Genomic DNA, 72089 nt, shown 5'->3' with positions numbered 1-72089 from the left:
TATGACTTATTTATTTATTTATTCATTTATTTATGTATGTATTTGTTTATTTAATTTATTTTACCTACCTATATACTTACTTGCTTGCTTGCTTACTTAACTTACTTATTCAGTCTGCTGGTCCATTAGTATGTGAAACTCCAAATGACTAGGTAGTAATTATAGCAGTGACACCCTGAAATCAAACTTAATAAGAGGATCTCATGCTGTTGGGAAAATCCATGTACTCCATTTCCTCCACCAAAGTTTTTCCCTTTCATGGATTTAGAGGTAAAAGTAGTGCATAGCTGACACAGAATGAGTCATCCTAAATAATCAGTTGTTGAATGCATCCTATGTTAAGACTCAAACATTTGCATATATAGTGACCACATCCAGGGGCCCATCCACTGATTCATTTTCCAAGCATCCTAATTTCCATTCTTCTCTTTTCTTTTTTGTCTTTTTCCTTCCTCTCTCCTTTCTTCCTTCCTTTTGTCCTTCCTTCCTTCTTTCCTTCTTCCCTTCCTTCCTTCCTTCCTTCCTTCCTTCCTTCCTTCCTTCCTTCCTTCCTTCCTTCCTATTTCCAGTTCTTCCCCTCTCTCTCCTTCCCCTCTCCTTTCCCCCTCAGCCTCCACCTTCTTATACTATTTTCTATAGTGGCTATAGTAATAAGAGTAATATGTGCATTGGTTGTAAAACTTCTAGGAAAGCATTATAAAAATTTCTTATTAATTTAGTAAGTGGACATGTTTGAATCAAGGTAACATGTACAAAAGTGGTTTGAAGAATCTACTTATTTGGTTATTAAAGAAATTCATTTATGCTAGGTGAAAAGAAACAACTCACATGGCACATATATTGATGGCACAAATGGAACAAATTTTATGGGGAGAAAAGGATTTTTAAAAAATATTACTTAAGAGTATAAATGAAACATGTCAAAAGACTAGAATAGAAACAATTACTATTAAGTAGCTAAACCTCTCATTAGTAGAAAAGTCTGAAGAACTATCCTCAATATTGTTATTTATGTGTTTGCTCCTGATTCTAGGACCACTGCAGACTACAATTTTGTAGATGTTCATGTATATCAGATTTTTCAAACAACCTATTACTCCCTCCTGCATACTTTAAATCATTCCTAAATTATTCATAATACTTAATAAAATGTAAATATTATGTAAATAATTGTCATACTAATTTTTTGAGGGAATAACAACAAAAATTATACATATTTAGTACAAATACAATTTTAAAGTATGTTAAATGTGAATTTATTTGAATTCATAGAAGAATACCCTGTGGATATGGAAGGCCAAACATTAGCAATAATCTCATAATCAGTCAAAGCTCCAAATAGAAGAATCAGTGATTCTAAACCATCACGTGGAAAATGTACTAATCAAGTCATGGAGAAGTAAATTTCCATTAGATTTGAATCGTTTTTTATTTTAGGAATAATGGCTTTAGCAGCTACAATTGCACATGCTAAAATGGCACTAAATCAACTTCACGGTACTACAATTTAAGTATAGAATTTTTTTTTTCACTCATGCAAGGTGCCATGGGCATACAGAAAAAAAACATTGAGAACACTGGTAAGAGAGATTGAATTGACTGGGGAATAGTGCCAAAGTCAAACCAGGCTTGTTACAAATTAGGTTCCATTTATGTCTTGATGAAGTCAAAGAATAGGGATGATTTGAAGAAAGGGACAAAAGAGTAGTATAATGTGACCTTATTAATCTAGGATGTTTGGGGTCCTAAGGCAAGTTTAGAGGTAAGAAAGGTCAGTATGACTCAGAGAATATTAAAAGTTGTTTTCTTATTTTATGTATTATTATTATTGGGAGAATATGAATTTCGTAAAAAATAGTAATGTATTTAAAAAATACTACTCTATTTTTAGTTTTTTGAGAGGTCTCCATTCTTTTTTCCATAGTGGTTGTACTAATTTAAATTCCCACCAATAGTGTATGAAGATTCCTTTTTCCCCACATCCTCACCAACATGTTATTGTTTATGGTCTTGATGGTAGCCATTTAATGGGAATGAGGTGGAATCTTAGTTTTGATTTGCATTTCCTTTATGTCCCCGGAAGTTAAGTATTTCTTTGTGTGTTTTTTGGCCATTTGGATTTCTTCCTTTGAAAAAGCTTGATTCAGTTCATTTGTCCATTTATTCATTGGGTCATTGATTTTTGGGGAGATTAGTTTTTTGAGCTTCTTGTATATTATTATTAATCCCTTGTCAGATGTACAGCTGACAAAGATTTTTCTCTGATTCTATGGTCTGCATCTTCAGTATGGTAACCATTTCTTTTGTACATTAGCTTTTTAATTTCATATAGTTCTGTTTATCAATCCTTTCTTTTAGTTGCTGAACCTTTTGAGTTCTATTTAGGAAGTCAGTACCTGTGCCTTTAATTCTAGTGTATTCTCTGCTCTTTCCTGCACCAGCTTCAGAGTTTCAGGTCTTACATTAAGGTCCTTAATCCACTTTGAGTTGATATTTGTACAAGTTGAAAGACATGGATCTAGTTTCAGTTTTTTGCATGCAGATACCCAGTTTTCCCAGCAACATTTGTTGAAAAGACTGTCTTTTCTCCATCCTATGTTTTGGGGCCTTAGTCAAAAACCAGGTAGCATAAAGGCATGGATTCATATCTGCCATATGATCTGGCAAATCTATTCCTAAGGATATGTCTGATGAAATGTAAGTTAGATCACAATAAAGGCACCTGTACACTGGTGTTTATTTCAGCGTTATTCACAATGGCTAAGCTATGGAAACAGCCAAGATGCCCTACTACTGATGAATGGATTAAGAAAATGTGGTATTTATACACAATGGAATTTTACTTAGCCATAAAGAATGAAGTTTTGTCATTTTCAGGCAAATGGATGGAACTGTAGAAAATTGTCTTAAGTGAAGTTAGCCAATTTCAAAAAGACAAAGCCCACCTGTTTTCTCTCACATGCAGAATATAAACCTAAAAAATATGGCAATATTTTGAAAACCAGGTCATGCGAAGGGGAGTTCAGTGAGAGAGGGATGGTAAAAGAAGGAAGTTAAGAACGTGAATGTGGTTGTTGTACTTCTACACAAGAATGAATATAGAATTTTTAAACCTGTTGAAATCACCATAAGACAGGGACTAAGGTAGAAAGGAGAAAAATAGGGGAGATGAACCAGTTTGGGTTTTAAGATATTTATACGTGGAAATGTCACAAATAAACATCCTGTCTAGCTATCTTAAACAAACAAAAATGACTTTTTTTTTTAGTAAATCAGAGAAAAGGAAAGCAGAATAGGTCCTTTCTAGGGGCTTGGTACCAGTGGGAGTGGGAAGGATGTGGGGATGGGGTGTAGGAAGGTGAATATGGTGGAAGTATTATGTACACATGTGTGCAAATGGAGAAGTGAGATCTGTTGAAAGTATCCCAGGAATGGAGGGAGGAGGAGATAAAGGAGAACACAGGAGGGAGTGAATTTAACAATGATTTATTGTAAGAATTTTGTAAATGCCACAATGTACCCCTAGCACAAGAATAATAATAAAAAAAACTGCCATAAAGAACAATAATATTCAGCTGAGAAAATGAGTGTATATGTATTAGTATATAGGGAAGGGGATATAATACCCCATTACTTATCATATTATGAAAAAGCTCAGCTACTTTCATACTGTTAAAATACATAGTAGTATCTATCTTATCATTACCACCTTTGCCCTTTTACTTGACAACTTACGCTTTTTCACCACAAGTATAGATGAATTTCCCAGATAACCTGAATGTTGCTTGAGCCACACACTTCAACTCCAAAACTCAGAGAGCAAGAATATATTAATTCAAACACTGTGATAACTGAAAAATTACTGTAAAATGTTTAGGATTAGAAGTTATTACTTTGGGATTTCTACTGAAGACATAAAGTCGCACTAGCGGCCAGGAAAAAGCTTTGACTTGAGACAGAGACTTTAGTTAAGAGTGTAAAATGAGTGTTTTCAACAGGTGGAGTTTTGTTGCCAGAGAAAAGTTAATGAAATTTAATCTATTTGAGGTGGAGGCTACTAGTGAATGATAGATTCCTGAAGATTCACATTTCACTAATGTATGATGATTACAAAAATTGCTGAATACAAATTCATGGGCTCTTCATATGAATGTCAATGAATGTGAATATCTGTTGATTTTGGAGTACATGTAATTATTATGGCCAACCTTTGTTCATACAACATGCAAAGCCTGTGATTATCTCTCAGCAATTTCTGAAATAATGGAAATCACTTACTCTAATAAGTGACAGATACTTCCCATTTAGAGCTTGGAAAGATTTGCTAAATATATATCAAATTGTAAACAAGAAGATTATGTAGCTACAGAAAGGATTTCAAGAAAAATTTGAAAGTGTGCTGTTTTATTGTTTTGTTGCTTACCCTAATGCCATATCAAGGAGACCTTTTCCATTTGAAATTGTGTATTTATGCTAGTTTTTTTTTTTCATTTTTCTTTTATTATTCATATGTGCATACAAGGCTTGGTTTATTTCTCCCCCCTGCCCCCACCCCCTCCCTTACCACCCACTCCACCCCCTCCCGCTCCCCCCCTCAATACCCAGCAGAAACTATTTTGCCCTTATCTCTAATTTTGTTGTAGAGAGAGTATAAGCAATAATAGGAAGGAACAAGGGGTTTTGCTGGTTGAGATAAGGATAGCTAGTTTTAAAGAGACAAACATATGTGAGCTAGAGGGAACAAATTAGAGGTGACCTTTCATTCTACTGTCATTCTAATAGTAAAAGGAGGCATATGTGTTTTTTAAGATAATGGTTCTCAACCTCAAAGATTCAGATTTGAGAACTCTGTAATGAAAATCAAGTGGAAAAAATCATAGCATTCTGAAATACTCTAGGTGTGGTGCTATAGAAGAACAGCAGATTTCTGTATTTTTCTGTCGAGAATCATAGACATAGTGAATCAGTTTTTTATGAGAATGACATTGTTCATCACAATACATTTATAGTGATGGGTATTTATGTCCATTTTAGTAGAAATATCTATCAGGTTTACTATAGATTTTCAAGGAAATATGTTTTAAAAATCATTAGAATGCTATGGGAAATTGAAAAAAAGTCTGAAATGCTAGAGATGAGAGTCTAAAGATATCTACACTACACAAATTATATATTATTTATAAAAGAATGCAAAATAGAGTAGCTATGCTCATGAAATATCTTCTGTATTTAAATCATAAAATGCAAATAAAAACACTTTAAGAACAAAGTATGATTACTAACATTTTTTAACATTTGTGATGTGCTCCGTGTAGTTTGAGTCATTGAGTGTACAACTATGAACAACTCCTACTTTCATGACATTTTTTTTTAAATTGTGCTAGGTGGGGGTACAATGCTTCTCTACTTCAAATGTGTCCTTCAAAATAAATTTTGTGGGTTGAGAAAAACTGCTCTAAGCAACCTAATAATTGGCTTAACCAAAACTCAATATCTTATGGGATAAATTAAAAACTTTGAATAGGAATCTATTGAAGACAGTTTGAATAAAGTGGAAAGATATCACAAATCCTTGGGTGATATAATATTTTAAATAGGTCTGTTCTTTGGATATTAAGGTATCAATTCCATGTACTCTTAGGAAAAATTTCTAATTGAACTCTTTAAAAGCTTTGAAAAATAAATTCTAAGATTCCTTGAATAAGAAGGGGCTCAAAATAATTAAAATAATATTTTATAATTCTTTATTAGAGTAAAAAATTATATTTTATTTATTATACAGTAACATATGGTACAGAACATTAGGGGCTAAATATTAGGATTGTGGAAAAAGATTAAAAAATAGCTCAATGGAATAGGGGGATTGAATTAGAGAAAAACATATATGAGCTCAGGGCCTTAATATTTATATATATAATATACATAAGTATATGTTATGTGTAACTACATATATTAGAAATAGAAAGAAGAGGAAAATTTTTAGTAGAAATATTTTCTAAAACTACATCATTCTGAGGGGGATATGTTCCTGCATAAAATTGAAGAGAGATAAATTCTAAATTAAAAGAAAGAACTTGAAGTTATTGAAAACAAAAGAGGACAACCATATGATAGAAGAATTGCAAAGATTTCTTTAAATAAACAAAGCAAAACAAAATCTTCAAGGCACCAGGAAACAAATGAATTTCATTTCAAGTTAAAAAATTTGCTGAATGAGCTGTATTCTTAACTAATTGTTATTATCTGATAAAATAGGGAAAGATATTAACAATGTCCACATTTGATAAGGATTTAGTGTCTGGATTTAATATTTGGAATTGACAAGCCTTAGTAAACTACTGAATATCAAAAAACAAAACAGCATTGTCTGAATAGACAAAAATTTGTGAAATATATGAGAAGGCAATTTATAGAAGAAAAAAACCTGACATTTCATAAATTGAAAAATGAGAAGTGAAATGAAAAATTTGCATCAGATGAGTACATGTAAATCAAACATTCCATTTCTCTTATTTGAATTGGTAAAAATAAGAAAGCCTGAAAATGCAAAATCTTGGTGTGGAAGGAAGAATATTTGAACATTTTGTCCTCATACTTGGGTTTTTACATTATTGCATTCTGTAGAACCCCCTGAAATTCCATCAGGCATGATTCAAATTAAGAATGTCCATTATCCAGAAATTCCAATTCTGGAAAAATAATCCCAGGAAGACATTTACACAATTCTATGTAAAAACACCTTTTCATAGTATTGTTTTAAAGAAGTTGGAGATAATATAGATTTCAATCATTTTTTAAAACACCATTTTACTAGTATATGACAGTTACATGTGTTTTTATGTGAGATTTTCCTATAGACATGTATATATACATATATTGAACCCAAGTTTGGTTCATCCCCTCCATTATTCTCCCTCTTCTTCCACTCCCCTTCTCAAAATGACTTTGATAGGTTTTAATTTCTCATATTCATACTTGTATAGATAGGATCCCAACTATGCTCCCCCCTCATTTAACCTCTTGATTTACCCTTCCCTTCCCACTATCACTTTCCCCTTAGCATGACCAGTTTTGCACTGCAATATTTACATTGTTCATTGCTCAGTGAGTTTTTGCCTTGATATTTTATCTGTAAATGTATTGTACTTGAATCACTCTAACTCAATCCATTAATCTTCCTTATCTTTAACAATTTATAAAATATACTTATTAAACCAATAAAAGAGATGCTACATTTGATCTTAGCCAAAAGATCATGAAGCAATGAGATATTCTTAAAATAACAAGAATGAATTATATAAACATATTCTTAGAGGAAAATAAGAAAGACAAAATAACACATACATAAATATATACAATATACTACCATTTACATAATTTAAAAATATGTAAAATAGTTTTTTTACAGAATAATAAAGTATTTTGCAACAGAGAATTCGAATACAAAAGTGCACATTGAAAGTATTAGCATCACATTTGGAAGAATGGAATAAAAATGAGGTATGGAAATGGAAGAATATATAGTTAATTCAAATAAAGAAAAAATAATGAGTCAAGTTAAAGGATTTGATAGCCCCCAAACAATCCCTTACTTTTATTGTCTGTATATTTCCAACAAGGGTACAAAGACAATTTATGAGGCAAAAGAGTTACTATTGAACAATGTGGCTTGGACAATAATATATCCACATGAGAAAGAACATATCTGAATTCGTATCTCATACTTCATACAAAAAATGAACTTAAAATAGATTGTAGACATAAATGTGAGAGCAAACTGGCAAATATTTTCAAAGAAACCATGGGAGTAACTCTTTGTGACCTTGGGTTAGATAATGATTTCTTATACATGACATCAAATGTATAAGCAACAACTGAAAATATGAGAATGAATTGAAGTTCATCATTGTACAAAAACGTTTGCACTTTAAAAGCATTGTCAAGAAAGTGAAAAGATCTCTCATGTAACTGCTAAGTAGTAAAAACAAGTTAAATATATATCAACTGATGGAAGGCTAAGTATATATATCTATATCTATATCTATCTGTCTATCCATCTATCTATCCATCATCTATCTATCTATCCATCTATCTATCCATCTATCCATCCATCCATCCACCCATCCATCTATCTATCATCTATCTATCTATCTATCTACCTATCTAATCTATCTTGAATATTATTCAGCCATGTGAAAGAATAAACTGCGGTTGCTACTAAAGCACTGATGTTCCTTGAAAACATGGTGCTAAGTGAAAGGAACTAACATCAAAATACCACGTATTTTATGATTTCATTTACAGTAAATGTACAGAATAGTTCAATTCATAGAGACAAAAAGAAAATTAGTGGGTGCATGGGACTGAGGAAATAGGGAGTGACTGAAGGGGGTTTTCCTTGGAGTGACTGAAATGTTGTAAAATTAGATAGTGGTAATGTCTGCACAACTCTGAATGTACTACAAACAGATGAAACATGTCCTTTATAGTGGTGAATAAAAAAGACAACAACTAGAATCCTACTACCAATGGGGATATTTCTGTCCATCTGTGCTTGAAACTATCACTATCAGGATACTTCAATTTTGTAGGAATATATTCCCATCTTGTTTAAGCCACTTTAGATAAGGCTTTTCTCACTTGCAAAGTGGTGTTCTACTACTTATGTACATTACCCATAAAGTAAATGAGTAGAGAGGTAATTCCCAAAAAGACCAGATAGGGACTAAAAATAAAGTTAACCCATGCTGCACTTTTTAATCTCAATGTCAGCTATAATTAACCTTAATAATGAGCTTTTTCTTGTATTTCTGAGAGAGGATACAACAAATTTAGGAATATGTTTTAGAGGTTGTCCATTTTCTCATTATGCATTAGCAAAAAAACATACCAAAACAAAAAAAATCAGAAGTTTCCCTAGAGTCTTACTAATAAGAAAAAAAGATACTATTTAATACACCATGTAAGGATTAATTTATTTTCATGAATGTGTTAGGTTAAAATTACATTTTATTTAATAACAGTTTTAAGTATGAGATTTAAGGCATTTAAAAGAACAGCCACTCTTAATTAGTATATTCCTTTAAATTATTTTAACTGTAAAGGTTTGAGTTAAACAGGCTCATTTAAGATATAGTATATAGTATACTACTTAGATCATTATTCAATTAGGACAATTCACCATGCTGTCATTTTTCATAATCAGTTATAATACTTGTCACACAGGTGAACCAATGTAGTGGTTGAGTTATTCCAGAGACCTCTATACTAGACAATATCTTTTATCCAGGACAGAACAATTATTTAAACGTGTTTGGTGAGTGGGAATAGGATAAATATAATATTTCCTTTTTTAGTTTTAGTGATAATATATTGGACTTAAGACATAACTTTAGATATAAAGCCATCATCTGATATATTGCTTTTATTAATAAACTGTACAACTACAACAAAATAGCTGAGGGAACTAACTTGTAAAGTAAAATGGTTCATTTAGTTCACAGTTTGGAGTTTCAAATTCAGGATGAGGTGACTCCTTTTGTTTTACCCATGATGAAGGCAGCAGAGAGCAAGCATGGGGAGTGTGTATCAGAGCAAGTACTCGCATCTTGATACAGGAAGCAGAGTGAGAGAAAAGGGGTTAGGGTCTTACCATACCCTTTGAAGACACACCCTTTGTAAGCTACCTTCCACTAGGCCTTAATGCTACCACCTGGAGACCAAGTCTTACATTTATACTCTGAGAGACACTCATACAAACCATGACACCACTTTTTTGGTATTCTTTGTATATTCTTCAGGTGGATTCTTCTAATTACTGTTACTGGAAAAGAGTATTTGCTTCAGAGAAATCTGCATTCACAGTAACAGAAACTCACATACAACAGGGACTCACAATGCTACCTTCCATAAACTGAGGTAGAAAAATTATTAACTCTCTCCATATGGCTCAAAAACCATCAAGGTCACAACTAGCTAAAAGTGAGACAATTTTTTTTTTTTCTGGTAGATTTGTCACTCTTCTCACTAAAGGTTCCATTTCTGAAGATTATGGGAGGTTGAAGTAGGATAGTAAAGAGAATATTGTAAAAGATATCACAGTCTTTGTCTTCTAAAATGTCAATCAATATTTAATATTAGCTTTTTCTGCCTATATAGGGATGCTTACTCATTTGTGTAAAATACTGTTTTCCCTATAAATTTCTACAAGCTTGGAAATCAAATACATTTTTGGCAATCAGTAACTGTATGGACAATAGGCATTTGGAAAAGCAAGCATAAGGGGAAGAATAATTATGAACTCAAATGTAAATCTAGCAGCTCACATTGCATAATGTATATAGAGATATTATTTCAGGAATTAGTAAATGTTGCACTAATATAAAATCTCAAGTGAGATATACTAATAAGAAAGAAAGGGCAAAAGGAAAGAAAATAGTAAAGTGATGTTGGAGGATGCTAGAGTGAACTGTTGAAACCATCTCCACTGAAAGACCAGGATAAGGAATAGGAGGTGGAATAAGTGACCTGAATAGAATCTGATTTTTCTGATTCTAATGTGCAGTTTTGAATTGTAACTTGATTCAATTTTCACCTTGTTTTCTCCCTCTCCTCTTCCTTCTCTTCTCCCATCTTGTCCTCCTTCCTCCTTTTTAAAATTGCATGTAATAAGTAAATGTTTGCCATAAAAAGATTTTTTCAGAGTAATGCAAAGTCCAAAATGAAGGGCTCTGTGTACTGATTCTCAGGTTCAAACTTGCCCCAGGTGCAAAAGCTGTTAGAAGTATAGTTGTCAGCTACCACGTTTAGGTATTTTTCTGTGTGAGCATAAAAATATACTTGGAAATAAATAACATCTATACAAACTGGTTTGTTTTATTGCTAATTTGTGTTTCCTTATCTCTACAGAAGATCATGTACTTCCTGTGCAAATACATACAAATCTATTTTATTATTTGTATTACCTCTATTTTATTGGTGAAGTGGAATTTTATTTTTGTCATTTGTTCCCAATTCTTGGTCATACCAATTGCTTCAAACTCTTAAAATAAACTTGGCTTATCATTTCTTTTTATGTTTATGTTTATGTGACAAGCTGGCATTGATTTGTAGCTTATTGACTCATTTGAAATAGGTATTATGTCAATAGGTGAATATACCTCAAACTAAAAATAATAAAAACTCATTAAAAGTCTGTAATCTGCCATTCAAATGGTCTAGCTATCATGCAATTTGGTAATAAAACTTTCAAAATTAAAACCATGAAAACTCATGATATACCACTACCTTTAAACCTAATTATTAGTATAAAGGAATTAATAAATATGTTTATATTCAGGGAAAACCTACTTTAAAATCTATAAACACCATGAATACTAAGAAGGAACAATTGAAAAAATGTATTCTATTCATAACATTGAAATTATGCAAATCATCCTAAGTCTTGATATAGATGAATTACTGAGAGGAGCAGAATGGAGAGAAAAATTCATGATATTGATTATTTTCGTATAAGCAAGTGATTAAATATCAGCAACTAATACAATGCCAAATTCCATTACATATTTGTGTATACACACACATGTACACATGAGCATGGGGAAACTAACAAACAGCATTTGCTAAAATGCTAATCCTGTTGACCCTGGAGAAGGCTAGTGGACAAGAGATGAAGTAAGGGAAATAAAGAGAATCCACATGCATAGCTATGTGTATTTAATAATCTACTACCTTGTGTTATGCATGTATGTATATTTATGTATATATACATACATATAAATTGATTATTCAAAGGAATGGCCTAGAAGGTTCTATGACCAAATTAAAGCAGAATGTTTGTTTTGGACAATGTTCATAAGTAACTTATTTTTGGATTTCTATTGTTTTAAAATGTGTCTGTAATAAAATACTAATATTTTTAAGAACCATAGAAAAGGATAAAAATGGTAAAATCAGAGCTACCAACACACTAGAGACATCTAGGGATTTTAAATGGAAATAGACTTCCAAAACTACCAACATAATTCAGGAAAATATTTTTATGCCGTTATGCTTTGTTTTGCTGTAAAAGGGAAACCTTCTAGAAAGAAGGTAAATGAGATCATCAAAAATCCTGGGAGGCTGGATTAGTGAAATCTGGATCAAAATGAAGCAATTGGGTTGTTGGTAGAAACAAGCTGAGCTGTTCAGATAATGGTGACTGGGCTACTGCTGAAACAGTTTGGGCACAAAACTCATCTCCAGCTATTGCCTGGTTTGAAGTGTTACCTGAATAAAATGTAGTGGGTTTTGTAAAAGGGCAATTGTGTCTTTTAGAATTGAAGAACTATGCACCAGTTCTCTGAACTAGTTCCAAAAACACAGAGATAAACAAACTAAACCTTAAGCAGACTTGTTCCCTCCCTTACTGAGTCCAGTGTGGCAGGTTATCCCAGTAGAATTCTGGCTTGGCCTGAGCCTTACTAAGCTCCAGTTTAGCAAGAACTGAAGATGCCGTGTAACACTGTGGTGATGTGAGGGCTGTGAGTGCCCCCATTAGTGTGGCTCAGAAGCTATGTGTTCCAGAGTTCGGGCTTGTACCAGCTGCTTGACCAAGCACATGGCCTCTGGTTAACTCATCCTTCAATATTATGGCACACTGAATCAGTAAAAAAGAAAGAAAGAAAGTGAGAGAGTGGAAGAGAGAGAGAGAGAGAGAGAGAGAGAGAACACAAATTTCTTCTTTTTCTCTTTGCCTGCAATGTAGTTATTTGGAAAGGTCGGTAATATATCTGACAGACTACATTTGAACTTCCTACAAGAATTTGTTAAAGGAAAGGATATAGAAATACCATTAGTCATATCAAATAACTCAATGGTATAAAAGAATTACTATAGTATTCTGAGAAATATTTTTCAGTATGTATAGGAAATCGAGGTTAAGATATCATCAATTTAGAAATATTGATGGTTTTTAATGGAAATAGTTTGTATAAAGTAGGAAATCAAAAAAGTGAAGAAAAAAAGTAGAATAACTGTCAATGAAAAAAATAGAAGAAACTTTATTCCAGATTAAAGATGATATGCATATTCAAAAAAAATGAAGCACTGATTCTATTCAAAGTGAATGCAAAAAATCTTTATTTCTGTTGTGTGTATGTGGAATTTTATATTTTCTGAGAGAGAAATACAAAATACTACCAAAGTGCTCGCCAAAATAAATGGCTTTCATTTTTATATTTGTAAAACAGTTCTAATAGACTTAGAATATGATGTCTGTTTTTCCAAATTGAAGCAATTTACTTTTAAAATTAAATCACACAAACAAATTAACAAACATAGATATTAAATGTTTCTTGAGAGGACATGGGGTTAGAGATGAGTCGAGTGAAAAACATCTACTGCATGTATGTCCTATAGAAAGCAATTCTGTAATTACGTGGTGTGACAGGACTTATCTGAGAACATTTCAGTAATAGTGATAGTCCTATCAAAGAGGCTGTGGCCAAATACTATGCTTCATTTGAAAATAGGTGATGTCTTGTGAAACATGGGTTACAGGTCAAATGCAACAACAATGCTACCTGCTACAATATGTATTTGATTTCCAAACCTGAATTCTAGCCCTTAATCAGTAGAGGACCAAAAGGATCAAAAGCCAGTTGTAGAAATACAAGAATATTTCCTACTCTATTTACAAAGTCTTTAGCTGAATGTTAGAAATTGTAACTAAGGCCACAATTCCATCTAGAAAATAGCGTAATTTTCTGAAAATAATTATACCTATTTTAACAAGGCCAGAGCGTCATAATTAAATAATATTAATGTGGATTACTGAGGAGTTCATAAATTCTTTTTTTTCAATAAGCAAGTTGATTCAATAAAACGATTCATTTTACCTGGAGGTAAAATGAATTTCATCAACATTTTCTTGTCTTCTACAAAATTATAGCTATGATAATTATAGTCATAAGATTATAATCACTAAAAACTATTTTAAAAATTATTCTTTAATGTTTAAATGAACAAGGAAAGATAAAAATTATTTTACATTAAAAGGAGATCATTTTTCCTTTATCCAATATTTTTCATTTTGACCTTTGAATTAAATGTGTTTAAGCACAATGTGATCAAATCAAAGCTTAAGGATTTTTGAAATTACATATATGTATATTTACTCTAATGAAGAGAATATAGTCAAGAAAAGCATGTCTTGTAAAATTTAAAGTATTTCTGTTGTCATAATTATGAAAATATTTATTTGAAATTGGTATGGCTCATTTATTTCAATATAAAATACTGCAATGAAATACTCTTCTGAAGGAGATAGGAATAACCAAATTTTGTGAAAAATTTCAAATGACATTAAATAAAATCTTATCTGAAGTATTGTAATATAGTGACAGAGAAAGTCACAGAGACTTGCATTTAGGAAGAAAAATGGAAAACTCTGGTAATACTTCACTCAGTTAGGAGTTCAAGAACACCAAATCCATACTCTAAAGAACACAAGCACAAAAAGAATTTTTTTAAAAACCTAGAAACCCAGCTGTGTCTACTTTCTACTGTAGTTTTCCCACAAATGCAGAGAAACATTTTAACTGCAGTATTTTTTAAACAAATAATATAAGTCTAATAAATTGTTCTAAGTGTACAGTGCCCCAAAGTTAATAAAATGGTGTTAACAGCTGAACACACACACATGTGCATGCATTTAGACAGTCCATTTGTATACACACACAAATTTGTATTCATTCTACATTTGCCAACATTAGCTACAGTTTATTTACTTAAATCTTTACCATAAACTTGGAATAAGGGGAAAATTTATTATAAGCATTTCATATAGATAAAACAGGTGTATATTTTTTCCTCAATGTTATCGAATATTTTTATAGTGACAATATGCTGTATACTGAAACGATAAACATAGTCATAAAAGAAGTTATTGTCATCTTCAAGTTTCTACAAATTCTTGTTATCTGTATTCTGTATATTTAGAAATCAGGAATCTGAAAGTCAATATGTCACACAGTGATTTTGATGGAGATAGAAAGAAAACCCCATCTGCTGCATTCCTGACCTCTTGCCCCGATTGTCATAACTTGAGCCTTATTATGGAATCAGCTGCCCTTGATCTGCACAGCCAGACCATTTTTGATTTAGTTATTTCTTGGACAAGTTCTGAGTTTTTGCCTGGGTCCTGCCTTGGACCATAATCTTCCTACCTGTACCTCTGTGTAGATGAAATTAAAGCTGAGCACCTCTATGGCCAGCTTGCTTGCTGAGATGAAGTTCCCATTGACATTTTTCCTGGGCTTCCATTGAACTGCAATGTGTGAAGAATTTTATTGAACTTTCAGGCTCTGAGTATGGACCTAAGACTGGTGTCTGAAATCTGTCAAGTGTAAACAGTGGAGCTCTGGCACCCTCTCCTGATCCTGTGGAGAGGCACGGTTTCTCCTCCTGGTGCATTTCAGCCCTTTCCCGCTAGTTTATTTCACCTTGATGTCTGTTCTTTCCTGCCTGGTCAGGTTGCCACTGGCCAAGATAGAGGCTTCCTTTGAAGCTGGGGACGTTTTGTTTTCCTCTACTTTTGTTACTGTGAACACTTAAATTTCTTAAAAGTCCTGCTCCAGAAAGATTGACTCTTTAACAGTCAGATGCCAATCAGTATGGTGTTTAGATGTCCAGGGCTATACAGCCCTGCAAATTATACCTGTCAATGTTGCCTTCCTTCACAGTGAAATTATAAAAACATAAGAAATGATTAACTTAAAACCCAAGGATTTTGAAAGGGTTATGATGAAAAATATTTATACAAAGTCATTTCATCCTTAAATAACAGTAATGGACAATTTCTCCTTACTTATAGTAAAGTTGAGACTAGAAATGCATTAACTCATTAGTGTCTTCTATCACTATAGACACTTCAGGGCATTTTCTTTGAATTTTTCTGTGTGAAAGGAAGCCAGTTATATATAATTTTTTTTCGATACTACATAAGCATGATTTATTGGGGGTGTGGCTGGGGTTTGAACTCAGGGCTTTGTGCTTGTTTATCAGTCACACTTGATATGCACACCCAGACCATTTTTACTTCAGTTAGTTTTGGATAAGTTCCTGTGTTTTTGCTGGGGCATACCTTGGACCATAATCTTCCTACTTGTACCACTTGTGAAGCTAAGATTAAAGCTGTGCACCACTATGACCAGCTTGTTCACTGAGATGAAGCTCTCAATAACATTTCCCCAGGCTTCCACTGAACTGCAATCCTCCTAACCTTCACCTCCTGAGTAGCTAGAATTATAGACAGATAATTCATGGAGTTAGAACATTGGAAATGCAATGTCAGTGTACTTCATACCATAGCAGGACTGAGGCAAATTCTAAATTCTGCCATAAAACATGTCCTTTACTTTATTCTCATCATTAAAATAGGTTGAGCTCTTCCCCCCAGGATGGGAAACAAACTATAACTTAGTTAATTCCCAATGTTATCATGACAAGATTTGAAATCCTAATGTAACTTGACAAAAGAATGTGGAGTCAGAGAAAGGCTCGTTCATTGTTGATAAGAAAGTAAAATGATAGAGGCACTTTGGAAGATAGTTGGCAGTTTTTAAAAAAAATAAAAACTAAACTAAATGTAGTCCTGTGATAAGATCAATCAATCATGCTCCTTGGTTTTCATATGAATGAATTGGTATTTACTCAAAATGTAGTTTCTCACAAAAACGTGCATATGAATGTTTATAGATTTATTCTTAATTGCCACAACTTGTAAGCAACTAAGTAGTCAACTAATACATTGAACAGACTGTGGCAATCCTGCAGTGGAAAGTTATGGATGACAGAAAGAAATTTCCTATCAAATCTCAAGAAAACGGGAGGACACTTACATAGATATTGCTAAATGAAAGCAGTTAATTTTATTAAATAGCCTCATTCTTATTCTACAGCATTCTGGAAAAGGCAATGGAGACACACAAAAAATTGGTGTTTGCCAAGAGTTTCCTGTGAGGGTGGGAGACATGAGTAGTTGGATGTGATACTGTAATGGCTGCAACATCCATTATAGATTGTCAAAATCCATGGAATGTACCAAAGAGAGTGCCCTGATGTAAACTGTGGAATTTAGATAACAGGGGAATAGTTGCTTATCACCTTTAACAAAAGTGCTGCTTTATGATGTGACTTGTAGGGGAACTGTGTATGGGGTGTTGGACAAGATGAGTATCTCAGAGCTCACTGTTGTTTTCCTTTTTTTTCTGTAAACCTAAAACTGCTCTAAACAACTAAGTCCATTAACTTTTTCAAGTATTTTATGCTCAAAACTAGATCTTCATATATAAAGTGGGTAAAGGTTGACCCTTTTATGAAGTAATACTGTATGAATTGGAAGTCTATAAGATACATTCCTCTGAGTGCTAATTGTTATCATAAACATAATTAATCAATATGAACATAGATCTAAATGTAAAAAACTTACCAATAATGGTTTTACAACATATAGGAAGATGTTTTTATGTCTTTAGAAAAAAAATAAAAATATTTGGAGAGGACACTGAGAACAGTAAGTTAAAAAACGCTACCAGGTAAATTGAATGTCATTACATTTGTGAAATCCATGCTGAAAATATGAGAAAACATATTCATAATAAAGGTATTCAACAATATATTATTAACAGTCTATTATAACAGTAAATAAATGAAGATTTACTATAAATTGATTTTTAAATGATCATTATCCAGTAAAAGCAGACAAAAGAATGGACATTTCACAGGTGATGATAATTTATTGTTTACTCTTATTATTATGAAAATGAAAGTATAAAATACTGGCCAAAACATTTAATAAACAGAATGGCCACATAGTGTTGGTTGGTGGAAAGAAAAACTGAAAATGTCTTTGTCAATATCTGTTAAAAATGAACATGTGAACATCCTATGATACAAAAGTTCCATTCCACTTAGGAATAAATACCCAGCATAACTGTGCTCACTGACTGACCTTTACTGAGCTGCTGTTAGCATCTCTATTCTTCATAGCACAAAACTGGAAATGACACCATTTAGCAGCAGAATGGATATACAATTTTTAGTACATTTATAGAAATGAATACTATAGAACATTCATTGTTAGCAAGGTTGTATTACTCCTATTTCTAGAAGAGCAAAAAAATTTTACTCTTTTCTATATAAAAAGTATATATTTATGTGTGCATAATAAAGAATAAGCTTTTGTGTAAATAAGGCATAATTTTGATAATTGACTATGTTTTATCCTAAAATAATGTATAAAAATGAAAAATATAAATATTTCTGAATAATATTTCTAAAATTTAATTGTAAGTTAAACACTACTAAAATACTATAACTTCCCTTCCATAGGACAAACAGAAAACATACTATTGCATTACTTTTCAGTCAAAAGAAAAGACATAGAATTTCAGAACACATTAAAAAATAGTAATAAGTATATCCAACATTATAATCTGTGTAATTCATTTAAAAAAATCCACAGAGGAAAATTTACAGAATTTATTACTCAAATAAAGGAAAGAAAATAAGCAAAATTTCAATTAAAAATGTAGAAAAGGAAAGCATAGTTTATTGAAATATATCTGAGAGAATTAAAAAATACAAAATCCCCAAAAGTGACAGTAATAATGTAAAACTGACATATTTTAAAAATCAATACACATTTCTGCAGTCTCAAATAAATATGGAAAGAGGCTGAGATTTTGGAAAGGCAGTACATTGTGCTATTCTTTTAGAATTCTTCCCCACCTGTTTCTTAATCCCTGTCAACTGCTAATTGGTTTTGCATTTCTGTATAATTTTATTATTTTAAGAATACTACTTAAATGAAACCATATAATTTTTTCAGATGAACTTTTTGTTCACTCAGTATAAAACTCGAGGTTAATTCAAGTTGTTTCATGCATCAACCATGTTTTATTTTATGTTGCTGGGCATCACTCATTTGAATGAGCATTGAATGGATATATTGAAGTTTGTTTAACAATTTATCCATCAAAATACATGTATGTTTATAAGGACAGAAAGTAATAGCTTTTTGTAATCCATCTTAAGGTTCATGGTCAACACTTCATAACAAAGGTTAGTAAAAGAAAATCTTACAAATTTATTTAATACAAATTTTTTTCAACCTGGGAGATTCAGAAATAAAGAAGTAAAGCAACAAGAAAAGCTGTGCACATTTTTGTGCCAAATTTGATGAAGCATAGTGAATTTTGCAGAAGTATAGTGGGGCAAAGGAGGTATAACATAGTGATTATGAAGGAAGAACTTGTCAAGACCTGCATGTTCATTCTTCCGCGTCTGTATCTTCAAGAATAAGGATGTTCCTTCTACCAAGACACAGAAAAGGTACTTCTGGAATGGAGGTTTATAGCATGCCTCAAGAGAGAAGGGCAAGGCAAAGGGCAGAGTCACCTTCTTGCTTCCGCTGTTTTCTTAAATGCCAAGGTGCCATTTTTAGGGGAGTATATCCTGAATCTCATTACATTGTTTTTAGTTTGATGATATTGCAAAGTTTGTTTTGAACATTTGCTTACAGATATTTATGCTTAAATAAGTTTTCATTTATTTCAAATCAGTTATAAATTTGTTCTGTTTCTTTTTCTAATTATATTTTTCTTTGTATTTCAATTGGAATAAATTGTATATACCTATCTGTAAGTCCAAAGATATTTTTCATATTGATAATCCATTGAAGATATTCATATGTATATATACGTGTGTGTCTTTTTCCATTTCCATTAATATCATTTTTATATTTTTCATCTCTGTTCTAACATTGATACCTTTTCCAGTGGATGCTTTATAATATTAAAGTTATTCAAAAGTTTCTTTTTGACTAATTCCACATATGGACCCTTATGTATCTTGTTCTGTTAATGACCTTATCTACTGAATATGGTTGGTTTTTCTTGGCGTTTGTGTGTGCAGGTGTATTGTGTGAATTTTTGGGGCTCCACCAATATTATGTGTATGCACAGAACTTGAAGCAAATAATCTTTGTGCCTAATAGTTGCTATGTTGATTTCCATTTAGTTTGTTATAAGTCATGTTTACAAGACTCGGTGCAATGTTGAAGAGGCTGCACTGGCCAAAGATGATACAATTTGAGTTTGAATAGGACAACATGTAGTACTGCTTTAAATTGAACATGTTTAAAATTATCTTTTCATAATAATAATAATAACTGGTCAATTTCAATGATGAAAGGAAAAAAATTATCTTTAACATGGCTTATAAAGATACCGGATAAAATATTTATCCTGACCATCCTGACCTCTTAAATGACCTGTGTTATTACAGCTCCATATAGTCAATTGCTATGACTGTTTATATTCCTCTCAAATTTATATTTTGAAATACTTATCCTAAAGTTGATGGTAATACAATGTGAGGCCTTTGGGAGAAGGGCCCTCATCACGGAACTGAGTCCCTTATAAAAGGTCTGAAAGCTACCTCTTAGCCTTTCAATCATGGTAGGACACTGCGAGAAAGTGATGTCCATAAACAAGAAAATAGACCTTCATTATCCTAATTTTGGTACCCATCAGGCAACAATTGTTTCACACATTGAAGATAAACCACTGACAATACCATAAAGAAATAAAAATTATATACTTACTGATTAAAAAGCTACACCCATAATCATGAAGAATAATTTGGATATGAATTTGAGGAAAAACTGACAATTTGCAAAAAAATGTGGTGGCAGGAGGCTATACTGAAATGAGCCATTGGTATCTAATCAGCAAAATCCAGAAAACTCACCAGAGAATAAGTTATAAAGAAATGAAAAGGATTGAAAGAAATATGTTCATTATAAAAATTAAAAATGAGTAGGACCAAACTGTTTATTACCAAGTACATTTTAATGATAAATGTAGCAGGATATGAATGGAAGTAGTTATTACGAGTCACAATCTTCAAGGGAAGAATGGTTTGGGGATTGAATCTGAGCCCATGAGGGATTTTTCTGGTTCCTGATTTACATTTCTTGAATTTTGTCCTATTTGCCTATTAAAACTTATAATAATACTTCCTAATCTATACATTTACTATTTGTAGTTTTCTGCATCTGTGTTCTATTTTACATTTTAAAAGCTTTTTTTTTAAAGCTAGGCAGAGTGGTGCACATGCCTGTAATCCCAACTTCTCAGGAAGCAGATTTGGAGGCTCTAGAGTCAAGGTCAGCCTGAAAAAAAAAAAACAATCTAAAATCAAAAGGACTAAGTGTGTGCCTCAGGTGGTGTGCTTGCCTAGTAAGTGTAAGGCCCTGAATGCAATCCTCAGTAGCACATAAACACACACACACACACACACACACACACACACACACACACACACCTTTTTAAAAAGAAGGAATGGGTTCTCCATGTGGTAAGAATCACAGAATATTAATATACTCCTTATAGCTGGTAGTTTCCAAGCAGTCATTTAAATGAAGACTGGGTACATTTCACTGTCTGATTACCTTGTATAATAAGACTTTCTTTTGTTTATGGATGGTTGTCATTTTAAATGTTTCGATTTCTCTTGAATTGAGTTTGGTTTACATTACCAGTCAATAAAATATTAGATCAATTTAATAAACAATATATATGTTTTACACACTTACTTTGAAAAATTAGTTGCCCCTCAAGTGATTAGCTGCTATTCATCAGGTAACCAATATAAAAATGCCAATTTGCATTTAAACCTATTAAAATACAACAGGAGTGCAGTGCAAGACACTGAGTGTTTTCTTAATCTCAGACAAAAAATTTCTCAAAAATAATGGTGAGTATTTTAATGCACCTTCTTTAATTTTGTTGCCTGCAATCAGATTTCAGAATATGCTAAATTGAACACAGAGAGGCAATAATAATGGAATCTTTAGTGATACAATCAAAGTCCATATTATAGTTATATATTAAATATATGTATACTTTTATTAAATAAGCAGCATATTGCTATTTGTACACTGTCCTAGAAAAATGAGTCCCCAAGAGGTGAAAGCAATACCCCTTTCACTTCTGTTAAGAGAAACAATAATTAGAAATATTAAACGAATCAAGCTTTTATGAAAGTGGCCTGATTATACGCAGTGCTCTTTGTTCTTGGTATACAGGCAAGAAGGTATTCAGAGTGCAATCAGGTCCTAATATCTTCATGACTCTGAACAGAAAGATCAGTCACTTGGAAAGAAAACACCATCAACAATTAGACACTGTATCTCAACATCTAGACTTGCAGCCAAATAATTTTATAAAGAAGAGACAGAAAAAGTAAATAGTTTTCAGGTATAATTTATTTGAAGATTCATTATTGCCTCTACAACAAAAGAAGCAAAGATCAATATATACACATTTTATCTCTTTGCTCCTTGGTATTTGTGCCTGTATCCATTCATTTTTGTAAGTGTTGTCTTTTTTTGTAAGTGCTTCTACTATCTACACTGATAAGCTTAGTGGGGTAGCTCACTGTGATGCGCTTATACCATTTATTTACTATAGTTTTGCATTTTAAGCACAAAGAATTCATTCTAGTTTAACTTTTCCCCTAATTGGGTGTCAGATTCTCAGGTTTCCTGTAGATGGCAGAGTAGTATTCTAAATATAAAAAATTTTCTTTGTGACAAACAGTTTAAATATTTATGCTGTATTGCCAGATTAGTTGAATGCATTTTCTTCTTCCTTCAGTTAAAATAAAATAGAACATACTCGGATATTTTCAATGCTATGAAGTGACTAAATATTATATTTAAAAAAAAACTTAATAAAAGTATTTCATCCCTGACAGTACATGTAGTAATGTATCTGACACATTTTCAGCCATTGAAGACCTAGAAACAATCCAAGAGCCTTTAATATGGTGTTATCTTACCTTCTCAGTTATGTTGCGTGGCATTCTGTTTGCAGCCTTTTACTTGCAAGAGTCAGAATGAAAGGAGCCTAAAAAACACCTGGAAGTAGTTTAGTGCAGCCTTCTGAAGGGAGGATTTCCCTTCATGATTTCAGGATAAATGGTGGGAAGAGCACTTCTCAGGGAGGCAGATGGAGTTTTCTGGATGTTCCCCCACCCCAAAACAAAGCAGCTTGCTACCTCTATTCCCTCTTCAGAATATGATTTTGGATCAAATGACTTTGAAACTAGGAGAGCCTTTCACTCTTTCTCCATTTCTTGTCTGACAGTCCTAAGGATATTATTATGGCATCTATAGCTTCCAAACAGCAGAGGTTTTTTGTTGTTTATTTTGTGGGCTGTATCATAAGTGAATATTATTTTATCTGGTACATTAATACTTCCTCTCTTTTCCTATGGAGAGCTAAATATAGATGCAGAAAGTGTGATACATAAAAAAATAAAAAATTTAGAAATAAGGTAGCAATATTAAACTTAATAACAAGAAATAATGGCAGAGCCTCCCAGCAGGATAAATGTTTAAGGCCCATAAAGAATAAGAAAAACAATAAAACCTTTTAACGAGAGAGCTATTTTTCCTTTCCTCTTCCTGAGTCAAAAATATCATTTCAGTTGTACAGCACCTGAGAAATGTAAATAATCAAGGAAAATGACTTTGATTGGGTGGGGATCTGCACGAATTTCTCTTAGCACCAGACTCGAGTTTAACAGGTCACAAGCAGGCATTGTGGAGACTGTTGCCCCAAATAAAATATTTTTTTCACCAGGAAAGTTGTACTCCTCCATATCTTCATACAGAAGGAAGAAATTCTCCAACTCTTCCCAATGAAATTCAATGAAAATACAATTATATATGAATTCTAATTGCTCTTCCTCTCACATAGATTACTTTATTCTGGTCTTCATTCCCATGTTCTTATTGCTTATAGAAGACAAAATCAGTTTTATTGGATGCAAAATGAAGACATATTTTGGAAAAAATACAACACAATGTTGTATTCACTTACCTAGTCAAATTATGAAAATAAAACATTACATTGACTATGTCATTTCAACCAATAAGTTGAGGACAAGTATTTAAAATATTCAGATATTTAAGATTTAGTTTTTGATTCTGCTTATATAAAGAAAAATTATTCTCATTTTCAATGTTACCTGTAGGCATGAGATTATTATATTTACTTTGCTTCCATTATTCATTTTGTTTCTAACTATTCATACAAATCATAAAAATAATGCACAACCATATTTGGGTTATACTTTTTAAAGGTTATAAACATGTAGTAACTATGTACCAATTATTTTCACATGTTCTCATTTCAGTGCCTTGTTATGACATGAATGTCTAATTAGTTTATGGAATATGAAAACTTCAACTCAGAGGAATTAAGTAACCTGTTTTTCAGACAATAAGTAAATACAATGACTGAAATTTTCCTCCTATACTTCAGCCTGGCTTTCATTTGCTTTCTATTACTCATTATGACCATTTAATCTAATGCTCCAGCATTCAATATGTCTGCTTCAGGCTTGTGTCTTTTTATTCAGGTTATAGCCTCCAGTCTACCTAGATCTTCCAAATTAAGCAGTGTCAAGTAATTTTATTGTGTTTGCTCTGCTTCTTAGGATTGATTCTTCTCAAATCACTTGTCTTATTAGTTGGTCATAGACTGTGAAAAAAGAATGTATTCTAGTTCTTTGTGGTAGAACTTAAATGTTCTTTTGGAGATTGTGAACTTCATGTGTCTATAGGAAATGTCAGGAAAATTGAAAGCTTCATTGTTAATAAGTAGTATGACCTTTCGATTAGCTTTTCTAACTGGTTAAATTGTTCCTAATCTGAATTCTAACTGTACTTAGGATGACATTTTTGGCTGCCCTCTGAAATGCTCACATTTCACTTAGCTTTTTATATTAGGAATGCAGGTAAGCTCTTGTCTAGCATATTTTTAGTTGCTAGACATGTTCTTCACATACACTTAAAAGAAGAGCAGGATTCCTGCTGACTTGTGACTTCAGTAAAGTATACATTACCAGTGATAATCATTAAGCTCTCAATCACCAAATTCTCCCAAAAGTTATTTAATTTTAGTTCATTTAATCAGCGGAAGTTTTATTCTCTATTTCTTTTACTGTTTTTACATCATTAATACTTCAGATAAACTGGCACTCATTTTTAAGCCTCAGGTTCTAAATGAAGGAAATAAAAGAGCAAAATTATTTTGCTTATAAGAATTCTTCTACTAGATAAGATACAACTAGGTTACAAAGTAAAAATATAAGATCCGCTGATAATTTTTTTCATAATATGATTATGTAGATCAGTTTATGGTCTTCCTCAAATTTATTAAAATTTTGCAAGAGAATCATTAGCAATTTATATTTAGTGAAAACATCATTTTTTCAGTGAAATGTGAATATATGTTTTGGGAAAATTCTACTTCTGAATTCCTCTCTGTTTTAGATAATAGACTGTACCTTTTTGACTCAGTAATTAAGAAAAAATATTTTGCAAAAACTATTTATACAAGAAACATCATATACCTCATGGATAAATTCTTTATGTAAGAATTATTCTTTGACTTTCTTAAAGATAAATGAAGACATTCAAACTTACAGCTCAGGTCAAAAAAATAATTCTTTGAGTTTAAAAATTCTATGCACTTCATGATTAGGTATTTTTAATTACTTCATAATTAAGCTACACAACTATAGAGTAATATTCCTTTAGAGAATCTATCTACATACCAAATTTCACTGGAAATTTAAAATGCTGTATAAGTCACACATATGTACTGATATTTGCAATTACATCTAATTATATTACTTTCTGAGTACAGCAGAATGCTTTCAATATTCTTATTGTACTTTTCAAGCACTATCTATGTTTAGAGATGATATAATTATTCCTACAGTTTAACTAACTGATTTTAGAGATTCAAAATAAACTATAGCCTTATTCACATTATGGAAAAAAATTTTTTACCTTAACACTTATAAGTAGATAATTTTTTTGATTTATTATTGTTGTACTGGGAGGAATATGTACATTTACAAAAGTTTTTACAATATATCAATAGTTAAATTCACCCCCTCCGTCATTCTCCTTTATCCCTCCTCCCCATTCTTGGAATAGTTTTGACAGGTCTCATTTTTCCATTTTACATAAATGTTTACATAGTATTTCCACAACATTCATCTTTCTATACCCTTTCATTGCATTTTCCCTTCTCCACTGGTACCAACCACTTAGAGAGGACCTGCTTCTTCCCTTCCTGTTCTCTATATTTGCAAAAAAAAAAAAAATTTTTTTTTGTTTAAGATAGTTCTATAGGGTATTTCATTGTAACATTTCTATGTATATAGGTATTATAGCTTGAATTGGTTCATTCTCTCTATTTTTCTCCTTTCTACCTTAGTTCCCTTCTTATGGTGATTTCAGTAGCTCTAAAAATTCTATATTCATTCTTATATAGGAAGTACATCAATCATATTCATCTTCTTAATTTCCTCCTTTTACCTTCCCTCTCTCTTAAATACCTCCCATTAGGGTGAACTGTTTTTCACAATATTGTTTGTCTTTTTATTAGGTCTATATTCCACATAGGAGAGAAAATATGGGGCCTTTGATCTTCTGAATCTGGCTAACTTCATTTAAGATGATGTTCTCCAGTTCCATTCATTTACTTGCAAAAGACAAAATTTCATGCTTCTTTATGGCTGAATAAAATTTCATTGTAAATAAATACCACATTTCTTAATCCATTCATCAATAGTGGGACATCTTGGCTGTTTCTATAGCTTAGCTATTGTGAATTTCAATGCTGTAATTAACATGTGTGTGCAGGTGCCTTTATTGTAACCTGACTTAGATTTCGGTGGGTGTAACTGTGGGACCGGTATTGCTGGATCATATGGTAATTATATTTTTAATTTTTTGAAGAGCTTCCATACTATTTTCTACAATGGTTGTGCTAATTTATATTCCCACCAATAGTATATGAGGGTTCCTTTTCCCCCACATTCTCACCAATATTTGTTGTTGTTTGTGTTCTTAATGGTAGCCATTCTAATAGGAGTGAGGTGGAATCTTAACATGGTTTTGATTTGCATTTCCTTTATGACCAGGGGTGTTGAGCATTTCTTCATGTGCTTTTTGGCCATTGGGATTTCTTCCTTTGAAAAACCCTGTTCAGTTGATTTGCCCATTTATTCATTGGATCATTGGTTTTGGGGGAGTTTAGTTTTTTAGTTCCCTGTATATTCTGTTTATTGTTCTCTTTTCAGATGTATAACTGGAAAAGATTTTCTCTCATTCTGTGTACTGCCTCTTCAGTCTGGTGCCCCATTTTTTTTGTGGTGCAGAAGCTTTTTAATTTCATGTAGTCTCACTTATTAATCATTTCTCTTAGTTGCTGAGCCATTTGAGTTCTAGTTAGGAAGTCATTGCCTATGCATATTCATTCCAGTGTATTCCCTGATCTTTTCTGCACTAGCTTCAATTTTCACATTTTAAAGTTCTTAATCCCCTTTCAATTGATACTTGTAGATGGTGAAACACATGGATCTAGTTTCACTTTTCTGCATGCATGTATACCGTTTGCCCAGCAACATTTGTTGAAGAGGCTCTCTTTTCTTCTTCATATGTTTTTGGCACCTTTGTCAAAAGTCAGGTGGGCATAAATGCATGGATTCATATCTGGTCTTCCATTATGTTCCACTGGTCTTCATGTCTGTTTTCATGCCAGTAGCATGCTGGTTTTGTTTTGCTGTGGATCTGTAGTATAGGTTGAAGTTGGGTATTGTTATACCTTCAGCGTTGCTCTTTTTTGCTTAATATTTAGACAAAACTTTCAAACATAGGTATGGATATTATTTTGTTATCCTTTCTTATAGAAATTGGTACTGGTTTTAATTTTCTATCTTAATTGCAAAGCAACAATTGGAATTGTCTGTATTTACCTTGAGAATTTTATATCTTTTTCAAACCCCTACAGAGGGTTTGGGTGGTATTTCTCCAAATGAATTATTATATTGTCAGAAAACTTCCTAATCCTTGGTTGACATACACCTACATGCCACAGTCTCTTCCAGTATACACAGTGAGGCTCAGAAGTGATGCATGGCTGTGGTTAGGGACTGAATGCAAGAGCAAAGAACACTATGGTTTTTTTGTCCTATGCAAAGAACATGAAAACTTCTAAACTATGGAATTAGGGCTTTAAATTTTACCCCAATAGCTGCCTATTACATAAAAAGAAAGAAAAGAGAAAGAAATGCAATGGAAGAGAAACAAACAAAAATGAGAAGCAATTAGTCATTATCTAGGTGGTTTTACATATCATTTTTATGTTGATAGCAAAATTATTCATTTAAAATTTTAAAACTTTGGGTTTGGTTAAATGGTGAATTTATATGTTGAAATACTATACAGTCATTTAGATCATGTTTATTAATGCTAAATGCTTATGAAAAATAAAACAAAATATTTATGTACAAATACTAATGTTTGCATATAATATGTACCAATTCTCTCCTTTTTTTCTCCCTCTCTCCATCTCTCCTCTAACACCTCCCCCTCAATCTGACATACACACACACTGAAAAACAAAGAGAAGCAGAAAGACTGAAATTCAGAGACAAACAAATACATGACAATCTTAATGGGGTTTTTAGCTGGCAAAATGAATTATGGGTGATTTTGATTTTGATTCCTATTATTTATGGGTATGTATATTTTAGGCAATGAAACTAAGATTTTTTTATCTAAAAGTACATTTTTATTTTAAAATGTACAGTGAAATTTAATTTTGAAATTTAATTTTAAATAAATTTAATGTCACTTAATTTTCTGAAAGTATACTTTAGGGAAAAATATTTTTAATAAAATAAAAATTGATATGTTATTCTCTTAAGATTTTCATTTTAATTCATAAGCTGGCTATATATATATATATATATATATATATATAACTTGCTATTTATACACACACACTCACACACACATACATATGTGTACACATTGCATTGACTATAAGTAGATTTTTAAACTTGGATAATGTGAAAATGGCTTATTAACATCTATGACAAAACTAAGGTACGTTTTTCAAAAAAGAAAAATCAAATATTGCTGGAGTCATTTGAGCTCAATGCAAAACAAGAGGGCAGAGCAGAAAGAATGCATACCTTTCTCTGAATAAATCTGCAGAAAACTGTAGTCAAATCCTGAAATTTTCTAGGATATATTTAAGAGGAATACATGCTATTTTTCTGATTTTGTGATTCTGAGTAATAAGTACAGAACACACTACATACAGGATATTGCTGCTGAGTTTTTAATTGTCTGAGCTGAAAATATACAACTTTGTCTTTTCTGTCAGTAGCATGGTTGTTTCCAGGAGAAAATAGGAGATGCTGCTCTTTCCTGGAAGTTTTTCATTGAAAATGTACCTCTGTGTAATTCAATCCCAATATTTGGTTTTTATTGAGTATAGTCCCTGTTTAGTATTGTGATAAAGCATAAAGATATGTGACGAAGCACCCTAAAATACATGCTTAGGTGCTAAAATAAATAATGCAGAGATTTATTTCTATAGGAATCAGAGGCCAGAATTACTGTGACCTGAAATGGTTAGGGAAGAGTGTTGTGGCCAGGTCAAGTGTTTGTCATATTTACAGTTATGTATCCAAAGCTTAGGAAAATGCAAAGAATCTAATACTGCTACATCACTGCACATATTCTTAAAACTAGCACATTAATTTCTTGAAACAATAAAGTTAACAAAATATAGCAAGTATAATAAGTAATACAAAACATTAATTTCTAAGGACTTCTCATTATTAAAAAGTCCTAGCTCTTTGGCTAATCAAAATCTCTGATGAAATATTCAATCATCCGAAGTACTTCAGAATCAGAAACATATTTAACTCTTGGGAAAAATGAGACCGATTTTCAATATGATTCCCTCACATAGCACGGACTACATTCAATGGCACTTAAGAAATACTTCTTTTTTCTTTTAAATAAATTCTTACTCTACTACTTTCTAAACACTCCAGTCTTGAGGTTGTCATTGGACCCCTGGATGAAAACTAAAATTCTTGTGCTTGACACTGATAAAGTAAAAGAAATTATACTTAGAAATATAGTCTCAAGTATTTCTTACATTGAGACAATTTCCTAAATGATCATGAAGATTCTCTAGCTCCTCTCTGAAATGCAAATTTCATGCCATTGCTTTGAAGTACTCACGGTCTAGTATAGATCCCAGAACTCTAAACTATGAAAAAACCCAAGATCTTCTAAAGCACTATATCAAGTAACTATAAGGGAAAAAATTAATTAATTCAATAAAATACAAGTTAAAAAGAGTAAAAGTCAAGCAGAAGGCAGAATATAAAACCAGTTCAATGATCAAAAGCCAAAATTGAGATTTATAAATTTTGATAAGTAAAAATTCTAATTTGGTATAATTATATCCTATATTTAAGTCAGAGGAAAACAGTATAGAGCCCACCATCTACAAAATAAATAGAATTGAATAGCTACATATCTTGATCAACAACGTTGAATTTTCTTCCTAAATATGACTTGAGAAACTGTGCAATTAAAATTCAAAAATTTTATTTATAAGGTTATTAGTTTGGGCCTGCAGTTTCTCCCCTAATGTGCTGGTAATCTTCAACAACTATTCTCTCAAGCTTATTTGAAGTTATTTGATACTTTTGTGATATAAATATTTGAACTATGGCCTATTTCAAGCAAAAAACTGACATTGCAGAGTGAGTATTAATGCATAAAATTGTATGAATTGTCTCCAAGTTACCAACTCTCTTCTCCTCTATCTAGAGGATATCCTAAATACATGAAGAAATGAACGTACACAGATTTATATTGACACAAACCAAATTTGCTAGCCAGCATTATGTTAGTAAATTCTCAAACTTTTATATTCCACACATAAAGTTACTTTTTGTGTGTTGCAAACTATAGTTGTCAACTCAAGTAATAGAATCAGATATAATATTAATCTCCTTGGTAAAAGACATACTGAAAAGTAGAACATGAAAATATATCTGGACCTGAGTATCTTTGGAAAAAAATCTCTAAATTCTGTCATTTTCCTTAATGTTTTAATATAAAACCCCATTGTGAATAAAAGCATAAATACATACTTCCAAGTCAGCAAATTTTCCTAAGAGGCTATCATCAATCACATGTGCTCTTTTCAAGCAGTAATTACATGATCTTATGTAAAGTGAGTAGGAAAGCCACACTTCTTTTTTGTTTGTTTGTTTATTTATTCACATGTGCATACATTGTTTAGGTCATTTCTCCACCCTGCCCCCCTCCCCCATCCTTCTCTCCCTCCTGTCCTCAGTTTCAGGCAGGTCCAGTTCTGCCCTTATCACTGATTTTGTTGAAGAAAGGACATATGCATAATGACAAAGACAAAGCGTTTTTGCTAGTTGAGTTAAGGATAGCTATACAGAAAAATGGAAAGCCACACTTCTGTTTGCTGGCAACATTTGCCAATTTTCATATATTTTACATGATTATATTGGATTCAGATTTTAGGACAGTACAGAATACAATTATGAGTTTGCAAACAGTGAAGGAAAAAAAACCACTAATCTATCAGTTTTATTGAAAATTCAATTTATAATTCCAAGTTTATTTAATGATAAGAATCCTTGTGCCCTTGAATTGAATTTAGAGGAAGGAAAGCCAGCAATCTCTGTAGAAGAATCTCTTTGGATATAATCCCAGGAGATACACTATACTCTAATTGTCTCTTTCCTGTTGAAAATTTCTTTTTGCTGTACTAAGATGACAGTTACAAATAAAAGGACAATTAAAAATCTTCAAAGGAGGAGGTACAGAGGCTGGCATTTGATTTAGAACCACTGAGAATTTAGAAAACTCACTTGGTGATAATATATATTTCCCTTTGAAAACTATTAAATTGATCCTTAATGAATTCTTAGCATAATTTTGTTATTAAATTTTATTGACACTCCATGGGAAATAATTATAAGCCATTCTTAGAATTGTTAACTCACCATAATTTATAACTACAATTTTAGTAGAAATAATATAAAGATGATATTGCTTACCAAAACCCTATTACCCATTCTATTCCCATGTCATAGAATGTCTTGGAATTTGATATGTAAAAAGAATGGAACTAAGATTATACTATTACTAAAAATCAATTTAAGGTCATGTTTTGAGGTTTCCAAAGATGTTCTACAAATGGATGGTAGAAGATTTTGGTGTCTGAAGTATACATAAGTCAGGTGGTGGGCTCATAAACTGTATCTATGCACATTGACAACCCTGTCTCTGAATGATGGTCTTTACATTAAGACCTTTTTATTTACTTTGAATTAAGTTTGGCTCAACAAAGCTTTATTGAGCACTTTTTGTGTCTGTGTACTAGGATGCATGATGGAGGATAACATGCATACTGACACAGTCGTAAATTTTCTTACACTTAGTAACATAAAACTTGTACAGGAGGAAGATGTAAGATAGAGAGCAAGTTGATTAGGTGTGGGTTTTTTGTATATATCTTGCACAAAAGTGTGTGTTAACACACTTTGGATTCAAAGTGGTAACCCCAGACAAGTCTTTGAATAGGAAATAATTATACCAACAATCATATTTGGCAAAAAGGGGTTGAGATGAGGATATACATTGTTATGTAAAGCACCTCATGAAATCTTTTACTTTCTTTATAACAAAGTTTGCCTCCCTTTTTATCTGTAAGTTTATTCTTGGTTGTTATTTAAATATATTAACTGGGGCTTTGGGGAGCAAAATAATTCAATCAGCACATTCTTATGGAACATTTTAGCATAAGGGAATCTTCTCATCCTTGAAGGCCAACATACAAAAATAACTTCATAAATAAAATCAGGGGAACCCTCCTATACAAAAAAGTATGAAAATGAGCTATCAACTGAGTCCTAAACAGGGTACTAGCAGTCATAGAAAAGTTAAATCAATTTCCATAGGTAATACTATAAATGCAACATTTGGGGTTGGTATTTGGATAATCTAGAAAATTGTTCAGTATTGTGTTTGCTGCTGCTGAACCTTTGATTTTGAAATTAAAGTATGATGTCCCAAATGGGCAAATATTAAATTATGGGAATTATTAAAAGCAAAGTTAAGAAGCCTGACATGCTCAGAGAAAATCTGAACCAGGGAGGTAATTGCACAATATTTCAAAAGAAAACATAATATCTTTGCATGTAAGAATACAGACTAAGTGTATTAACTTGGCCTCTAACAGGTAAATAATATAACAATGGCTAATAAACTGCATGGCTTTTCTTCAAGAAAAAGTTTATTTTCTGTCAGATCATTTTGTGTAAAACCTCCACCAGATATGTATTAATGATCCATCATAAGTAAGATATACCAGGAGAGAAATGAAAGCAGAGGTCCTAGGAGAGCAAGTTTGCCTCATTTTCTCTCCTAGCTAGTTAGGTTTTTCCCTCACCATTCATGTTCTGTGATTCTAAAGAGAATAATAAAATGCTGCTCTCTAATTAGGGAAGAATTTTAAAATTTGTTTTGAATTGTGAGAACTGCTGACATTTTCAGTTTACATTTAAAAGACAACTGTGGCAATTGTTAAAGCTTTAATAAGCTCATTGGTGAACAAATATTCCAGAACAAAGCCATGCAAGTTTACAAAGTCATAGCCCTGGTTTCTTAGTAATAGCTCAATTATATTTTCAATGAAAAATATTTTCTGCGAGTCTCTTACGCAAGTTATTCTTTAGTGTAATTCTGTAACAGCTTGGGGAAACTGCAGGATTTTTAGTTGCTGCTTACAGAAAAGAATGACACATGGTATTATGCAGTATGGAGGAAGATCAGCATTTGTAGTCAGGGAGAATTGCGAGCCATATTTCATTTATTCAGAGTACCTGACATTTGACAGGACAGGCCAGAGAAGCACATGTATATAATTCTGAGCTTGAATTTACTTGAGTTCAAGGGAAAATTAGATATCACATGTCCTAAATACAGGTAGGAGAGAAAACTAAAAGTCAATTTTTTGAATGTAATTCTGAAATCTGTTACTCTCCATTGGAGAAGGCATGCTGTTTTACATAAGAGACAGTAAAGATGGCAGGAAAGCTGATATTAGAACACATCTGCCACCACTAGAAGTAACGGGCATCAGGAAAAACTAAACATTTGCAAGTTGTTACTTTCTGCAACAAAGGACAAGAGGGACTTCCCCAAAAGAGAGACTGCACAGACAAAACTTCCTTTACAGTTGACATTGAAACCATGCACCTTTATTGGGGCTGAGGATAGACAGTGTGAGACTCTGTTGATACATACTCTGTTCAGAGGTTCCTGGGTATCTCACTTAAAGGGAGGTAAGTAGACTCAATGTAATTTGCCATTTGTTTTGTAGTAGAAGGTGCACACAGAGAAAAATGCAGTAAGTTTGGAGCAAAGGTGGAGAAGAAAATCTTGATCTTGAAGTATTTAATCTGTTCATGGCCTTTATACAACTTAATCTTGGATACTAGAGATTTCTGTCACTTGTGCTATGAAAGGTCAGGTGCTCTCACCTTGGCATCATTCCTGAGAGAAAGAGAAAATTATTTGCCTTTGGGAAAATTGATGCAATTGAAGGTTAGAAAATGGGATGAAGTTTTAAGTCAGTTGAAGCAACTTTGAACTATACCTGTCCCTCTAGATACTGAAGATATAGCCTGATGAATAAAAATGTGATGATGTAGCATGGTAATTCTGGCCAGGACTTTATTGATGTCAACTAAACACAAATTTCATTCTAGCTTATTTTCTTGAAATTTGGAAAGAAAAAAACACCTAGAATCTTGAAATGAATCTTACTTTATTTAATAATGCATTTAATTAAAAAAATTAACAATAATTTCAAGGATTCTCAGAATAGATTTTAAGAAATTAAATTGGTTCCTAAAAAGTTAAAAAGATGGAGGTGAAATTATATGTTATAGAGTCTATTTTAAGCAAAAGTTGTTTTATATATCAAATGGCTCCAGTAACCAGCTTTTCAGATTTAGTTTAACAGTATTTTTTATGTTGTCAAAAGTAAAGTCAACAGGACTTTACCCGATTATTTAGGCATTCATACAAGAATCCTTATTTAATGCAAAATATTTGCAATGTCCTGAGGTTAAAACAACAAGCAAGCAAAATACTCTATGTACCTACATTGAATTTATACACTCACAGAAAAGTGAGGAAATTTGACATGATTAAAATAAAATAAATAAATTAGAGGAGAGGATAAAAACATTTCTAAGGAAGTAATATTTAAACTGATACTTAAAGAATGAATAGGGAATATGTAAAGAACTTGAGGCTGGGGGTCAGAAATGGAGCAGAGATGTTATTTCAGGCAAGGTAATGACAAGACATTAAATGGATTGTTCCATGACCAGAAAGCAAATAGTAGCAGCAGGAATGCAAATTAGGAGATAAAACCAGTAGAGAAAAAAAGAAACAGCAGCTGGATCAGAGAAGGCCTGGAAAGGCAGCTAAAACATTTGAATTTAAGGGTGACACAATTATGTGTGTATTTTAGAAAGATTTTTCTGGTCATAACCTACAGAAAGTATTAACAGGGGAAACTCTTACTAAGTTAGGGGTTTGCTATAGTATGCTTTGTAGGCAATGATGTTGGTTGTTGTATTGTGGATTGCCAATGTTTTGAAGGTAGAACTGAGATTAGTACATAAATGGGAGATGAAGAAGTTCATTTCACTGGTATGATTTAGTCTTGGATCCTTGAAAGTATGCTTTATTGAGAAATTGAGTGTAGGATAAGGAATAAGTTTGCAAGGAAACTGATTACCTCAGACTGAACATATTGAGAAAATGATGCCTGTAGGACTTTCATGTAAGGATGTTGACTATTTCATTATCAATACCTGGAACTTGAAAGAAAATTTTGTGTCATATAAAGCTTTAGAATTTCTCCCTCATTGGGATTGTGATAATGGAGGATGTTTCTTAAAATTTGTGCAATTTATGGGTTGTCTATGTGAGAGAAGGAAGCTTTCTGTGGACAGAGCCTTAAGGAACACCCACCTGGATTCTCTCATTCAACTTCACTTCTCCTCACCTTTTTCCTTTCCTCCTCCTTCTCCTTATGTCAAGTTTATAAAAATTCCAGAAATACTAAAAAGGAATAAAATCCACCATGTTCTTACCAACCAGAAATAGGAATTGCTAATATTTAGAGTACATGGTTAAATTTTTTGTCACTATATAACTTCAAGAAACATTGACCCATGATATTTAAATGTGACCATTCTGTTACATTTAAACTGTGGCCTCAAGTCCAGGAATAAAATATTAGGTGACAAATTCTCTAAAATTGCAAAGTGATATGAATTCACTTGTGCATTTTAAAGCAGATTTTAAATCATCTTTCAACAATGTTTTGAATCTTATAGCATAAAATCTTCAGGAGCAAATTTAAAAGACCCAAGTTAAATAAGCTAAAATAGCAAGTTTCTTTAGAGAAACAAACTGCAATTTGTTTCATTACTCTTGCTGCTGCCACTGAGAAACCATAGGAGAGTTTTTTTCTCCTTACCTCAAATCAAATGAGCTACCTCAAAGGCATTACTCTGAATTCTTACCATGTGTCACCTCACTCAGAGTTTGTGGTTGGGAGTAACTATGGACTATAATTAGAAGTAAGAAAATATATCTGATGGTGTGAAGTGTAGATGAGTGAGAGAGGGAGAGGAGAGAGATTTAAAAAATGAATAACAACTAACTAGAAGTCTTTAGAAGTCTACAAGTCTGTGAACATGGAACTAAGATAAATAGAAGTTTTTGTTTTGTTTTGTTTTTGTTTTTACCTGGTTAGTTGTAGTATTAGATGGAAGAGTTGGCTTCTATAGTAGACTCTTGATATCCACAGCTCTAGGGTGGAAACCACCACTGGAGAAAATCCACTAATGCTCAGGATGCAGAGTTCAATACTCCACTGTGGCTGCATGATTCGTTTTTCCCATAAGTTGCCCAACATTCACTAAAGATGCTCAACTTTCAACAAATCTTAAATTTTCACTTTATCACCTCAGTTAACTACATTAATTTTACCCTGCTTTTGGGGAGGCATGTTTTCACAAAATTAAGGGCAGGGAAACACTCAGCCAGTCACACAATGATTTAAACAGTACTGACAATAATGAAGGAGTGCCCGAAAGCTTCTCCACATCCACTGAGATGCACGAGATTTTAAAATTTTTGTTATTTAAATTTCTTTGATGTATTAATCATTTTATCATATGTGATCAAAACTGCATGTCATAAATCTGAGAATAAGACAGGCTTACTGCATATATTTTAAATACTATATGAAAGGAATGCATGGGAAAATTGGTATTCCAAGTAGAGTGTAGGTCATTAGAAGCTCTGGATGTCAGAAAACTCAAAAGTAGTCATACTCATTCTTTACAAATGAATGAACTGAGATATTTCAAGTAAGGAAATTCATGAGGAACAAAACAGTGCTCCAGATGAGAAAGAGGCAGCCATGGGTAGCCATTGAGTCCAAAGAACTTTAGACCATGGCTGGTAACTTTGGGAGAAAAATGTAAGGGAGGGATAAAAAGAGATGCAGGTTGTGTCCTGTTTTCCATGTGGGTTGCTCTAAGTTCTGTTTTCTTTTCTCTTGAGTTTTTCATATTCTTATTGATGCCTACAAATTATTTAACCATCATAAATTTTAACACTTGTTTCACTTTCACTACATCACAAACATTGTCTCATAGAATATCATTTGACTGTTTACATTAGCAATTATTTTACTTTTTTATTAATGAGCTTTATTTTTAGAGCTGTTTGGGGTTTATGAAGTAAGTTGATCAGAGAATATAGAGTTCTCAGTCTTTCTTCTCCACACTTCCACAGTTTCCACAGTATCTTTCTTCCATGTGTTACCAGTGTTAAATTGATCAGTCAATGATGATTTATTATCATTCACTTTTGGATTATAATTCACTCTTTGTTCAGTTCTATGAATTTTGCCAAATGTATGTCATGCATTCACCATTACAGTATCACACAGAATTGCTTCCTTGCCTCAAGTAACTCATGTGATCCTGGGAACCACTGAGTTTTTTACTGTCTCTGTTGTATTTCCTTTTCCAGAATGTAATACACTTGGAAACATAGAGTATTTTACCTTTTCAATATTATGTGTTAAATTTCCCTCCATTACTTTTCATGACTTGATAGAACTTGTGGGCGGTTATAATATTTTTCATTTTTAAAGATAAACAATAATTATACATCTATATGGTCTAAAGCATGTTGTTTCAGTACATTCATATATTGTGTAATAGTCAACTCAAGATATCTACATTATCCATCATCTCAAAAATTACATTTCTTTTTGATGAGAACATTCAATATCCTATCTTCTAGATATTTTGAATTATATTGTGGATGATAATACATGTTCTGTGTAGTAGAACTCCTCCTTTCTGACTCTGACTTTGTACCCATCAATCAGTCTTTGGCTCTCTTTTCCCATCCCCCCTCAGCCTCTGGTTACCATTATTCTGCTCTCTAATTCTATGAGATCAGCCTTTTTTGATTCCACATTTTGAGTGAAATCCTGGGTGTTGCCTTTTTGGGTCTGTCTTATTTAACTTAATACTATGATGTCCAGAACCATCCATTTTGGGGGCTTACCCTCAGAGCCTTTTAATTGCTTACCACTCTACCACTTGGGTCATGCCCCCAACCTTTCTGCCTTTTAGTCTGTTTTTAAAATAGGGTCTCACCATACGATCTCAGTTACCTAAAATGGATCGTTATGTGTACACAGGATTTAGGACAGTCCAACTGTACTGCTTGTGGCTATGGATGATTTTGTTCTTTGCTTCATGTGTTTGTTTCCTGTAATGCACATGTTAACTTAATAAAGGTTATTTTAAAAACTTGAAAAAAAATAAAATAAAATAGGGTCTCACTAACTTTAGCAAGGGCTAGTCTTGAACTGAAGTCTTCTTATCTCTGCCTCCTGAGTAGCTGGGATTATAGATATGTTACACCATGAATTTCATAGTTTTATATAGATCAATTTTTCCATCATGTATTTATACACTATATTTTCTTCATACTTCTATCTGTTGAAATTTTAGAATGGTTCCATATTTTAACTATTGTGCCTAGTTCTGCATAAACATGGGAATGTAGACACCTTTTCTATATACTGATATCCTTTGGATTACCTTACTTTGCATATTCTGAATATTAGGCCCTTGTCAAATGTTTAGTTTGCAAATGTTTTCTCCCATTCTGTATGCTGTATCTTACTCTGTTGAATATTTCCTTTTTTTACTTTGATGCAAACTCATGTGACTATTTAACCTTTGTTACCTGTATTTTTATGTTCTTGTAAAATATCCTTATCCAAAATGATATACTAGAGAGTTCTGTTTTCTTCTAGTAGTTTTATAGTTTGGGGGTTAATGGTTAACTCTTTAATCCATTTGAGTTTACATTTTTTCACCATTATGGTATGAACTTTATTGTTTTAATATTTTTATTGTTGTACTGGGTGGGAGTACATTGTAGCATTTACAAAGGTTCTTATAATGTATCAAGTATATCATTCTTGAATTCACTCCCTTAACAGCTCTCCTTCATCTCCCCTCCCCCAATTCCTGGAACAGTTTCAACAGGCATCATTTTTGAATTTGCATACATCTGTATATATTATTTGCACCATATTCATTCTCCTACATTTTTTCCCCATCACCTCTCCCCCACCACTGGTACCAGCCCTTTCGCCTGGGTAGGACTTGTTCTGCCCTCCTGTTCTCCAATTTCATAGAAGAAAAAAGAGAAAAGATAAAATGAAAAACATGACATTTTAGCTTAAGATAAAGATAACCTTATGCTATTTCCATGCATGTATGTATTACAACTGCAGTTGGTGAGTTTACTTTTATATATGATGAGAGATGGGGAGTGATTCCTCTTCGTGTAGACATCCAGACATTTCTTCACCATTTATTGAAGAGAGTGACCTTGCCAAAATGCATGTTCTTGGTGACTTAAAAACTATTTGGTTGTAAATTGTATTGGTTTAGCTCTAGATTCTCCATTCTGTACCATTGGTCTGTGTGTCTACTTTTGTGTCAGGACTGTGTTGTATCGGATCTCGCAGCTTTGTTGAATAGTTGACGTCAGGAAGTGCAATACTCCTTGTAGACTCTTTTCCCCCAAAATATGGTTATTTGGGATCTTTTTTTGTTCCATACGAATTTTAGGGTTGTTTGTTCTATTTCAATGAAGTATGACAGTTTGGTAAGGATTGCATTAGATGTGTAGATTGCTTTGAAGTATGGACATTTGAGGAATATAAATTACTCAAATCCTTGAAAGTAATATGACTTTCAATTTATTTATGTTATCTGCCATTTCTTTGATTGATTTTGTATTTTCATTGTAGTGATCTATCACCTCTTTATTTTATTTATCCCTAGGAACTTTATTTATTTATTTTGCAGCTCTTGTAAATGGGATTGCTTTCCTAAGTCACTTCTTAGTTTGCTATTGGCATGAAGAAATGCTTCTGGTTCTTGCAGGTTGATTTTATATTCTTCTATTTTGCCAAATTCTTTTATTATTTGTAATAGACTTCTCCAAATGGTGGCCTGTGGGAAGAAGGGAGTGAGAGACATATCTTTCTTACCATCTGACTCTGTTTTTCATTGGTTTATAGGTTAAGGGATTATTCCAGCCTCAATTTTGAGTTCTGAGATATTTTGCCATTGGTACTTGTAACTGATTCTCTGTGAGGGAGTAAGAAGTCCAATTCATTCTATTCTACCATTTTGATGACATAATTCTCATAGCATTTCTGTCCTTTATTTTTAACATGGACTAATAGTTCAATGTATTAATGTGCCACATTTTGTCTATCTAATCACCTATGTAACATATTTTGTTTTTTTCTAATTTTGATAATTATGAATGAATCTTCTATAAACATTTGTGTCTAGGCCTTTGTGTTTATGACCTGTCTTTAAAGTGATATAATTTTTTCATGAACATAAGCAGTGACTTCTTATTGCTTCATATGCTTTCTTTGTCTTACTGTTAGCTAAAGTATCCAGTAATGCTGTCAAGTACAATTGACAGAGGGGACAAGGTCTACAATGAAACCCCATTTTACTCCTCATATTCATAATTTGTCTCCGTCAATCTTGCTAAATGTTGCCAACTTTATTGACTTTTTCCAAAAGCCAGATTGTGGTTTCACTATTTTTTTCTCTCTACTTATTTTCTGGTTTTTATTTTGTTGATTTTTGTTCTTACCTCAATCCTTTCTTTTTGCCTGCTTGTTTTGTTTTGTTGCTGCTTTTTTTTTTTTTCTAGTTTCTTGGGGTAGATGCTTAGTTTATTTCTTCATGACATTTCTTCTTTTCTAATATAACAGATTAATTTTATTCATTTTTACTTCTGCATTATTTAAATTGTGCTAAACAATTTTCATGTGTTGTATTTTTATTTTCATTTACATACATGAATTGCTATTATACTTGATACCTTCTTTTTGATCCACTGGAGTTTAAAAAATTACTATTATCTCTTTTTTTTGATTTCTTGTTTGATTCTATTGTACAATAACATGTTCTGTATGGCCTCTGTTTTTGTATTTGTTGAAGCTTATTTTGTGGTCAATAATTGGATCTGCTTTGGTATACACTCTCTGTGTATTTAAACCACATCTCTGTTGTGGGTGAAGTGTTCCGTAAATGTCAATTACATAATCTTGGTTGGTGTTATTATTATTTCTTCCATAATCTTCTTAACTTTTTACTAGTTCTTATATTTTAAACCTCTTTACCACTGTTCTGTAGTTGGATAAAAATGCCTAATCTCTTGGACTCAATTTCTTCACTGTTAATTTGAGCTATAGACTGTGTACTTATTAGGATTTTAAGGAAAGCCAAATAAATATTAAATACATAGTATATTATATAAACTTTATGTAACTATAACATGTAGTAATTTACTCCTTAGGATCTAGTATATAAGACAATAGATACACTGAAAAGAAAAAAATAACATCTCTGACTTAACTTCTCCTCATCTTATTTCTGTACCTAGTCAGGTCATTATTTATTTCAGGAGTCAACTCAAATATTACTGTTAATAATACATTACTGTTTAGAATAGTCTTAGTTTTGTATTGGGGATAGGACTGGTGAAGACATTGAAGGAATAATACTTTGTAATGTAATTATTGTATATACCAAGGGGGTGGGGGGAGAGGGAGGGGGTGGGGACAGGGGGGAGAAATGACCCAAACAATGTATGCACATATGAATATATGAATAAAGAGGAAAAAAAAACTAAAAAAGCAACTATTTAAATGGTAAAATAATTTTATAAAAGTAAGATAATAAGTAATATTTTTATTATGGACTCATTTAAACATGGTATTATAACTGGGAATGTAACTCAGTGGTAGAGTACTTCCCTAGCATGTACAAGGCCCTGGGTACAATCTCAAGCAACACATAAATCAATCAATAAATAAATAAGGTATTGCATAGAAGCTACTATGGCAATTTTTCCTTGAGGAGTATAAAATCTATGAAAGGCAGATGTGGGGTAGCAATAGTGCAAATGAAAAAGGTGCAATGTGGGTAGAGATCAATCATAGTTTATTTTGATGACAGTTTAAGGAATTGAAGAAAGATAACATAAAGTAAGACTGAACCAATTGTGGTGTCACAGTCCTTTAATCCCAGCTACCTGGAAGACAAAAATTGAGAGAATTTCCTTTTGAGGCCAGTCGGACCAAAAAGGTAGTAAGACCCCTATCTCAACAAAGAAGCTTGATGTGGTGGTGTCCATATCTCCATGGGAGGCATGAGCAGAATGGTTGTAGTCTGAGATTGGTACCAGGCAAAATATGTGAGATGCTATCAGAATAATAACTTAAGCAAAAGAGGGGTTTGGGATTTGTCTCAAGTGGTAGAGTGCCTGTCTAGAAAGCACAAGGCCCTTACTTCAAACACCATTACTGTTCCCAAAATAAAGTAAGTCTAAAGTGCTAGCAAAGCATGGAAATTTGTTTTCTAATGTACCAGGTTAAGAAGTATCATCCTAAGAGTAAAGGAAAAAGAGTCATGGGGTACTGCTTGACAGCAGGTGACTTATAGTATTAGGATTATAATTTATGTGCTTGCAAAGTCATGAAAAGTGGAAATTAACACTATAAATGAACATGTTTAAATGCAACAGTTTCAAAAACACAACAATTTATAGAGATGATGTTGACCTCATGGTATACAAATTGATAGTATTTTCTAAAAATGTTCTTATTTTAGCAATGGTGTTTTGATATCACTAATTGGCTTTCCCACTTACACAGTATAAGGCAATCTAATGCCATTTTCTTAATTGCACTGTTCAGCAAATTGAAAAGTTAAGACAGTCACCTGAAATCCTGACTGTTTTGCAGATTTGAAAATGCAAATCTGAAGAGCCATTTTCCATTCCTGTGCTTGAATCACTATTCTTCTGTTTAACATAAAATAAATGTAATACATTTAAAGTAGCTTATTCAAATTTGATATTACTATAATTAGTAGTCACTAATGACTTGCCTTCATATGCTATACATTCAAAAAATGATTATTTTTACAGAGAACAGTAGTTAAAAAAAGATAAGATTTAATAGATATAGGACAAAAATTTATGCTATAAAACTGTAAAATTCTTAGAAGAGAACACACGGGAAAACTCCTTGCCATTGGCCTAAACAAGGACTTTCTTGGATAGCATAGCACAAGTTCAGGTTACAAAAAAAATTAGTAAATTAGATTACATTAAACTAAATGACTGGTGTACAACAAAGGAAAGAATCAATAAAATGAAAAAGGCAATGTGCAAATTTCATGTCTGAGAAAGGCTAATATCAATTCAGTAGCAAAACTGTGCAAAAAACCCAAAAAGACAATTTCCTACAAAACACATATAAATATAAAACAGATATATGAAAAGGTGTTGATCATCACAAATAGTACAGGAAAGGCAAAGTAAAAATATGATATATTACCTCACACTCGTTAGGATGGCTATTATCAAAAAGACATGAAATAATTACTGTGGTCAAGGGTATGGAGAAAAGGGATCCCTACTATACTGTTGATAGGAATGTAAATTGGTACAGCCTTTGTTAAAACACTATGGAGATGCCTAAAGAAATTTAAAAAAATAGAACTATCATATGAACCAGCAATCCATGTTCTGTGTGAGTACCCATAGGAGATGAAATCATCACCTTATGAAGATATCTGCACTTCATATTCATTCACTCCATATTTATTACAATATTATTCACAATAGCCACTATATGGAAACAACCTAAGTGAGCACTTATGAACAAATGGAAAAAGAAAATGTGGTATACAAATACAACCAAGAAAGAGATGCTGCTGTTTGATATAACATGAGTGAACATGGAGGAGATTATGCTAAATGAAACAAGCCAGATAACAAGGAAAATACTGCATGACCTCACTTGCATATGGAAACTCAAAGCAGAAAAGTCAACTATACAGAGATAGAAAACAAAACAATGATTATCAGCAGGGGGACAGGGGAGAAAAACGAGAAGTGTAGGCAAACAATACAAAATAATAGGTATGAAGGAGGATTAAGACCAGATATCTAATTGCTGTTGACAAACAGGTTGTTATCAAACTAAATCAAATAGAGATTTCCCATTTTTTCCTGACAATTCTAATGCTATTCTAATACTGCTGAAAAGAATTTAAAAAACAGAAAATGTTCTATATAATAGTGCAACTGTTATGTCCCTTTTTCAAAAACCAAGCATCTCAAAAATAATGCAATTCACACAAATTTTTCACTACACCATATGAAGCCAACTGACTTCCATTATGATGTAGGCAAAAGGAACATATACAGATGGATTATTTATATGATAGTGTTCAAAATTATACATATATAAGGGAACAGAAAGGACCTTTTTTATTTTCCAATCATATTACTATCAAAAGTTTAAATTATATTAGCTTTCTTGGATTTAAGACATACTTAGATGAAGTACATATGTCTGCTACATAATTATATAGGATAAGTAGAAATATATAGCTGCATGTTCTCTGTAATTTTCATAAAGTGGTTTCATAATACTTCCAAGTAATCGAAGAAAAGTTAAGGATATATTATAATCATTAGAAAAATGACAAAGTCTCAAGGTGGGACTGATAAAGCTTCAATAGATAAAATAGAATGTTAAAATACTCAATTTACTCAAACTCAGCCAGGAAAGGAGAAATGTGAATTTAAAATTATGGACAAAGGATAAACAGATTAGTAAAAATATGGACAAAGGATAAACAGAGTAATGTAACCATAGTGATATTTCAGTTAAACACACAGTGAATTATTCACTCCAAATAAAATCCCCAAACTGTCATAATTGATCTTTTTTAAAAAGCCAGACCTGTGATGTACTGTTTCCAAGTGATAAACTTTCAAAATAAAGACAACAGAAAATAAAAGAGTGGAAAATTTATGGTATAGAAATAGTAGTTATAAGAATGCTGCAGAGACTAACTTAATGTCAAGAGAATAGACTCCCACATGAAGGTTTTTGTTTTTGTTTTTGCTTTTGTTTTGAAGAGATAGAGTATTAAAAGATGCAACTCATCATGGAGGTACTATGGTCAGGAATGGATGTTTCTAAAGTACAGCTTCAAAATACATTAAGAAAATCTTTTTTTAACTTTATACAGTATTTTATTTATTTCTCTTTCATTTATTTCACCGTTTTTACATTTAGTTACATGTGTATACATTGTTTGGGTCACCTTCCACTCTCCTTCCACCTTCCCTGTCCCTCTTCGGGCAGAAAACAGCTTTGATAAGATTCAATACCATTTTTATGAACAAAGCTCTAAGAAAACTAGGAATAGAAGGAATGTACCTCAACATTGTAAAGACTATATCTGACAAACCAATAGCCAACATCATACTTAATGGGGAAAAACTGAAACCATTCCCCCTAAAGATGTTTCTTAGTTCTGTTTCATATAGGTATATGAAGTCCATCATATACCTTAATCTTAATCTTAAAATTCATCTTAATCTCCTTCCTTCACCCTCCGCTCTCTCACTATGACCCCCCTCACACACACAGTGCCCATTTTACAGTCCTGGTTTTTGTTATTAATATTTAAGTTGACGTTCAAAGGGGTGTCTCAATGTATGTACACAGTGGGTGTGCTTTACTTTGGTCTGTTGAATCCCTTTGAATACTCTCTCTTACCTCCAGCAGTTTTCAATACACATCCTTATATCCTCTACCCTCACATCTTATATTATTCGATATTACTTAAACTCTATCATTCTCATTTCCTTTCCCTCTTTCCCTGAATTCCATAGAATAGTTCCATTGTTACAAACACGTTCTACATTTGAGTTTATATATGATCATTATGATCATGCTTGTTTTTGTGTGTGTGTTTATCTTTGGATCTGTCTTCCACTTATGAGAGAAGACATGTGGCTTTTGTGTTTCTGATCCTGGCTAACGTCACTTAGCATGATGTCCTCCAATTGCATCCATTTACCTTCAAACCCATGTCATTATTCCTTGTGGCTGAGTAATACTCTATTGTTTATACATACCACAATTTCATGATCCATTCATCAGTTGTAGGGCATCTGGGTTGCTTCCAGAGCTTGACTATTGTGAATAATGCTGAGATGTACATCAGTGTACAGGTTCCCTACTGTATCCAGTCTTAAATTCTTTTGCCTTATGATCACTGGATCATAAGGCAGTTCTAGCTCTAGTTTTTTGAGGAATCTCCATACTGCTTTCCATAGAGGTTTGACTAAAATTGGCATTCGCCACATCCTCACCAGCATTTGTTGTTGTTATTGCCCTTGATTATGTCCATTCTAACCGGGGTGAGATAAAATCTAAGTGTTGCTTTGATTTGAGTCTCTTTTATAACCAGGGAAATTGAACACTTCTTCATATATTTACTGGCTGCTTTATCTCTTCCTTTGAGAATTCCCTGTTTAATTCATGTGCTCATTCCTTCATGTGGGGGCTGATTTTTTGAGTTCCCTGTAGATTCTGTATATTAGTCCCTTATCGGATGAGTAGCTGGCAAAGATTTTCTTCTATTCTGTGGGCTGTCTCTTGAGTCTGGTGACTGTATCCTTTGCTGTGCAGAAGCTCTTTAGTTTCACGCAGCTCCATTTGTTCATTGTTTTTCTTAGATACCGAGCCTTTTGAGTTCTTTTTAGGAAGTTTATCCCTATACCTATCTATTCCAGTATATTTCCTACTGATTCTTGGAGTTATTTCAAAGTTTTAGGCCTTGTATTAAGGTCTTTGATCTATTTTGTGTTGATTTTGGTACAGGGTGAAAGACAAGGATATAGTTTCAGTCTTCTACATGTGAATATCCAGTTTTCCCAGCAGCATTTGTCAAAGAGGCTGTCTTTTCTCCATCATGTGTATTGGGCTCTTTTGTTGAAGATCTGTTGGATATAGATGCATGGGTTTATGTCTGGATCTTCTATTCTGATCCATTGGTCTTCCTGTTTGTTTTTGTGTCAATACCATGCTGTTTTTATTGTTATGGCTCTGTAGTATAGTTTGAAGTTAGGTATTGTGATGGCTCCAGAATTGGACTTATTGCTCAGAATTGCATTGACTATTCAAGGTCTTTTCTGTTTCCATATGTATGTCATGATTGTTTTTTCTATTTCTGTGCAGAATGTTATTGGAATTTTGATAGGGATTGCATTGAACATGTAGATCGCTTTTGGTAGCATGGCCATTTTCACAATGTTGAGTCTACTGATCCATAAGCATGGAAGGTTGTTCCATCTTCTGATGTCTTCTTTGATTTCTCTCTTCAGTGGTTCATAGTTTTCATTAAAAAGGTCTTAGTTTCTTTATTTAAGTTTATTCCAAGGTAGTTTATTAATTTTGAGGCTATTATAAATGGGGTTATTTCCCTGATTTCTTTCTCAATATGTGCATTGTTGGTATAGATAAAAGCTACTGGTTTCCTTTTTTTGTTGTTTATTTATTCATTTATTCATATGTTCATATATTGTTTGGGCCATTTTTCCCCCACCCCCACCCTCTTGCTTGCCATCTTCTTCAATTTTGTTGAAGAGAAGACATAAGCAATAATAAGAAAGAAATAGCATTTTTGCTGATTTGAGATAAGGATAGCTATATAGAGAGATTCCTAGCATTGCTTCCATGCACATGTGTATTACCATCCGAATTGATTCATCTCTACCAGACCTCTTCAATAGAGGTGTGGTTCAAACAATAGAGAGCCTGCTTTGCAAATGTGAAACCCTGAGTTCAAACTCCAGTCCTACTAAAAAAAAAAAAAGCTACTGATTTCTATATGTTAATTTTGTATCCTGCTACTTTGCCAAAAGAGTGTGTGATTTCTAGTAGTTTTTTGGTAGAATGTTTGGGGTGTCCTAGGTATAGGATCGTGTCATCTGCAAATAATTATAGTTTGACTTCTTTCTTACATATTTGAATCAATTTCTCTTGTATTATTACTCTGACTAGGAATTCCAAAACTATATTGAATAGGAGTGGAGACAGCAGAAAGCCCTGTCTCATTCTGGGCTTTAAGGGGGATGCTTTCAGTTGTTCTCCATTTAGTATGATGTTAGCTCTAGGTTTGTCATATAGAGACTTTATTATGTTCAGGAATATTTCTTCTATTCCTAGTTTCTTCAGTGTTTTTATCATAAAAGCATGTTGAATCTTGTCAAAGACTTTTTCTGCATCTATTGAGAGGATCATGTGGTTTTTGTCCTTTCTTCTGTTCATATGCTGTACTATGTTTATGGATTTATGTATGTTGAACCATCCTTGCATCCCTGGAATGAAACCAACTTGGTCATGTTGTATGATCTTTTTGATGTGTGGTTGGATTCCGCTTGAAATATTTTGTTGAGAACCTTTGCATCTGTATTCATTAAAGATATTGGTCTATAATTCTCTTTTCTGGTTACATCTTTATTGGCTTTCAGAATGAGTGTAATGTTGGCTTCATAGAATGACTTTGGTAGGGTTCCTTCCCTTTCTATTTCCTATTTGAGGAGGATGGATGAGGACTGGTGTAGTTTGAGGAGTATTGGTGTTGTTGTTGGTCTCTGTCTTGGGAGACTCTTTATTACTGCTTCAATTTCATTGCATATAATAGGACTATTTAGGTAGTTAATATTTTCTTGGTTTAATTTTGATTGGTTCTATGCATCTAGGAATTTATCTATTTCATCTAGATTTTCCAGTTTTCTTGAATATAAGTTTTTAAGGTACTCTCTAATTATTTTCTGGATTTCATTAGTATTTATGGTTATGTCCCCTTTTTCACTCTGATTTTATTAATTTGGGTCATCTCCTTCTTCCATTTTGTCATGTTGGCTAAGGGTTTGTCGATTTTGTTAATCTTTTCAAAGAACCAACTTTTAGTTTCATTGATTATATGTATAGTTTGTTTGGTTTTGAGGTCATTGATCATAGCAATGATCTGCATTATTTCTTTCCATTTGCTGGTTTGGCGTTTGGTTTGTTTTGTTTTTAGGAGCACAAGGTGCATCAGTAGATTAGGTCTGTCCTTCAATTAGGAAGGGTAGTTTTGCTGGGTAGACTCAACTGGATTGACAGTCATATTCTTTCAGGGCCTAGATTATGTCCTTCCATGACCTTCTTGCATTTAGAGTTTGAGTTGATAAATCTGCTGCTATTCTAATGGGTTTTCCTTTATATGTGACTTGTCTTTTCTCTTTTGAAACTTTCAGAATTCCTTATTCTGTTTGCTGAGTGTTTTGATTATGATGTGTCTAGCGGTGTTCCTCTTTTGGTCTTGATGGTTTGGTGTTCCATAAGCTTCCTGCACGTGGGTGACTCCTTCTTTCTTGAGGTTAGGGAAGTTTTTGCTATTATTCTATTGAACAGGTTGTCAGTGCCTTTAGCTTGTATCTCCTTCATAGGTTTACTCTTTTCATTGTGTCCCAGATATCATGCATGTTTCATTCATATTTTATTAGCATTCTTTCATGATCTTTTAATGTTTGCTCTAATTATTCTACTTTGTCTTCTGTTCCAGACACTTTATTTTCAACTTGCTTCATTCTGTTCACAAAGCTTTCAATTGTGATAGGTATTTGGGATATTGAGTTGTTTATTTTGGATTGATCATTTTTCATGGTTTCCATATCTTTATTGATTTCCTCTTTCATATCCTGGATAGTCATCTTAATTTCATTTATCTTTTTGTTTGTATTCTGTTTGAGCTCATTTAATTTATTCACGTTCTCCTTGAGGTCAAATACTAACTTCTGTGTTTCTTCTTTGAGGTCATTAATCACTTTTACTATTATTTTTTGGAATTCATTATTTGATAGGTCATTTTCTTCACAGGTGTGTGATGGAGAGAAGTTGTCTTGCTGTTTCATTCTGCATTGAGATTTAGATGTTTGCAATTGTTTTTGGTTAGGGTTTTAATTCCTTGTTCCCTGAAGCTGGGTTTTTTTTTCTCCTGGAGCTCTAGCAACGTTCCTCAGAGAAGGGTATTCTTGATATGTTACCTCTTGCAAGTTTCTTGTTGTGGTGCCAATTACCTCTTTTTTCCCCTCAGTGAGGGGGCTGGAATTCTCTCTCTTTGATGGAGGCATGGGGGCTCTCCTGCAGTCACATGATGGATCTCTGTGCACTGTGGAGGGGCAGGCTTCTTAGTACCAGCAGAGTAGCAGATTGCTACTCAGTGGAATAGCTGGGATTCCAGCTCTTATACAGGAGAGATGTGAGTCTTCTGCTAGGAGGGGCAATGTGAAGTGCTTGGCTTCTGTGTACCTTGGGGAAACAGGGCTTCTGTTGATGCTTGCAGAGTAGATGGTTATAGCTTTCCTCCCCATCACTGGGCAATCTGGTGTTCTTGCTCTTTGACTGGGGAGCAAGGTTTCTCTTGCTGTCCAGCACATTAGGGAGTGTTGGGCCTTCATGCTCTTTGGGGAAGGAATCTCCTGCCACAAAGCAGAATAGCAAAGACTTGAGCCTGGGGTTCACCTAGGTGTGTGATTGCAGGCTCCTGGCACTGAGTAGCAAGTTGAGGGTATCTGTGGGCAGCAAAACAGGCAGACTTGAATTATCTAGTGCCCACAATGCAACAGAGGACCTGAAATCTACTTACATTGGGGCATGGGGTTCCAGGAGCCACGGCAGCTGCTGCAGGCATCAAGGATCTAAGTCTGCAGGCAGCAAGAGCACTCAGGCTTGCTTGCTGGTGCTATACTACCCAGAGCCAAGGCAATTGCTGCAGGCACTAGGGAAACAAGCTTAACATCAGTGAGAGGTCTGGGATCTGCTTTCCAGATGTGGGCTCCAGGAGGGTAGTGCAGTAGTGAAGCAATCACAGGGGAATAAAACCTTCAGTTATTGGGAATCCTGGGGCCTGATTTCCCACACAGGCTTCAGGGAGTGCCATTCAGTGGTGCTGCTGCTGGGGAACCCAGCCTGCTGGCATGCACCTTCTGTTACACATAAAGCAGTGGGATCCATGGGTCCTGCTTATACAGGGCTGCCAGTTTCCCTGGCATTTCAGGGTGAAGGTAGCAGGTCATGTAGTAGAGGGGAGCATGGAGCTTCAAGTTCCTGTGTGTGCTGGAAAGCAGGAATTACTGCTGAGAGCCAAGTAATGGAGTCTGCAGTCACGTGGCAACTTCAGGGGTAGGGGATAGGGAGTACTGAACTGTGAGTCATTCTTCCCAATCTTCTTGTGGCTAGTCACTTCTTTATTTGTGAATTTGAGGAGGACTTTGCTTTTTGCTGGTTATGGGACCCTGTGGGTGCCTTTTGGAGTCCTCTCATCTTCCTTTTTCAGGGTAGTTAGTCACTGCTAGGCTATAGGGATGTCAATAATCTACCATCTTGCCCTCCTCTTGCATTAAGAAAGCTTTAGAGAAGTAAGAGATAATAACTAAATGATATGTGGAATTTCCATACTCTTTTTCTGCAATTAATAAAAACTACAGACAATTAAAACAAAATTAATTGATGATCTAGAAGATATGAATGCATAAACAGCCACCCTCAATTAATTGATATATTCAGTTCCAAAGCATACCTTGTTTTTGGGTATATGGTGTACATTTACAGAAATAGAATTTACACTGTGCTAAAAATCAAGGCTCAATAAATTTCAAAAGATTGATTTTATTATAAAAGTTTTCTTTGACAGCACAAATTTGAGCCAGAAATTAATATAATAAGATATATAGAAAATTCTCTCTCTAATTTTTTAAAACATACAATTTATAATAGGATTACTAATGGTAATTTGACAAAAGTTATGAAAGGTAATACAATGAAAACTGCAAAATATGCTTCAGAAAAATTAAAGACTAAGTGAACTGAGGCATGTAACTTGTTCATGACTCATTGAAAACATAATGCTAAGATGTCAGTCCTTCTCAGATTAGCCTACAAATTCAACACAAACACACTTAAAATTTCAACATGTTGTTTTATAGAAACTGACAAGCTGCTTCTAAAATTAATATAGCAATGCCAAGGACTTCAAATAGTCAAATGATTTTTAAAAACACATTTGGAAGACTAATACAGCCTTATTTCAAGAATTTATGTAGTTTCATAAATAAACAACATAGAATTTGCATAAAGATAGAAAAATTGATTGATGAAATAAAAAGCGAAATCTACACGTATTTGGATTTCTCACAAAAGTGCAAGGACAATGCCATGGATAAGGGGTGGCTTAGTAGAACTGGAATAATTAATTACTACGTCTACACACACACTTAGTAGAACTGGAATAATATTACGCCTACACACACACACGCATACTCCAAAGCATTCAATTCTTACTCCACCATGATGGCAAAACCTAACCCAAAATGACAAGAACAAAATCCATAAAAGAACTAATTGACAAATTAGACTTCATAGTTATTCTTCTCTTCAAAGCAGTATTTAGAAAATTAATAGACAAGTTATATACTGAGAGGGGAGAAAAGCTTTGGCAGCACACATCTCTGACAAAGGATATGCATGAATAATATAAAGAGAGTAGTCAAAACTCAACAAGAAGAAAGTGGTTTGATTTTAAAATGGGCAAAATATTTGAATAAATATTTCAGTGTCAATATCCATATATTTTAGACATGACTTGTAAATAACATGGATGGATATTATTTGGTTTATTAAACTTGACAAATTTGTTAATTATTTGGAGAACATATGCAGTATGTGTGTATGTCTTAGCAGTTTTTAATTTTTCTTGCTTTCTCTGTTATTTTGCTTTTTTAGTATGGTGATTAGTATACATAATAAAATGGCAGTTAGCACATACAAGTTGAAATATAAGTAGTGTTACTGGCTTGTTATATAAGCTGGACTGTTTTATTGTAAACTTTGTCATTACTGATCTTTAAGCTGCTGTCTAAGTAAAACGTCAGCAGTTCAGACTTTGCTCACATTGTAAATTCTTCAATATAGAAAAGGGGTGTTGTAGCTGTAATTCCATTTGTGATTTGTCTACCGATAATTTGTTGAAGATTTTGTTCCTTTGAAAGGATGAATTAGGGGAAAAGGAGACGATAAGAGGCATGGGGAAGACCTTGCTGTATCAGTATAGTTATAAATTAGACTTGTTTGTCCAGTTATTAATTCAAAAGCTAGAAGTTTTCCACGAATAGTACTTTCATGAGTTTCTCAAATATATCCTTCAGGGATCAGTCTCTCTTCTTGGTTAAATAATCCCATGGCGTCATAATTCCATACCTGTCCAGATGAAATCTTGCAATTTTTGTCCCCTTTTAATGAAAATGTAGTTGAACTTGAATTGTTTTTCTTGCTTTATTTATCCACTTAAATCAACCTAATCTAACCTCAGATTCAATCTTTAAACTTCTACCAACAAATATTGGCCACTAGTTTGGAGATGATTGTCAAATGGCTAGAGTCTCAGTAGCATGTTCTATTTTTTCTTATTATAGAGCTTGATTCTAGCTTCCTCCCTTGAATCTAGATCAAGTCCAGTTTTGTGAACTACTTAACGTATTTTACTAAAAGTCCATTTTCTTTATGTTAGCAGTTTCTGGTTTTGTGGTTTTTCCCACGAAACACATTAAAATCAGTTGCATAAAGTAAGAATAAATATACTACTAGAGTAGCAATGTTATGTAATTTCCCAATTGTTTGTAATAACTTCTTTACTTCACTTAACTGTTGCAAGGCTATCCTGTGATATATTTGCTGAAATAGCACCTTGAATGTATTATTTCATTTCAGTATTGAGAAAAAGTAAACTAAAATGTTAATTTGATTGTTCATTTTTGGTCAGTTATTACTTATTATGCAGAGTATTTGCCTATTTGTTAATTTTTATGAACTATAAACAAAGAAACAAGGTAGCATGGAAACTAAAATCTTATAAATTAAAACCATTAGGAAATTAAGATATAAGATCATATCACTTAATAAGCATGGCTCAAAATACATACTATTAAAGAATGTAATGCTTTATGACTATATACTATGTAGAGATATTGTTAGATGCCATTGTCACAAAATTTAATTAAACGTATTGCTAGTGAGATTTGTAAAGAGAAAAGTTACCTTTCCTACTGACCTTTATAGAAGTTCATAGTCTACACACAAATGAGCTAATTTTGCTAAATTTCTGCTCCCATGATAATCATACTTGCCAAGACAAGTTTAAAAGTAGCTATAACTTATATGTTAAGCCATTTGGAATCTATTCCCCTCACAGATATATTAAAAACAAGTTATAAAAGAACCAAAAGTAATTGAAAATGACTCTACATTCTTTAGAAGAAATTCAAAATGCTAAAAATGCATTTTAACAAAGAAGAAACTTCTGTATTTTTCTTCATATGATATATGCTATTCATACTAGAATGCCACTGAATTTCTCTTTCCTTTGCAATCTTTAAATTTTCCATTTATATCACCCTGAACAGAACTTAAAATTTTCAATCTATTCAAGTAACACATGTAGATCTATTCATTTGTTTTCTTGCCAGTAAATATTCCTCACTAAAATAAATCTATCAAGTGAGCCATAGAAATCTTCAATTCATCTCCTCAAACATTATGTTGGTTTTGCACATTAAAAAAAAACCTCACAAATAAAAAAGATCGAAAACAGTTCTCCTTAATCAGTACAGGAATGGAAGAGGCTGGGATATGTCATGTAGTAATAATTATCCTGTCATATAAATAAAAGTAAATATTAATGTAGAACAGGGATTTTTTTTATTTCAACATTAGCTAACAAATGGTTAAATAATCTACAGTAGTATATTGGTGCTTGAAGGACATCTCCTTTATTATCTATATCTCTCTATATATGCATTTATATATGTGTGTTTATGTATATACATATGTGCAAAATATACATGTTAAACTTTATTTAATAATGGCTTTAAATTTAGAGAAAATTTTTAATGACAGCACAAATACCTAGTTTCCCCCACTTTTAACATTTTGTGCTAATAAAATATAATTTTCACTACTAATGAACCAATATTAATACATTATTTACCAAAATTCATAAATTTCAGTTTATGTCATTTTCCCCTAATGTCACTTTTCTTTATATATATATATATATATACACACACACACATGTATATACACGTATATACATGTGTATACATATATATTTATATATTTATTTTCAATTTAATTATACATTTATAGTATAAAGGAAATTCATTGTGATAATTCCATGCATACATACCGTGAACAAATTTAACTCCTCCATTATATCTTCATTCCTCTTCTCTTTCTTTTCCCCTCTTTCAGTGTTGGGTTTTAATTATCTGTCTTCATATGTGTATATGCCGCATACTTCCATTCTCTTCACCCCTCAGTATCCATTTCTTTCCCCTTGCCCCTTTCATTTGTCCTGTCAGACAATTCCCCATGTACATTCATGTCCCATTTTCACTATCATAATCATCATCATCATTTCAGGTCAAGGTTACACAAATGAGTGAGAACGTGTGATAGTCAGCCTTTGGCTTGGATTATTAGGCTTAGCTTGATGCCCTCCAGTTTGATTCATTTTCCTATGAATGAAATAATTTCATTTTTCTTTATGGATGAGTAATATTCCATGGTATATGTGCATATATGCATATATATATACATAGATTATATAGAATAATTCCTTTATCCATGCCAGTTTTCTGTTCCAGTATCTCATTTAAGATCCCAAATTCAATTTATGTGTCATGTTCTTCTTAGGCTCTTCCTCAAAATGACAAGATTTTCACCTGTTTTTGATGACGTCCAGTTTTAATAAGTACTGTAAAGTATTTTGTAATCTTTCTATTGGAATCTTCATAGTGATTAAGTTGAGGATTAAATTGCGTTATGGGTTTATGGGAGAAATATCATAGAACTGTCAATCTCATCACATTATGTCAAGGATACATCACTTTTGATGTTAAACTTGGTCGCTTATCTAAATTTGTATTTGATGATTTTCTGCATACTAAGATGCTCTTTTCTTCTACTCTTTCACACCATTGAATGTGGCCATTGTGAGCAGTTCACCCTCATGGAATGTAGACTTTAGAGATGGAGAGTTACTTCCATTTCATCGTGGAGAGAGTATCTAAATAATACATTTAAAAATTTCTTGCATGAAAATTTGTCTATTGCCCAAGTATTGAAAATTACTTATTTACCAATTTCTTTGTATATGTCTAGACATATGGATATTTGATACATATTTTGTGGTATAACCTAATGCTAGTGTTTTGTTTACAGTTTTCCATCTAGTTGTACCAATTTAGCAACAGGGAATTCAATTGTTTTCTCTATTCCTTTGGTATATCCCAATCATTGCATTTTATTTTGATTATTTCTTTACTTTCTGGTATTATATTTTTTTCCTGTATTGTGGTGCTGGGTGGGGATACAGTGTGGCATTTACATCTGCAAAGGTTCATACAATGTAGCAAACTTTTAATTCACTCCCTCCACCTCTCCTTCAACCACCTCCCCCAGCCCCTGATTCCTGGAAGTTTCAACAGGTATCATTTTTGTATTTACACACCCTTTGTACTGTATTCATCCTCCTTCACCCTTCTCCCACCACTTCCCCCACACCAGTGCCAATCTCCCCCTTCCCTGCAGAACCTTTCTGCCCTCCTGTTCTCAGATTTTGTAGAGAAAAAAGATAAAAGATAAAAAGAAAAGCATGATGTTTTTGATAGTTTGAATAAAGATAGCTACACAGGGAGTTTCCTTGTGTTGTTTCTAGTCATATATGTTTTAAAACCCCAATTGGTTCATCTGCTCTGGACGTCTTTGCTCCTCCCTAGTCCCCTTTCAAATTCTTCTTGGATATTCTCCACTCCAGCTGTAGATTGAGCCATTGCTTTTTTTTAAATAACCCTCCTTCTTTTTACTGGCAAATGCTATGCAAAACTAAGGCAAAGCTAAGATGTGGACTTTTAGTCTGTTCTTTACTACTGAGGTATTGCTTCTGAATCTTCCCAATTGACAGAGTAAGGAAATATATATGTAAAACTTACTTTGTGTAATATATATTCATGAATATTCCCATTGTTATCATCTGCAACTACATTAACAAAATCACTAGTTCAAGTGAATCCATCAATCTGTAACCTAGAACCAGGAGATTGAACTCTTCCTTCCTTTCTTATTGTAATTTCCCACTCCAACAATGAGAAACTTGGCTGTCTACCAATCAATGAACATGAAATATCTCTTTGGTTTCTTTCTTCGGTATTTTGTAGCTTTCCACAAAAAAGCTAAGTATTTCTTAGCTTTTCATCTGAGTACTTCAAGTTTTTGGTGCTATTATTAATACATTTTAAGTTCAAATTCCAATTTCTTATGGAATAGTAATGCTCTCTTGTAAATTCAAATTGTATCCCGAAATCTTGCTGTGTTTGAGTATTACAATAATTTTTTCTTTAATTCTTTGGGCTTTCTCTACATGAACAATTTTATCATCTGTTAATAAAGACAGTTTTATTTCTACTCTGTTCTCTACTTGATATACTTTTTACTTATTTTGTCATGAGCAACTGCTCTAGCTAAGATCACTACTACAATGTTGGATAGGAGTTCTGGGAAAGGACAATTTTGCCTATTTTTCTATCTAAAAAAGTCTTCGTTCTTACACTATTATGTATGATACTAGCTTAATTTTTCCCTGTGTTTATTTTATTAGATTGAAAAGTTTCCTTCTATTCCTAGTTAGTTGAATGGATATTAAAGTTTCTGAATGGTATGTCTCTATCTGATATGACCATATTTTTTCTTATTCATTGTATTAATAAGATAAATTGTATATATAGATATTAAGCCCGCATCATTTACCAATTAACCTTTATTGGATACAATGCATCATTATTTAACATATTTATGGATTAAACTAGCTGGTATGTTTGTTAAGGATATTTGCAAAAATGACCATGAGTCATACTTGTTTACCATTTCTTTTCCTGTAAAGTTTTTATCTGGCTTTTTGGTATTGTAAATCTAATATCATAAAATGGATTGATAAGTAAATCTTCTCCCTGATTCTATTTTGGAAAAGATTGCGGAGAATTGATATACTTTCTTAATGTTTTTAAGAACTTAACAACGAATCCTTGTCCTAGCACAGTCCTTTTTGAAGATCCTTAATTATTAGCTTTATTTTTATCACTAGATATGAGCCTACAAACTATCTGCTTGCCCTTGAATTTGTTTCAAGTTTTGTGCCTTGAAGAAATAGTTCCCTTTCTGCTCATTGTTTTGTCTTTCTTGTTCCTATTATTAATTTCACAGAAAAATTAATAGCATTTCAATATTTGCATAATATGCATTTCAACCATATTCACCCTACCACCTTCTCTTGCCCCATTTTCTCCTCCCATTCTTACTACCCCAGTTGATTATCTTCTGCTGTAATGTCTTTTATTTATTTATTTACTTACTTACTTATTGTTGTGCCAGGGGTACATTGTAGAATTTACAAAAGTTCTTACAATATATCACACTTAAATTCACCCCCTCTATCATTCTCCATCATCCCCTCTCCCCCAATGCTGGAATAGTTTGAAGAGGTCTCATTTTTCCATTTCATACATCAATATATAATATTTCCATCACATTCACCTTCCTGCATCCTTTCTTTGTATCTTCCTCTCCTCCAGTGGACCTGTTTTGCCTTACTGTTTTCTGTTTCTATGAACAAAAGACATTTTTATTTGTTTGAGAAATTTCTTTATGACATCTCCATGTATTATAATCTGAATTGGTTCCTCCTCTCTATTTTCTCCTTTCTACCTTACTTTACTTCTTATGGTGATCCCAACAGGTTTTTAAATTCTTTATTCATTCTTATATAGGAAGTACATCAACCATATTCACCTTCCTAACTTCTTTTACCCTCCCTCTCTGGTATGTGACTTCCTGTTAGTGTGACCTGTTTTTCATAATATTGCTTGTATTTGCTTTGTTTTAAAGAAAAATCCTAGACTTCAAATACAAGAGAAAACATGATTATCTTTTATAACTCTGGCTTACTTCACTCAACATGATGATTCTCCAATTCTATTCATTTTCATGAAAATGACTAATTTGGTTCTTTATGGCTGAATAACATTCCACTGTATGTGTATATTTTATGTAGTGTGTATTATACATGTAATATGCCTATAATATTATCTTTATCCATTATTTACTGATAGGCACCTTGGCTAATTCCATGACTTGGCTATTGTGAGTTGAGGAGCAATGAACATGGGCATGTAGGCATCTCTATTGTATGTTGACCTTGATTCTTTGGGGTATAACCCAGCAGTTATAAAGCAGGATTATATGATAGCTCCAGTTTTAGCATTTCTGGGACCATCCAAAGTATTTTATACAGTGGCTGAATTAGTTTACATTTCTACCCAAACTGTGTTCCTCTTTCCAGCATCCTCACCAGCATTTGTAGTTGTTGGTTTTCTTAGTGATGGCTGTTCTGGCTAGAATGAGATTCAATCTCAGTGTAGCTTTGATCTTCATTTCCTTTAAGGATTTTAAACATTTTTCTGCATTTATTGACTATTTTTACTTCATCATTTGAGAACTATTTGTTCAATTCATTTGACCATTTATTTAGTAGGTTATTTGTTCTTTCAAGATTTAATCTTTGACTTTATTTTAAGTTACTATATAATAGTTGTACAATGAAGTTCAAGTGTGGTATTTCCATACATGCATATCATGTACTGTGATCAGATTCACCTCTAATATGCTCTCTTTTCCTTTGTTATTTTGCCCCCATCCGTTTGAACATTTTTAATGGGTTTCATTATTCTATTTTTATAATGCATATTTTGAATTCTTCATGTATTCTGGGTATTAATCCTTTGATAAATAGCTGGCAATTTCTTCTATTCTTTAGACTGTCTCTTCACTGTGGTGATGTTTTCTTTACTGTACAGTATGTTTTTAGTTTGATGCAATTCCATTTTTTAATTTTTACTACTATTTCCTGAGTTAGTTGTGTTATTAAGAAAGTCATTGCCTATGCTTATGTTCTTAAGTGTTTTCCTGTTGTGTTTTCACATTTCAGGTTTTACATTAAGGTCTTTGATCCATTTTAAATTGATTTTTCTGTAGGCTGAGAGATAAGGACCTAGTGTCAGCCTTCTGTATGTTGATATCCAGTTTTACCAAAACTATTTGTTGAAGAGGCTGTCTTTTCCTCAACATATATTTTTATGCACCTTTGTTAAGAATAAGATAGCTCTAGCTGCATGGGCTTATTTCTGGGTCCTCTATTACACTGGTCTATACCAACTGTTTCTGCACCAGTTAAAATACATGTAAGTAAATGTAGAAATGATAAAATAAAATTAAAAATTAAAAATAAAAAACAAATACTGATTTTAATTTCTTATTTTAACTTAATTTTTTTACTATGGCTATATAGTATAATTTGAATTCAGTATGATGACACTTTGAACATTGCTCTTTTTTGCTCAGGATGGCTTTGGCTATTTGGGTTCTTTTATGCTATATTTGCATTGAATGTCATTGGAATTTTGATGAGGAAGACTTTGAAACTCTAGATCACTGTTGGTTATATAACTATTTTGCACTATCAATTCTGTGGACCTGTGAACATGGGAGATATTTTCATCTTTTAATGTCTTCTTTTTTTCTTCAGTGTTTTATACTTTTCATTGTGGAGGTCATTGACCTCTCCGGATAGGTTTTTTGCCTAAGTTATTTATTTATTTATTTATTTATTTATTATTTTGAGTTAATTGTGAATGGGGTTCATTTCCTGATTTCTATCTCAGCATGCTTGTTATTGATATGTAGAAAGGCTACTGATTTTTGTATGTTGAGTTTGTATCCTGTTACTTTGATGAAAGTGTTTATCAGATCTAAGAGTTCCCTGATGGGTTCTTTTAGGTGTTATAGGATCAGATCAACTGCAAATAATGATAATTTGAATTCTTTATGAGCTATTTTTAATCCCATTTATTTCTTTTTCTCATCTATTGCCCTGGCTAAGAGAAAAAGTACTATATTGATTTAGAGGTGATAATGGTCACCCTTTCCTCATTCCTGATTTCAGAGGAAATGCTTTCAAAGGTTTCCCCATTTAGTAAAATATTGCCTATAGTATTGTTGTATATTTCCTTCATTTTGTTGTGGTATGATTTTCAACTTTTTGTCCTAAAGAGACGTTGAATATTGTCAAAAGATTTTTCTGCCTTTATTGAGATGACCATGGGATTTTTGTCCCTAATTCATTTTATGTAATGTATTATGTTTATTGATTTTAGTATGCTTAACTTTTTTTCTTTATTGCTGTCTTAATGTAATAGTTCTTTGACCTTATCTTCAATTGCTTTTATTTTCTTCTACTTTTCTACTCTGTTGGTGATGCTTTCTACTCTGTTTTAATGAGCTTTTCATTTCCAACATTTCCATTGTTTTTGAATGTTAATTTCCTTGATAAATTTCTCACTCATGTTGTTGGCTTTATTGTCCAGATCTTGAATAGATTTGATTCTTTATCTATTTTTTTGTATCCTCTTTGGGATTACTATTAATTTTTAAAAGTAAACTTTTGAATTCTTTGTCTGGAATTTCAGCCAGATAATATTTTTGGGTTTGATTATTTAGGTGTTATGAATTATTTGAGGAGTAATATCACTTAGCATTTTCATATTATTTGTGTTTCAGCATTGAGGTTTGTACATCTGTTGTGAATAATATTTCTTTCACTACTACTTAGAGGAAAGAAAGCAGACAGTAATAACAAAATCTACAATTGAAAAACAAACCAGATATTTAAATGTAGTGAAAATATTGTAAACATCAGCTACATTCCCAAGAAAGTAAAGAAAAGAAAGGAAGTAGAACACTTAGAAGACAATCTAAGAGCTTAAAAAATATAAAGTTATAGGTATGAGTAGTAAAGAAATAAAAAAGATCAGGTCATGGGAAAAGGAAAAGGGAAGAAGCAAAATGTGCAAGAGTGTAAAATATATATGATAAAGGTATTAGATATAATAGAGAGAATATACCAAAACATGTTTAGGTTGGGGATATAGCTCAGTAGCACAGTGCCCACTCAGCACATTTAAGGCCATGGGCCTGATCCCCAGAGCCACAAGAAGATATAAAACACTGTTTGTATTTGGACACAGTATCCTTTCTAACTCCTGGTGATTTACAGTGAATCTTTGCCTCACAGTTTGCTCCAGGTTTGTTCCCTGTTTATGATCTGACTCAACTCATATCTACTCTCACCTTGCTCCCTGTTTGCTTCCAACTCTGGTCAACTTCTAGGTGTCACCCGGTGGGTGATGAAGGCTTTATGGACTCCTCCCATGGCAGCTCTGCCTTGAGACCTGCAGTGTCCACTCACATAGTTCTGTGTCTATGAATCTGAGATCTAGTCACAACTAGTTTCCCAGGTTTATACTGATTCTCAAGGTGTTCACTTACTTAGTCAATGGGGGGTGGTAATCTTTTGGGGTTTAGAGAGAATAAAAGTTCAGGGTCTTCTCTCATAAGCTCAGGGCTATTTCTTTAAGACGTCTCCTGAGATAATTGTGTGAGTGAGTTAGAAAATGCCAGGGGGCTCTTCTGTGGCATCTGCTTACTACACCTAATGCAGATCACCTATCTTAAATGTAATGTTTTGGCACAGTCAGCTTTATACACTTAGCTTGTGTGACCATGAAGTTTTCTGAGGAGGCTTTCTTTTTCTCTTTTGCCTATACAGTCTTTGGGAGATTCTTCCCTTTCCTTATAATTTTGCTTAGCATTTTATGTTAGGGTAACATTTCTTTTGTAAATCTAACATTTTCCATGTCTGAATTTAAACCTTTTGTCTGTCTGCTGTTTATTATTGCCCTCTCTTGCATTTCCACATCACACACCTCCTCCAAAGCCATGTGCCTAAAGTTTTGTTCCAGATTTGTGGACACACAGAAAAGTGATAGGTGTCTTTAATCTACCATCTTGTCTCTCCTCCATAGTGTATTCTTATAATTTTTCTCATGTTCAGGGTTTATAGCTTAAATTGTATCTTCCACAAAAGATATTTTCAAGTTTCAATCCCTAAGATGACTGAATGTGACCTTATTTAGAAATAAGAACTCTGCAGATGTTACTAAGTTAAGATGGTGTTACCCTGGAGTAGGTTGATGCTTTAATCCAGTAAATTCTGGAGTGGTATGCTACATTTCACAAATAATTGATAATTAAAATACATTATAATAATGGGTAACATTTTGAGCATAATATATCAGACACTTTTTTGTGAACCTAGAATTAGAACACATATAAATTTATGTAATCATCAGTTTTACAAGTTAAGCATGGAGGTGCAAACTGTCTGTATCATTTGCTCAAGGTCAGAGTTTTCAAGTTACTTGCCCTGCCTAATTGCTCAGTGAGTCCTTAGTCTTAAACACTCCATATATAAATTAAAGAGTCTTGAATAACATTGATTTGGGAATGGATTTTCCAGGATCTAACTGAACTAATCAGACTAGGAATCAGAATTTTAGGAAAGGTTTTGTCTATGCCACAAAATGACCTGGATGACTGTGGAGAATCATTTAACACCTTGTGGTTTATTTTCCTTTTCTGTAAAATTAAAGTGCTGAAAAATAAATATTGATACATCTTTTTATGAAGTATTAAGCCACTCAGAAGTGTATTGGACTTTATATCCCATTTTTAGAAGAAAACTGTATGAAACTAGTAGAGATTTGTAAGATGGATCAAGAAGTAATGAGCAAATAACACAAGCTTTAATAGATCACTGTTTTAGTCTTTTTCTTATTATAGTCAAGCAAAACACAAGAAATAACGCATCGTGAAAACTGTTTTTTCTATTCTTACAATTGCTTTAATAATTTATAGAGATAGCATGTAAGGTGACAGGAAATTGATACTCAGACAGATATGTTTCCCCAAAGCACTGTCAAATGAGCTGCCCTCTGGATGTGTCCTGAATGGCACAGCAGTTGAAACTGTCCCTAAAGAAATCAGTTGGCTTCAGTAATTTGACAAAATGACTCTGCAGAGCATGCAACCTTTACAAATTACTCTTTGTTTGAATACTAAGATGAATAATATTATTTCCAAAGATCATATGGGGATAATGCTGTATGTCTTTTACTCCCTCTGGATCAAAGTGTATCTATTTGATCTGTTATTGTACAGTAAATCCTAATTTACTCAGTTCTTGAGAAATGTTCTAATAAAAAAGAAAAGTGCCACTCAGCAATTTTTTGCTCACAAAATGTTACTCTTGTTTCAACTTAAAAAAAAAAAAACAGTTGTGATTAAACATACAGAATACATTCCAAGACTCATACAGGAAATTTCCCAACTGGATTTTTAATTATTTACAAAGAACAAACATTTCTAATGATGACAATTTAGTCATAGAAATATATCAATGCTAAAAATTTTTCTGTCTCTATTTCCCTAATTTCCATTAGTTTTCTTCCTTTCCATTATAATTTCCTCCTTCCCTTTCTTTCTCTTTTTAACTTCAATATCTAAAGTGTAAGAAATGATTTATGAAGAAAATGTACAATCATAAGAAGCCACAAATCCTTATGATAGACAATGGGGAAAGAATGCTGAACAAAAGTGGGAAATATTTATTAATATTACCAGAATTATGATTAAGGGGAAATAATTTCTTCCCCCTAATAATATCTAGGGGGGTTATTTTTCCATCTGTGAAGTTACTATTGCTAAAACTTTTACTATCTCTTATAAGATTGTTATCAAGCAAGTTGCTGAAAGTAGAAGTTTTTAGTAGGAAGTTAAGAAAGTGAACATGGTTTATGTACTTTCTATACAAGAATTAATATAGAATATTTAAACCTATTGAAATCACCATAAGAAGAGGACTAAGGGGTAGAAAGGAGAAAAATACATTTGGGTTATAATACATTTATACATGGAAATATCACAAGGAAACATCCTGTGTAGCTATCTTAAACAAACAAAAATGTCATTTTATTTTTTGCAAGAACGGAGAATAGGAAGACAAAACAGGTACTGTCTTGGGTGTTGGAACCAATGGGATGGGGAGGGTAGGAGGAAAGCGTGCAGGAGGGTAAGTATGGCGGAAATATTATGTAGTCGTGCCTGAAAATGAAAAAATGAGAACTGTTGAAACTGCTCTAGGAATGGGTGCAGGGGGATAAAGAGGAATGGCGGAAGAGGTGAATTCAAATATGATGTATTGTAAGAACTAATAAAACTAAAAAATAAAATATATAAATTCTAATATTCTATGCAAATAAAGTGGCAGAGTTTTTTTTTTTAAATATAGTGTTCAAAATGTTAGGATGGAAGAAAAGGAAAATGAACACTTTTTTAGTCATTCCTGCTCCTAATATGCAATACATATTCTCCATGAATTTGAAATTAAAGACCTAATATATTTTTGTTGTATATCTACATGCAGAGTTCTAGAGAAATAATAATTTTTTAAAGGATGCTTCATTTGATGAGTAAGACCATAGTAATCAGTTCTTGCATTAGGAGGGTCTTTCAAAAAGATTTTTTATTTTGACAATTGCTAATTATCAAGAGTCAGTAATTATTGCTTGAAGAAATCATAGTTCTGTGTGAACAATCAAATTGCATTTAACTTTATAATAAGAGTCAAATAGATTAAAACTAATGATTTCTAATCAAACGACTAAGAACTTTCTAATAATCAGGATTTCAACATGGAATCTAAATGTATTTGTGTGAAACCAACCATAATGATCATTTTAAACTTTTAGCTCAAGTAGAGTATTATAATAATAGAAAATGTTTCTTATCACTCATAAATTTGTAGTTCTTTTGCTAAGAAATAAAGTTAGTTAGATATTAAAGGCCAATAAAGACAAAGGGTTTTCTGTGAAATGTTTAAGCTCAGACTCTATAACTTAAAATTAGCAAACATAGAAAGCTACAAACACTCAGTTTCCAAGACCAATACCATATCATATTTTTCAGCAGAGGTTTTTCCTGAATTTCTAGACGTTTGTACATGATTTATTACTCAGGCCAGAACATCCCTTCTGGTCGCCAATGACCTCCCAGTGAAAAATTCTAATTTTAGCACTTGACCTCGTTATTTATTTATTTATTTATTTATTTTATTCTTGTGCTGGGTGGGGATACATTGTAGCATTTATGAAGTTCTTACAATGTATCAAATATATAATACTTGAATTCATACCTCCCTTTCATCCCCCCTCCCCTGATTTCTGGAACAGTTTCAGTCAACAGATATCATTTTTCCATTTACATACATGTGTATACATTATTTGCACCATATTCAATCTCCTGCCCCTTTCTTCACCCCTCCCCCACCTCCTACTCCAAATGCAGAACCTGTTTGCCTTCCTGTTCTCAGGTTTTGTAGAAGAAAAACCATAAAACATAAAAAGAGAAACTGTTTTTGCTAGTTTGAGATAAAGATAGCTAAACAGGGAGATTGTGTTGTTTCCATGCATATATGTATAACAACCTGACTGGGTTTTGAACCCCCTTCTCTGTACTCTGGTATACATTTTTTTCTGGGGAAAATTTTCCACTGATATTCTGGACATTCTAATAAAACAGTAACAATCTTACTCTGATAAACTAATGCAATACATTTGCCTTTTTAAATTACAAAACCAAATTCTGCCTTTAATTAACTTTCCTTCTCTACAACACTTAAATAAGACACACACACACACACACACACACACACACATACAAGGTGCACTTGTTGAGACATCTGTTTTAAATAAAGTCTCCTTTTTATATGATTGACATAATTATTCTGTCCAGTACTACTTATCAGAGGTGATCTCTCGGTATTCTACAGAATGCACACACATAGTTTGACACACATTGAAACCCTATGCTGGTTTGCTTCTCTTCTGATTCTAACCAACTGGACTTAATAAATTTGTAGCTGTGCTGGTAAAAGATTAACAACCACCTCTAAAAAATGGGCTTTTTTGTAATGTTTGGAGGTTACTGTGGCTTAAAAATCTCCACAATGGATTATTTCAAGTTATTGATAGGATGCCACTCACCCAGTAAATTTCTGAAAATTTAATAAGGTTCTTCAAACACTAGCATAAGCTGGACTTCACATATTATTAAAAGTGGAATATTTAGCAAGGGTGATGAGGAGGGTGAATAGAATCAACATTTCATTGTATATGTCTATGAAAGTAGCATAAGGAAACCCACTGGAAACTTAAAAAAAAGAGGGAGGACAAATGAGAAGGATTGAGAAAGAGTAATGTGGTTGGATCAGCATGCATACATACATTAAGTGCATGTATGTAAATTTCAGAATGAGACTCTTTTGTACAGTTAATTTATGCTAATAAAAAGTAAAACAAAATAAAAGTGGGAAGGATATTTAGGATGTAAAAATACTGAATGTGATTTAGCTCAAACCTTGTCCTAAATCCTGCCTCCAGCTCTGGTGAGAATTTGGGAAAGATTTTTAACCACATTGTACCTTAAAACTCATTTGTAAAATGAAGTAACAAAAATTCAGCAGATTATTGTGAATATAAGTTACATAATCCATATAAAATCTTTACCATAGTGTGTGACACACCAAAGAAACAAGTAGTTGCTACCAGTAGCAGTAGACTTAGTTAACTGAACATATATATTTGATATGTTGTAAGAACTTTTGTAAATGCCACAATGTACCCCCACCCAGCAAAACAATAAAAAAAGAAGATAAAGAATACAGAAAATATTCTTAGAAGTGCTTCTTAGTGCCCTTTAGTGGTCATTATGCCTCTTCTCTATTTTTCTTGAAGCCTTGTACCTTGGATATATCAGAAGCTTTAGTGCTCTTTTCTGGATTTGTCAATGTAGATGACATTTTATCATAAGCACTTACACTTTTTAAAACTTCATTGCATTTGATGATAGTATTCACAATTATATCTGAATTATTTCACACTTCATTTTTACAGCTTTTTGACTTTGGTGATTGTTATCTTGATTCTTACACTAAATAGTTGTACTGAAATTCTGGGACGTCTAAAGGACAATATACCTTGGTCCTGATTAATTTTATCATATATTGAGGGTTTCTCTGTCTCCTTTAAGTGTTATATTCATGTTTTTTACAGCATGACCACAGATGGCATTCATTTTACTTTTTTGGGGGGTGGGGTGCATATTTCTATTTTTTTATTCATATGTGCATACATCATTTTGGCCATTTCTCACCCTGCCCCCCGCCTCCTCCCTCTTCTCCCCACCACCCTTGCTTCCAGGCAGAACCTGTTCTGCCCTCTTCTCTAATTTTGTTGAAGAGACGACATAAGCAATAGTAAGAAAGACATGGCGTTTTTGCTACTGTGCCATAAAGATAGTTATACAGAAAGATTCCTAGCATTGCTTCCATAAACATGTGTATTACAACCCTAATTAATTCATCTATACCAGACTTCTTCACTACCTACCCCCAGTCACCTTCCCATACTGACCCCTTTCGTTTGAAGGTTACTATATTAACTCCTGTACAGTGGTCACATCAAGCACTCTCAAGTTTTGGGTTTCTTACCTTTCCCTATTCCTCCTGTATGTGTTCTCTCCTTAGCGTGTGACCCATGTCCAAAAATATTACTGTATTTGTTTTAGATCTAAAGTACACATATGAGGGAGAACATAGGATTTTGGCCTTCTGAGCCTGGCTAACTTCACTTAAGATGGTATTCTCCAGCTTCATCCATTTACTTGCGATTGAAAAGATTTCATTCTTCTTCATGGCTGAGTAAAATTCCATTGTGTATAAATACCACATTTTTCTAATCCATTTGTCAGTAGTGGGGCATCTTTGGTTGTTTCCATAACTTGGCTATTGTGAATAGTGCTGCAATAAACATGGGTGTGCAGGTGCCTCTGGAGTAACCTGAGTCACATTCCTTTGGGTATATCCTTAGGATTGAGATTGCTGAATCATATGGCAGATCTATGTTTAGTTTTTTAAGAAGCGTCTTATTTTCCAGAGTGGTTGTACTAGTTTGCATTCCCACCAGCAGTGTATGAGGAAGGATGGACAAATGGGACTACATGAAATTAAAAAGCTTCTGCACAATGAAAGAAATGGACTCTAAACTGAAGAGACCACCCACAGAGTGGCAGAAAATATTTGCTAGCTATAAATCAGACAAAGGACAGATAACCAGGCTATACAGGGAGCTCAAAAAAGTAACTGCCCCTGAGTCAATGAACCAATTAAGAAATGGGCAACTGAATTAAACAGAACTTTTCAAAAGAAGAAATTCAAATGGCCAAAAAACACATGAAAAAATACTCAGCATCTCTGGCCATAAAGGAAATGCAAATCAAAACCACACTAAGACTCCACATCATCCCTGTTAGAATAGCCATCATCCAAAACACCAACAACAGCAGGTATTGGCAAGGATGTGGGGAAAAAGGAACCCTCTATGCATTTTTATTAAATTTCTTTGTATTTCTCTTTTGAACAAGCCCTTTACTTAATGATTTGGGTAGCAGTACTCAATTATCATAACTGATTTGAATGCCTAGATTATTTATCCAAGGATAAAATATTGGTCAGATTTACCAACTAGCACATTCAATGGATTCTGCAACTATTTATTCCTTTGAGTTCTGTCTACTTGTAATTAAGATAACTACATTCCCTCCCCCCACCCACAATGCAGTAATATTTGCTAATATACTTAAATATACTGTTCTTTTTTACAATCAGTAGCTGGGTTAGAAGTGGGAAGAAAATTGTGCTCCAAGTGAAAATTATACAGATGTAGGGATACAACCAATATTCAAGATCTGCATTTTGCTAGTTGCTCTGTAAGTGAAATATAATACGTTTTCTATGATTTTGGAGAATGTGTGAAGATTTAGAGATTGAAAAACTTTTGTCAATTTTTTCCTTAAAAAAACACACTAATTTCTTTTTCTTTTCCTTAAACTAAACTATTTGTTTTATTTTTGAGACAATGTCTCACTATGTAGTTCAGCTTGGCTTTGTGATCCTCCTGCTTCATACTAAATGCTAGGATTGCAGGCATATACCACCACACCTACCAATAAATTCCATATAATAGGCTTTAGTAATTTACTTTTAATCACTTCTCCCACTCTTTGTAGTGGGTAATCTCAAAGAAATTTATTTTATTTCTTTAAAGTGCTGCTCTTGTTCTAGTCCATGAATCCCACTATTTCTCGCATCTGGATAATCCCTTCAAACTCAGTGTCTTCCTCACAGTGTGTCCTAAGGCTTATTGTCACACACCTACAAATTCTGTGGCCTGCTCCCTCCTATTCTCTCCTCAAGTGCCATACCAGAAACTCTCAACTTTGTTTGACTTTTTCTGATTGGGTTTTGTCTAGCCCGACCTGTCAATTACCTAATCAGTGCATAGCTCTCAAATTATAATATTTTCTTATTTAATTCTTTCCTATTTGCTTTCCTCACTAGACTATTAGGACATCAAAACAGAAAATATGTTTTACAATTCTCAATTCAGCACATTGAGCTTGCTCATCATATAGGAGAATATCAATATATACTTAATGAATAAACAATCTCATATACATGACACTGGTTTTAGTTGGAAGGTTAATTAGATTTCTGGATTTTCTGTAGACTACGTAAGTACATATATAAATATTATGCTAATATTGAAAGAAGAAAGAAAATCACTACCTTGCTGTCTTGTGCAAGAAAAATTCGTGTAATTGGGACTGTAGTGCTCGCTGCACAAAGATCATTAATTTGGAATAGAATGTCATTGCTTTCATTATAAGATTGCCAAGTTACAAGATATCTGGGGTGAAACATCAGAAAACAAAAGTCCTTCATTGGGGGAAAGATAGTCACAGAGTGAGCAAGAGTGTTATGAGTCTGTCGATTGACTGATTGGCAGGTCTCTGTAAAATGAGCCTTGTGGGATTTGACACTTGAATTTTAATTAAACCAAAATTATTCATTGTTCAGTTCTAAGTCCCTAAAGAGAAACTGAAAATCTTGGAGAGGGACTCCCAGCAGTAATTAAATGTTCTGCTGAAATTTAATTGACTTGCATTACCCCGATAAACCTGATGAACAGAGAGCTATGCAATGTCATAGATTTTTAGAGAAATTAGAAGAAAAACAAAAATCTAAGAAAAAAAATAATGATCACAATTGTGCAATGGATGCTTCAATATGAGAAAAGAAGTCCATTTTTAAAGGGTGGCTGCCAAAATATGATTATAGTAATTATAATATCTTATTTTGCATTCTTTTTTCTCCTACTGAGCAATATTATTTTTAATTATTTGATATATTGTAAGAACTTTTATAAATGCCACAATGTACCCCTAACCAGCACAACAATAAAAAACAAAATCACAAAACAGAACAAATGTCTTTGAAAAACATTATTCTGGACCAAGTTTAGTTAGGGTACTACATTAATCTTTGAAATAATATATAAA

This window comes from Castor canadensis, chromosome 10, assembly GCF_047511655.1.
Source record: "Castor canadensis chromosome 10, mCasCan1.hap1v2, whole genome shotgun sequence".
Classification (NCBI taxonomy): Eukaryota; Metazoa; Chordata; class Mammalia; order Rodentia; family Castoridae; genus Castor; species Castor canadensis.
The sequence above is the reverse complement of the archived record's forward strand: the minus strand, read 5'-3'. Positions refer to the sequence as shown.